This window comes from Neoarius graeffei, chromosome 13 (assembly GCF_027579695.1).
Source record: "Neoarius graeffei isolate fNeoGra1 chromosome 13, fNeoGra1.pri, whole genome shotgun sequence".
In the NCBI taxonomy this organism is placed as follows: domain Eukaryota; kingdom Metazoa; phylum Chordata; class Actinopteri; order Siluriformes; family Ariidae; genus Neoarius; species Neoarius graeffei.
In genome coordinates this window covers 75860257-75927616 of record NC_083581.1, presented here as the reverse complement: position 1 = coordinate 75927616, position 67360 = coordinate 75860257, and the positions used below count along the sequence as shown (strand labels likewise).

The 67360-nt window shown below is 42.4% G+C and overlaps 1 protein-coding gene across 3 annotated transcripts; it reads left to right on the top strand.

Annotated features, from left to right (window-relative positions):
• Window positions 1-28360: 28360 nt before the first annotated feature.
• slc2a12 (solute carrier family 2 member 12) lies at window positions 28361-61004 on the top strand. Of its 3 annotated transcripts, XM_060938526.1 has the most exons (7): window positions 28361-28677; window positions 32692-32826; window positions 38463-38504; window positions 44596-45969; window positions 49977-50099; window positions 57453-57585; window positions 60135-61004. In XM_060938526.1, exons 2-7 carry the CDS (start codon window positions 32715-32717, stop codon window positions 60226-60228), a joined length of 1878 nt encoding a protein of 625 aa, XP_060794509.1. In that variant the 5' UTR covers window positions 28361-28677; window positions 32692-32714; the 3' UTR covers window positions 60229-61004. The 3 variants fall into 3 exon arrangements, with proteins under 3 accessions (XP_060794509.1, XP_060794510.1, XP_060794511.1); XM_060938527.1 differs by lacking the exon at window positions 38463-38504; XM_060938528.1 differs by lacking the exons at window positions 28361-28677; window positions 32692-32826; window positions 38463-38504 and adding an exon at window positions 36787-36850.
• The last annotated feature ends 6356 nt before the right edge of the window (window positions 61005-67360 follow it).

The following is a 67360-nucleotide window of genomic DNA, read 5'->3' as shown; positions in this document are numbered from 1 at the left end:
CTCACTGTGCTTGCCGTCATACCTCTGTGGTGCAGGAAGGCTGGGTTCGCGAGGTGAAGAAGGCAGCATTGCAGGAGGCACTGGAGCAGGAGTGGGAGCTGGATCAGGAGCAGGAACTGGATCAGGGGCAGGAGATGCAGGCAGAGATGTCAGCTGTGCCAGGGTTTTCCCAATTTGCTGAAGCAGTTCCTCGTGGCGAGCGAGGGCCTCACGTTGGCTGGTGAGCGTACGTCCATGAGTGTCCATGGTCGCTCCGAAGCGTGTCAAAGCTGCCATAATTCCCTGAAGGTTGGCCGGGTAGACAGTTGAAGCAGCCTCTGCTGAGTCGGTCATGACGGAGTCTTTCTGTTAGGGTTTTGCTGGGATTCAAACCTGGTTCGTTGGTGTGATAATCCAGCAAACCCCCACTAGGCCACCAGGGGGATGACTCAAATGCAGAGGCGTGAGGCGGAAGTAGAAAAAGAATCAAAAGGTTTATTTAAACTATATACACTATATACAGGGCAAAACAAAAGACAAAAAAAAACCAAAGAGTATGATCCAAAAGAAAAGCAAAGTGCAAAAATACAAAAGCTAAGAAGATCAAAAAACACAGTACAAAGGAAACTGGAGATAAACATAACAGCACAAAGACTCCGTGACAAGAGGACTGAACTCAGGGGTATAAATAGACAAACTAATTAAGGACACAGGTGAAGATAATTAGGCAATTAACACAAACTCAAAACACAGGAACAGTGGCGGCCTCTAGAGGCCAAAATGAACACGACATGAAAAGGAAATAACAGCGGCCTCTAGAGGCCAAAACAGTCCTAGTCCTAACATCTGCATAAATATGACCTAAAACATCATCAGATTTTCACACAAGTCCTAAAAGTAGATAAAGAGAACCCAGTTAAGCAAATGAGACAAAAATATTCTACTTGGTCATTTATTTATTGAGGAAAATGATCCAATATTACATATCTGTGAGTGGCAAAAGTATGTGAACCTCTAGGATTAGCAGTAAATTTAAAGGTGAAATTAGAGTCAGGTGTTTTCAATCAATGGGATGACAATCAGGTGTGAGTGGGCACCCTGTTTTATTTAAAGAACAGGGATCTATCAAAGTCTGATCTTCACAACACATGTTTGTGGAAGTGTATCATGGCACGAACAAAGGAGATTTCTGAGGACCTCAGAAAAAGTGTTGTTGATGCTCATCAGGCTGGAAAAGGTTACAAAACCACCTCTAAAGAGTTTGGACTCCACCAATCCACAGTCAGACAGATTGTGTACAAATGGAGGAAATACAAGACCATTGTTACCCTCCCCAGGAGTGGTCGACCAGCAAAGATCACACAAGAGCAAGGCGTGTAATAGTTGGTGAGGTCACAAAAGACCCCAGGGTAACTTCTAAGCAACTGAAGGCCTCTCTCACATTGGCTAATGTTAATGTTCATGAGTCCACCATCAGGAGAACACTGAACAACAATGGTGTGCATGGCAGGGCTGCAAGGAGAAAGCCACTGCTCTCCAAAAAGAACATTGCTGCTCGTCTGCAGTTTGCTAAAGATCACGTGGACAAGCCAGAAGGTTACTGGAAAAATGTTTTGTGGACGGATGAGACTGAAATAGAACTTTTTGGTTTAAATGAGAAGCGTTATGTTTGGAGAAAGGAAAGCACTGCATTCCAGCATCAGAACCTTATCCCATCTGTGAAACATGGTGGTGGCAGTATCATGGTTTGGGCCTGTTTTACTGCATCTGGGCCAGGACGGCTTGCCATCATTGATGGAACAATGAATTCTGAATTATACCAGCGAATTTTAAAGGAAAATGCCATGACATCTGTCCATGAAGTGAATCTCAAGAGAAGGTGGATCATGCAGCAAGACAACAACACTAAGCACACAAGTTGTTCTACCAAAGAATGGTTAAAGAAGAATAAAGTTAATGTTTTGGAATGGCCAAGTCAAAGTCCTGACCTTAATCCAATGGAAATGTTGTGGGAGGACCTGAAGCGAGCAGTTCATGTGAGGAAACCCACCAACATCCCAGAGTTGAAGCTGTTCTGTATAGAGGAACGGGCTAAAATTCCTCCAAGCCGGTGTGCAGGACTGATCAACAGTTACCGCAAATGTTTAGTTGCAGTTATTGCTGCACAAGGGGGTCACACCAGATACTGAAAGCAAAGGTTCACATACTTTTGCCACTCACAGATATGTAATATTGGATCATTTTCCTCAATAAATAAATGACCAAGTATAATATTTTTGTCTCATTTGTTTAACTGGGTTCTCTTTATCTACTTTTAGGACTTGTGTGAAAATCTGATGATGTTTTAGGTCATATTTATGCAGAAATATAGAAAATTCTAAAGGGTTCACAAACTTTCAAGCACCACTGTATACTTTCATTGGGAAATAATCATCACCAGGGTTGTGCGATTTAGCCAGATGGAGGGGAAAAAAAGCAAATTAAGCAGTAAGGGAGGAAGAGTAGTGTTCGTTGATGTTATGGTATTATCATCCAAATCATTTATCATTTTTCAAACAAATGCTGAAGAAACAATTGATTCAGTTTATATACTGGTGTTTGTCCTGTTTTGTCGCATTACAAGCTGGAATTAAAATGGATTTTTGGAGGGTTAGCACCATTTGATTTACACAACATGCCGACCACTTTAAAGGTGCACATTGTTGTTTTATTGTGACACAAATAATAAGATGAAAAAACAGAAATTTGGAGTGTGCATAAGTATTCACCCCCTTTCATATGAAACCCCTAAATAAGCACTGGTCCAACCAATTCACTTCATAAGTCACATAATTAGTTGATTAAGATCCACCTGTGTGCGATCAAAGTGTCACATGATCTGTCACATGATGTCTGTATAAATCAACCTGTTCTGGAAGGACCCTGACTCTGCAACACTACTAAGCAAGAAACATGAAAACCAAGGAGCCTCCAAACAGGTCAGAGACAAAGTTGTGGAGAAATATAGATCAGGATTGGGTTATAAAAAAAATATCCCAAACTTTGAATATCCCACTGAGCTCCATTAAATCCATTATAGCAAAATGGAAAGAATATGGCACCACTACAAACCTGACAAGAGAAGGCCCCGCCCACCAAAACTCACAGACCGGGCAAGGAGGGCATTAATCAGAGATGCACAAAGACACCAAAGATCACACTGAAGGAGCTGCAAAGATCCACAGCGGAGATGGGAGTCTCTGTCCATAGGACCACTTTAAGCCGTACACTCCATAGAGTGGGCAGGGCTTTATGGAAGAGTGGCCAGAAAAAAAGTAATTGCTTAAGAAAACATATTTGGAGTTTGCCCAACAGTATGTGGCAGACTCCCCAAACACATGGAAGAAGATTCTGTGGTCAAATTAGTCTAAAATTGATCTTTTTGGCCATCATGGGAAACGCCATGTGTGGTGCAAACCCAACACCCTGAGAACGCCATCCCTACAGTGAAGCATGGTGGTGGCAGCATCATGCTGTGGAGATATTTTTCATCTGCAGGGACAGGAAAGCTGGTCAGGACTGAAGGAAAGATGGATGGCACTAAATACAGAGCAATTCTGGAGGAAAACCTGTTTGAGTCGGCCAGAGGTTTGAGACTGGGATGAAGGTTCACCTTCCAGCAGGACAATGACCCTGAACATACTGCTAAAGCTACACTGGAGTGGTTTAAAGGGAAACAATTAAATGTCTTGGAATGGCCTAGTCAAAGCCCAGACCTCAATCCAGTTGAGAATCTGTGGCATAACTTGAAGATTGCTGTACACCAACGCAACCCATCTAACCTGAAGGAGTTGGAGCAGTTTTGCCTTGAGGAATGGACAAAAATCCCAGTGGCTAGATGTGCTAAGTTAATAGAGACATACCCCAAGAGACTTGCAGCTGTAATTGCAGCAAAAGGTGGCTTTTTTTTGGGGGGGGGGAATACTTATGCACACTCCAGATTTCTGTTTTTTCATCTTATTGTTTGTGTCACAATAAAACAACAATTTTCACCTTTAAAGTGATCGGCATGTTGTGTAAATCAAACGGTGCTAACCCTCCAAAAATCCATTTTAATTCCAGCTTGTAATGTGACAAAACAGGACAAACACCAAGGGGGATGAATACTTTTGCAAGACACACACACATACATATATATATATATATATACATATATATATATATATATATATATATATATATATATATATATATATATATATATATATATGCACATGCATGTTGTTTAGTTAACTACATTCCCTGTGTAAAATTCATTTGAGTCCAGAAGAAAGATTTCCTGATACTCCAACCCCAAATAAGAAAAAGTCGGAACAGTATTCAAAATCAAATAAAAAAAGAAAGCAGTGATTTCAAATTTACTTTTATTTGTATTTCACTGCAGACAGAATGAACCCAAGATATTTCATGATTTTTTTTCTGGTCAACTTCATTTCATTTATTCATACACATCCATTCCTATGTTTCAGGCCTGCAACACATTCCAAAAAAAAAAAAGTTGAGATGAGGTTACTTTAGGGCTAGTAATGAGGTAAAACAACTAAATAATGATGTGATTTGAAACAGGTGATGTCAGCAGGTGATTGTAATCATGATTTGGTCTAAAATCAGTATGCCGGAAAGGCAGAGTCTTTGAGGAGCAAAGATGGGTCGAGGATCTCCAGTTTGTCAACAAGTGTGTGAGAAAATTATTGAAATGTTTAAAAACAATGTTCCTCAAAGAAAAGATATGAAAGGATTTAGATATCTTATCCTGTATGGTGCGTAATATCATTAAACAATTCAAGGAATCTGGAGGAATTTTGGTTTGTAAAGGGAAAGGGCTCAAGCCTAAGCTGAACCCTTGTGATCTCCGATCCCTCAGACGGCACTGCATCAAGACCCGTCATTCATCTACAGCTAATAGAACCACATGGGCCCAGGATTACTTTGGCAAACCTTTATTAAGCACTAATGCCAGTTAAACTTTACTCCGCAAAAATTAAGTCTTATGTTAACTGTGTCCAGAAGCGCCATCAACTTCTCTGGGCTCGAAGGCATCTGGGACGGACCATCACACAGTAGGAACGTATATTGTAGTCAGGCGAATCATTATTCCAAGCCTTTTGTTGTACGAAATGGACGCCAAGTGATCTGGACCAAAGACGAAAAGGACCATCCAGACTGTTACCAGGAACAAGTCCAAAAGCCAGGGTGTGTCATGGTATGGGGTTGGGTCAGTGCCCTTGGCAAAGGTAACTTACACTTCTGTGATGGAGCATTAATGCAGAAAAGTACACTGAGATTTTGGAGCAACATCTGCTGCCTTCAAGCCGACGTCTTTTCCAGGGAGATTTCAACAAGACAACACAAAACCACATTCTGCACACATTACAAAGGCGTGGCTGTGGAAGAAGAGGGCGTGTCCCCTCTGTCCCCAATACAGAATATGTGGAGAATTCTGAAACGAAAAATATGACAATTACGACCTCGTACTGTTACACACCTTAAGACCTGTTTACAGGAAGAATGGGACAAAAATAACACGTGAAACATTTCATCGCTTGGTGTCTTCAGTCCATAAACATCTTTTTAAGTGCTGTGAGAAGGAACGGGAACATTATAAAGTGGTAAATGCTTTACTGCCCCAACTATTTTTGAAATGTGTTGCAAGAATCAGAATTGAAAAGTGCTTATTTTTGGGGGAAAAAAGCGCAATACATTCATGAAGAAAAACACCAAATAACGTGCTGTAGTATTGTTTTGAGTATAATACAGGTAAACGATTATTTATAAACCATTGTTTTCAGTTATAATTTCAATTTCATCATACCATGACAACTTCGTCTGATGTGTGGTTGTAATATTTAACTCTTCAGCTAATCTTTAACCAGTAAAATGAACTGTAAGCAGGAAAGAGAATGTGCGGGATGACAGTGTGGTGTGTGCTTTCCGACAGGTTTCCTGTAATCTCTTGTTGTTCAGCAAGTCAGTGTAATACCGGTATCTAGTTTAGGTTTATTAAAAGGGACAACTCTCATGATTTTGTTCCCAAATTTCGATTGAAAGGCAAAATCTGTTTGAATTATTTCACTGTACGATTCTTAGCCTCTAGAGAAGCTGGAGTTTCTGTGGATATGATACGGTAGCTGCTGATATTTGTGTTTGTTGTTATATTGTTATCCTGATATATACTGTAGGATTATATGCTGTTGAAGACACATATTCACTGTTTTGATGTATTATGTAAGAAAGATATGCAAAAATACTCTCTTGATTCATCTCATTATCTCTAGCCGCTTTATCCTGTTCTACAGGGTCACAGGCAAGCTGGAGCCTATCCCAGCTGACTACGGGCGAAAGGCGGGGTACACCCTGGACAAGTCGCCAGGTCATCACAGGGCTGACACATAGACACAGACAACCATTCACACTCACATTCACACCTACGCTCAATTTAGAGTCACCAGTTAACCTAACCTGCATGTCTTTGGACTGTGGGGGAAACCGGAGCACCCGGAGGAAACCCACGCAGACACGGGGAGAACATGCAAACTCCGCACAGAAAGGCCCTCGCCGGCCACGGGGCTCGAACCCAGGACCTTCTTGCTGTGAGGCGACAGCGCTAACCACTACACCACCGTGCCGCCCATCCTCTCTTGATTCTTCAAACAATTTACAATAATCTAAATCCTCACTATAGACTGTTCTCCCCTCTGGCCTCTGGAAAGAGGTTCCGCAGCATTCGGTGCAGGACCACCAGGTTCTGTGACAGCTTTTCCCCCAGGTCACCAGACTGCTGAACTCCAAACCCATGATCTAAACTTCTATTTATAACTTGAACATTCCTAATTCCACAGGTCACTTTATACTATTGCACTTTATAATGTTTTTGCTGCTGCATAATTTAATTTAATACACTTCATATTTAATTCCGTGCTGAGCCAAATTGCAACGAAATTTCGTTCGGTGTACACTTGTTGCATACTGAATGGCAATAAAGGTTGTCTAAGTCTAATGCATTATGTCTCATCTCATTATCTCTAGCCGCTTTATCCTGTTCTACAGGGTCGCAGGCAAGCTGGATCCTATCCCAGCTGACTACGGGCGAAAGGCGGGGTACACCCTGGACAAGTCGCCAGGTCATCACAGGGCTGACACATAGACACAGACAACCATTCACACTCACATTCACACCTACGCTCAATTTAGAGTCACCAGTTAACCTAACCTGCATGTCTTTGGACTGTGGGGGAAACCGGAGCACCCGGAGGAAACCCACGCGGACACGGGGAGAACATGCAAACTCCGCACAGAAAGGCCCTCGCCGGCCACGGGGCTCGAACCCGGACCTTCTTGCTGTGAGGCAACAGCGCTAACCGCTACACCACCGTGCCGCCCTAATGCATTATGTAACCCATTAATTACAAAAGAAGCCCAAAAAAACCCAATAAAATTGCATCTGAAGGTGCTATTTATAATTTTTCAAAGGTAAACCTCTTTTCAGATTTTTCAAGTGTAGGTCATGAAAAGAATTTTCCCCGACACTCAATTATTTTTGTTTAGTGGACTGAAAACTACTGAATTCAAATCACAGACTTCCAATTTTATTAGTTTTTTAAAATAAAACAATTAATGAATTTAAGGCCACATGGCTTTAAATTCTCCGGTATTTTTTCCTGCTTCACCATGACCCAGTTCAAGATACTACATCATGCATCACGTGGTGGGCTTTCCCCGTTCACGCAAGGCATTGTGGGATACAAATTTGAAACAGGAGAGAAAAACGGAGGACGTGAGTGTGCGAATGAAACGTGAACGGAAACGGAAAGCGAGAAGAAAAGACGTTCTGTTATATACGAAGGAAAGGAAACGCAGGACCAAACTAATAAATATCGGCGCTCAGCGAGCACCTGGGTGTGATCAGCTGTTCGTTTAGCGACAGAATGATGGAACTCTCAGTGCACGCTCAAAGGGAAACCTGCGCATGCGCACACACACGGACTTCCTCTGTCTGCTTGACTGCATGAAGCGAGCGATTTCATGCACATTATTTGCTTCGTCAAATTAAATAACTTCCCAGCCACAGAATGGCCTGATATTTTGTGAGATATTACAGAAATATATCACAATGACCACATTTCAGAGGGAACTAAATTTCACTGATTTTATGAAATTGAAAGGCTGTCTAGCTTGAAGTAACCCATTAATTACAAAAAAGGCCAAACAAATTTTAAAAATCCAATAAAAATACATGCGAAGGTGCTATTTATAAATTTTTAAACCCTCTTCTGCATGCGAGATAAATTGCAGTGAAAACACTGACAGGCCTTTTCCGTTCTCACCAGACAAACCTCACCACCTCAATTGAAACTGCATGTGCTTTTATGATTTTTTTTTCAAAGTTATATTTGAAATGACTTTATTAGTACAGGTTTAGGTTTGCTTTCACAAATTACAAACTGCACCTTTTAAATATTAGTCAACGTGAAGACTTGAAGATTGCTTTCAGTCCTTTCTGCTTTTCATGGATCAAATATAAATAGGTCATATGTTGTAAATGGACATATTTACAGTTTATGAACTAGATGGCCACTTGGTAGAGGGCATACCTCTGCAAAGCCACATATTATCAACAATAAAGTCAAATCACCTGAACCTAGGATAATACTAAGGCTGTCCACCAAATTTCATCCAAATCTGTTCACTACTTTTTGAGTTACATTGGGAACAAACAAAAAAAATCCTGGATCTGCATACATATCCAGATTTGCATCAAAATCTAATCAGTTGTTCCTTGGCCCATGGCTCACCTTTCGTCAAAATTTCATCAAAATCTGTTCACTACTTTTTGAGTTACGTTGGGAACAGACAAGCAAATGAACAAACGGTGGAGAAAACATAACCTCCTCCAACAAAGCTGGCCAAGGTAAACATTAACTTAATGGTAGAGAAACTAATATGTAGCCTTACATTCTGAACATCGTTAGATAAAATGGAGCTAAATGGCTAAAAACTAATGATAGTCTGCTGCTGTGATGCTTCAAAAAGCCAGCATTTTCTGTTCACTCTCAAGTAACAAACCGTACTCTTTTTTTTACATGGGTGCAAGTTTGCCAGCATGTGCCGGAAGCTCCCGTTTTTTCGGTTCTGAAAAAGTCATTTTTCCAAATCGTGTAAATCCATTGAGATTTTCGGGGGGGGGGGGGTATAGGGGTGGCCCTCTCACTGTCTCACTCTCAGCTATGGCTGCGTACCGTGAAAATCGATTCGGTACAGGTCCAAAATACCGGATCATGAAGTACCGGTACTGTACCGATATAAATTTACACCAAGTATCTGCTTATTTTGTGACTGAAGATGCGTAAATCCTACCACAAAGACAAAAATTTAGCACTGGAAAAGACGTAAAATGCCGCGCTGAAACTTGAAATCAGAGCCATCTTTGATTTGAGATCCTCTCGCCACAGTCTCACGAGACATTGCGAGAGCTTGGCTGATCCAGCGTTCTGATTGGTCAAAGAGACTCAAAAGCAGGTCAGCCATTTTTCCTTTGCTGGCATTGGCAGCCTTTGTTGCTTTGTGTAATTTTGCCATGTAAGTTAAAGGCCGCGGACTGCGCGGAGTGAATTTGTTTGTCATGCCACGTGGGAAGACCAGTAAGGTCTGGGATCACGTAACAAAGCTTTCAGGGGGCCAGAACGCAAGTTGTCTCGCTGTGACCCAACTTGTGACTTTTTGTTCCAAGTTAACTAAGTGTGAGACTGAGAGGGTGACTGAGAAGTGAGGTAGGAAACCTAGTTATGTTCGGTTTTCTTTGAATAAAGATACTGACAAGTTGTCAACAGTTTATTAATGTTTCTGTCATTATTGAAGAACTTCAGAAGAACACGTTAATTTGTCAAATTGTTCAGGTACAGGTCCGGACCTGTACCTAAACCTCTGTACCGGTACCTGTACCTGATGTTACATTTAGGTACGCAGCCCTACTCTCAGTATATTACCGGGTTACCGCGGTACAGTCTCTGCACGAGACAAATCTTTTCATCTCATCTTCGCCACAAACCTCATTCAATTTATACAGTACGCCGCTCACTGACGAGCAGTCCTGACTAGCCCGTTGTTTCACGGTGTTATACATGTGTGATATCATGTTTCACGCACATAGCACGTTGTTCGACCAAATCAACACAGCTATTCCCATGAGTCGCCGTTTCTTTTGGTGCAAGTTAGAACGGTGCTTTTGATTAGCTCACTGTTAACTGCCGTCCAATGAAACTTCAGCTTTTATAATAAGCCTTATTTCGCTTCCCTGCCTTGTGACAGATCCACGTGCTTTGCCTCTGGTTGCTGATCAAAATATGTCAAAATGAAGTTTTTATCGGAAGGCTCCAATACAAAAGAATTAGAAAAGACATCTAGAAATAAATGGAGATGGGAATGGTTAAGCGAGCGTGACAAAAACGGTGACAAATGGGGAATATGGCTGAGAAAACCGGACGTCCCGGGCTCTAGCGGGAAGAAGGGACTTAAAAGTCACGCTAATGAGACGAATCACTTTTCTGATTTTTGTGCTATGTAGTAATAAGTGAATTCAAAACAATTCATTGGTGATTTAAATTGTCATCTGATATTGTGTGATGTGCAAATGCAATGTGCTTTCTTCTAGAATTGAAATTATTCATCACAAGTATCTGCTTTTATAAACTTTTTTTTTTTTTTTTTTACATTTGATTACCTTTCAATTATTAAATAAAAGTAAGGTAGGTCTTGAAATAAGTTTGTTAGCTTTTTTTATCATCTTTTCTAATGTGGTTGTTAGGTTGAAAACTCATTTGTAGTCAGTAATGGATTATAAAATGTAGATATTTTTGGATATGGAAAAAGCTGAATCTTGTTATTTGCTAAAATCCAGGAGTTTCTGACGACATCAAGACATGTGGCCCCTTATTTTAACTCAGGCTGTGTATATATTGTAAAAAAGGTATCACAGCAAAAACGTATTAAAAATGGTTGTTTCAACATTTAAATTAGTAGTTGCTCGATGTTTTGAAATATCAAGCCTTGTACTTGAAATATTATTTCAGATGAATTGATGAAATGTAGGGCGGCACGGTGGTGTAGTGCTTAGCGCTGTCTCCTCACAGCAAGAAGGTCCTGGGTTCGAGCCCCGGGGCCGGCGAGGGCCTTTCTGTGTGGAGTTTGCATGTTCTCCCCGTGTCCGTGTGGGTTTCCTCCGGGTGCTCCGGTTTCCCCCACAGTCCAAAGACATGCAGGTTAGGTTAACTGGTGACTCTAAATTGAGCGTAGGTGTGAATGTGAGTGTGAATGGTTGTCTGTGTCTATGTGTCAGCCCTGTGATGACCTGGCGACTTGTCCAGGGTGTACCCCGCCTTTCGCCCGTAGTCAGCTGGGATAGGCTCCAGCTTGCCTGCGACCCTGTAGAAGGATAAAGCAGCTAGAGATAATGAGATGAGATGATGAAATGTAGTAAACATTTGATGTGAATATGCAAATCATATAACTATTAATATTATAAATGTTTGCATGAGATTGCATGAGAGACAACCATTTTAACTTGTAATTTAAAATTTTTTTTCGAGCCCTAAGGGGGGGCTCACCTCCCTTTGTAACCCCCTCTGCATGGCTGCGCCATGCATGTCTGACTTTGTCAGACTTTTCAGGTTTTTGAAAATTTTATACTTGCGCCCATGTTTTATCATTTGGAATGATTTCCTTCCTTGCCTAATTTCTTTTGTAACCTTAATATTTTTTTTCACCTGGAAACATGAACATAGTATACCATAAAAATACCTGAACATGAAGGTAGAAGTTAGTCAGACTTCAGCTCTAATGGGTTTGAGAATAAGAGCAGGATGTTGTAACTCCTGAAAGAACTTCTGAAAAACAAGTTGTGGTGACGTTTTACATTAAGGTTTCCGTTTATTCAGCATGTTTTACAGGCTGATCTGGAAGATCTAACCTGTGGTTAACCTTATGCTAAATCTTTTCCCAACCACGCGGACCAGGGGCAAACCCCCACCCCCACCGTCCCCACCACCCATGGAGTTGTTTCATTTGGCCTGCATGAACTTGGAAAAAATAACAGTGAACGAGCCTGCAGTAGGTCTACACTTCTGCTCAACATTTCCACACTATCCAGAATCCACAGCAGATTAGGGGCATGAGTAAAAATCACTGAGCAACAGCTTTATTTTTCCTTTTTAAAACATCTGAAAGGGAATTACTGAATGTTGTCTATTCTAGAAAAGTCTGTCTGTCAGTCAGTCATTGTATAGACTGAGCTTCTCTTTGTGTTACATAGTCGCCCAAGTGTGATGGTCTGGAAAAATTTATCCATCCATCCATTATCTGTAGCCGCTTATCCTGTACAGGGTCATAGGCAAGCTGGACCCTATCCCAGCTGACTATGGCCGAGAGGCAGGGTACACCCTGGACAAGTCCCCAGGTCATCACAGGGCTGACACATAGACACAGACAACCATTCACACTCGCGTTCAATTTAGAGCCACCAATTATCCTAACCTGCATGTTTTTGGACTGTGGGGGAAACCGGAGCACCCGGAGGAAACCCACACAGACACGGGGAGAACATGCAAACTCCACACAGAAAGGCCCCCATTGGCCGCTGAGCTCGAACCCAGAACCTTCTTGGTGTGAGGCGACAGTGTTAACCACTACACCACCATGCCACTCTGGAGAAATTTTATTTTATTTTATTTGTGCACCTCTTTTAACAATAAACATGGCTACAGTGCAACATCACAAAAATCCAGATGTAGCTTTAGATCCCGAATGAGCAAGTCAAGGGTAACACTGGCAAGGAAAACACAATGAGCATATTGTGAGAGGGTGCAAGCATGGATTCTGGTTGGTCTACCATATAACTCAGCGCAAAATGTATACTGTTCTTAACCATTAGGTGACACTAGGCATACCTAACAATCTCTCTTTTCTCCCTTCCCCCCACACTACCTCTCTGTCTCTCTCTGTTGAATTACATGTCGATCCTGAGACACTACTGATGCTGACCTATTCTGCTCCTCGGACCCGCCTGATCCATCCTGATGCCCTACTTCTGGCTGGAGTCTCATCACATCGCTCCTGTAGAGGACGGCCCCATATGGACAGTCGAAAGTTGCACTTGGAAGTTGGCTCTGCACACTTACAGTAATACATTTATAGCTGAGGACTACAATTGCCATGATAACTTTAGGACTACAGTTGTGATGAACAGTTTTGCCCTCAAGTTTCCATCAATGAATAGCTGATCTTCAACAAAACAGACTTCATGTTAAACTATAATGAATTTCCTGGTTATGCAGTTATACTTTGTGACTCTATAGGACACTATATAGTGAATGTATAATCATGTTGTCTGTTATCACCCAGATGAAGATGGGCTCCCTTTTGAGTCTGGTTCCTCTCGAGGTTTCTTCCTCATGTCGTCTGAGGGAGTTTTTCTGTCCCACCCTCACCTCAGGCTTGATCATCAGGGATAAATAAATTTATCAGGGATAAAATTAGCTCATGTTTAAAGCCTTTAATTTTCTGTAAACCTGCTTTGCGACAATGTCTGTTGTTAAAAGCACTATACAAATAAACTTGACTTGACTTTACTTGACTTGACTAAGGGTGTTTTCACACTTTGATAGGATACTTGAGTCTGCACCCAGGACTGATTCTATACTCCTTTGTTGGCAGGATTCATAATTACAGGTTTACTTTCAAAACAAAAATTAGTTCTCGCTGAACTGTGAACTGTTTCTGCAATCCCATATGCATCTTTTAGTCTAGGTTTTCAACATACAGTACCAGTCAAAATTTGGACACACGTTTGAATTCAATGGACTTTCTTTATATTTATTAATTAAAAGACACTTCATGTCTTAAAGTAATGATGGATGTCGTTTCTCTTTAGGTAGTTGTTCGGTTCTTGACATACACTACCGTTCAAAAGTTTGGGGTCACTTTGAAATGTCCTTATTTTTGAAAGAAAAGCACTGTTCTTTTCAATGAAGATCACTTTAAACTAATCAGAAATCCACTCTATACATTGCTAATGTGGTAAATGACTATTCTAGCTGCAAATGTCTGGTTTTTGGTGCAATATCTCCATAGGTGTATAGAGGCCCATTTCCAGCAACTATCACTCCAGTGTTCTAATGGTACAATGTGTTTGCTCATTGCCTCAGAAGGCTAATGGATGATTAGAAAACCCTTGTACAATCATGTTAGCACAGCTGAAAACAGTTTAGCTCTTTAGAGAAGCTATAAAACTGACCTTCCTTTGAGCAGATTGAGTTTCTGGAGCATCACATTTGTGGGGTCGATTAAATGCTCAAAATGGCCAGAAAAATGTCGTGACTATATTTTCTATTCATTTTACAACTTATGGTGGGAAATAAAAGTGTGACTTTTCATGGAAAACACAAAATTGTCTGGGTGACCCCAAACTTTTGAACGGTAGTGTAATATGGATTAGTACAGTTGTGGAATTGGGCTATTTACTGTATTTTTATTATTTACTATTTACTGTTTGATCACAAACTCATTAAGAAGGTAAGAACTTCTTTCTAGAACTCATCTCATTTCATCTCATCTCATTATCTCTAGCCGCTTTATCCTTCTACAGGGTCGCAGGCAAGCTGGAGCCTATCCCAGCTGACTATTGGCGAAAGGCGGGGTACACCCTGGACAAGTCGCCAGGTCATCACAGGGCTGACACATAGACACAGACAACCATTCACACTCACATTCACACCTACAGTCAATTTAGAGTCACCAGTCAACCCAACCTGCATGTCTTTGGACTGTGGGGGAAACCAGAGCACCCGGAGGAAACCCACGCGGACAACATGCAAACTCCACACAGAAAGGCCCTCGCCGGCCCCGGGGCTCGAACCCAGGACCTTCTTGCTGTGAGGCGACAGCGCTAACCACTACACCACCGTGCCGCCTCTTTCTAGAACTAAGTCCACTAATTAACTTTTGACGAGACACACCTGTTAACTGAAAAGCATTCCAGGTGACTACCTAATGAAGCTGATTAAGATAACGCCAATAGTGTGCAAAGCACCATCAAGGTAAACAATGGATACTTTGAAGAATCTAAAACATGCAATATTTAACATTTTTTTTTATTTACCACATAATTCTGTATATGTTCCATATGTTATTTTATAGCTTTGATGTCTTCAGTGTTGTCCTATAATGTAGAAAATACAGAAAAACTTATGAATGAGTAGATGTGTCCACTGCTGTAGTATTTATTATTCTAGGTCAGAGCTGTCTGATTTTAACTGGAAACAGTTGCTGTGTGCAGGTTTTCATTCCAGTCAAGCAGGGGACACACCTAAGTCTATTGAAAGACAAGATTAGTTAATTTCACCTGTTTTTAATGAATTAATCTTGTCTTTCAGTACACTTAGGTGTGGCTTCTGCTTGATTGGAATGAAAACCTGCACCCACCCCAGCCTTTTCTAAATAACATTGGTAACCCAGTGTTATAGGTACTGATAAAGAACCTGCACCTTTTGATTAAAGCAGATATGGCAGACTGTAATAAACCAAAAGCTTTCTCAGGTATTGTGGGTTGTAACCATTTTGCTGACTGCTGTGGCTGCTTTAAGTGAAAAGCATTCCAGGTGACGACCTCAAGAAGCTGGTTAAGATAATGCCAATAGTGTGCAAAGCGCCATCAAGCTAAATGCTGGCTACTTTGAAGAATCTAAAATATGAAGCGTATTTTGTTTAATACTTTTTTTTGTTTACCATATAATTAAATTTATGTTCCAGATGTTATTCCATAGTTTTGATGTCTTCAGTGTTGTTCTACAATGTAGAAAATACAAAATAAAGAAAAACCCAGGGTGGCACGGTGGTGTAGCGGTTAGCGCTGTCGCCTCACAGCAAGAAGGTCCTGGGTTCGAGCCCCGTGGCCGGCGAGGGCCTTTCTGTGTGGAGTTTGCATGTTCTCCCCGTGTCCGCGTGGGTTTCCTCCGGGTGCTCCGGTTTCCCCCACAGTCCAAAGACATGCAGGTTAGGTTAACTGGTGACTCTAAATTGAGCGTAGGTGTGAATGTGAGTGTGAATGGTTGTCTGTGTGTATGTGTCAGCCCTGTGATGACCTGGCGACTTGTCCAGGGTGTACCCCGCCTTTCGCCCGTAGTCAGCTGGGATAGGCTCCAGCTTGCCTGCGACCCTGTAGAACAGGATAAAGCGGCTACAGATAATGAGATGAGATGAGATGAGATGAGATGAGAAGAAAAACCCATGAATGAGTAAAATAGGGCAATTCCATTCTGGGTGTGTTCGAAGGATCATGGTTGTATACTGGAGCAAGTCAGTGGATATAGTGGTCCCACTATATAAGCCAAAAGGTTATAAATAGCCTTTGCTTGAGCAACAAAAATGTTCACAAACAGGAAGACAACTCTCTCAACAGAGGCATGATGCAGTTCAACTCATGCTATGTCGCAAACTAGATAATGTCTCATCTTGTGTTTCACAACAATGGACTTACTGCCTTGTGAATTATACGTCATACAGTATCTGGTTTCACATGATTGGCGCGCTGTAGTATTCCATAAAATAGAGTCAGATGGGAATACATGATATCTATTATGGAAGACTGAGTGGGAATGAAAATTTGTTATCTGTGTTATTTTTTACCTCGTACATTAATGGATTTCATATGTGAAAGGGGCTTAAACTGCCCAGAGGTGTGAATGTGAGTGTGAATGGCTGTCTGTTTTCCTGTGTTAGCCACGCAATAGAGGACTTTCACTGATGTCACAGATTTTTGTTTATCATGTAGCGTCCACCATATCGCCGAGCAAACAAAGAAACATATCTCTCTCTCTCTTTCTCTCTCAGCAACATGTTTCAAAAAAGTTGGGACGGGGCAACAAAAGACTGAAAAAGTTGTGTAATTTGGTTAATTGGCAGCAGGTCAGTAACATGATTGGATATAAAAAGAGCATCCCAGAGAGGCGGAGTCTCTCAGAAGTAAAGATGGGGAGGGGTTCACCACTCTGTGAAAGACTGTGTGGGCAAACAGTGGAACAATTTAAGAATAACGTTCCTCAATGTAAAACTGCAAAGAATTTGTGGATCACATCATCTATGGTCATACATGTCAACCTTTGGTCAATCAAACCTGTATAACCAACCTCCAAAATCCGTATTTCCCTTATAAAATCCGTATAAGATGCAAATTAAAATAATTTACCTAAAATTTGAATGATAATTAGCAATGATATATCCCAGTTACTTTTTATTCAATATTAATAACAATAAACCTTCAGAATGAATACAAAGTATTTTTCCAGTCTCACCTGTGAAAGGTAATCCCATGTGATCTCGTTTGGACGGTAAACCTGTTGGTACAGTTAAACGCAGCACATGAATGAGGCATCTTTATTCTCAGCTACTGTCTAGACGCTATACCAGAGACGGTTGAAGAATCTCCACTTTGCCCCATCCAATATGGCGGCGAGGATGACGTATGATTCTACGCAGAAGGCGGCTTCTATGTTAATATGTCTATGACTTCCCGGTTGGCGGGATTCTCGCAGTGCGGTGTGCGCATGATCAAAAGTGGAACGAAGTCTCGCTACCACAAGATAACGCGCGATTTCATAAGACTCTTTACTGGCTGTCTGTGGTGTACAGTACGTTTATCATCGTGGGAATTGATTATAGCTCTAAATAAATATTGAAGGTTTTTTTAAAGAATCCGTATAACTTTATTTGTACGCCCGTATACTACGTTTATTGAATCAAATCCATATAAAATACAGACATTCCATATAGGTTGACATGTATGTATGGTCCATAATATCATTAAAAGATTCAGAGAATCTGGAGAAATCTCTGTATGCAAGAGACAAGGCTGAAAACTGACATTGGATGCCTGTGATCTTCAGGCCCTCAGGAGACACTGCGTTAAAAGCAGACACGGGTCTGTAGTGGAAATCACTGTATGGGCTCAGGAACACTTCAGAAAACCATCGTCTGTGAAAACAGTTCATTACTGCATCCACAAATGCAAGTTAAAACCAGATATAAACAATATCCAGAAACCCCGCCACCTTCTCTGGGCCCGAGCTCTTTTATGATGGACTGAGGCAAAGTGGAAAACTGTCCCGAGGTCTGATGAATCAAAAGCAGAAATTCTTTTTAGAAATCATGGACACCACATCCTCCAGGCTAAAGAGGAGAGGGACCATCCGGCTTGTTATCAGTGTACAGTTCAAAAGCCAGCATCTGTGATGGTATGAGGGGGCATTAGTGTACATGACATGGGTAGCTTGTACATCTGGGAAGGCATCATTAATGCTGAATGATATAAATACGTTTCAGAGCAATATGCTGCCATCCAGACAAAATCTTTTTCAGTGAAGGCCTTCCTTCTTTCAGCAAGACAACGCCAAACCGCTTTCTGCACATATTAAAACTGCATGGCTCTATAGTAAAAGAGTCCGGGTGCTAAACTGGCCTGCCTGCAGTCCAGACCTGCCTCCCATTTAAAACATTTGGTACATTATGAAGTGCAAAATATGACAAAGGAGACTGTCAACTGTTGAGCAACTGAAATTGTATATCAGGCAAGAATGGGACAACATTTCTCTTTCAAAACTACAGCAGTTGGTCTCCTCAGTTCCCAAACATTTACAGAGTGTTGTTAAAAGTAGAGGTGATGCAACACAGTGGTAATCACGCCCCTGTCCCAACTTTTCTGAAATGTGTTGCTAACATCAAATTCAAAATGAGCATATATATTAAAAAAAAAACAATAAAATTTCTCAGTTTCAACATTTGATATGTTGTCTTTGTACTATTTTCAATGAAACTTAGGGTTTCCATGATTTGCAAATTATCGCATTCTGTTTTAATTTACAGTTTATAAATCATCCCAAATTTATGGAATTGGGGTTGTAATTCTTCCTCACTTACGGTGGTGAAGAAATTGGCAGCCATTTTGCTGAATCGCTTGAGGTGAGTATCGAGAAATAATCTGAATTTCACGACCAATCGGTGCACACGATTTCCTAAAATAATTTCTGTATTTATATTCAAATTATTTGACATGTTTCTGAGTGGAATTTTCCTTTAAACAGTACTCTGAAGCTCTTCCATTATGCTTTCATGCAATCCACAATACCATCCTTCTACCTCTGACATTAAAACAGGCCTGTCAGTATAGATTAATTTGACAGAGTTTTATTATGTATTACTCAGCGTATCAGATGCTCGCTGGCCGTACTGTGAAAATTCTCCATGCAGACGCTCATTGAAGTTTCCAAATCTGTCATTGCTTAATTCTTGAATATTTTCTATCATGAATACTGTTAGGGTTTTGCTGGGATTCGAACCTGGTTCGTTGGTGTGATAATCCAGCAAACCCCCACTAGGCCACCAGGGGGATGACTCAAATGCAGAGGCGTGAGGCGGAAGTAGAAAAAGAATCAAAAGGTTTATTTAAACTATATACACTATATACAGGGCAAAACAAAAGACAAAAAAAACCAAAGAGTATAATCCAAAAGAAAAGCAAAGTGCAAAAATTCAAAAGCTAAGAAGATCAAAAAAACACAGTACAAAGGAAACTGGAGATAAACATAACAGCACAAAGACTCCGTGACAAGAGGACTGAACTCAGGGGTATAAATAGACAAACTAATTAAGGACACAGGTGAAGATAATTAGGCAATTAACAAAAACACAAAACACAGGAACAGTGGCGGCCTCTAGAGGCCAAAATAAACACGACATGAAAAGGAAATAACAGCGGCCTCTAGAGGCCAAAACAGTCCTAGTCCTAACAGGACCCCCCCCTCTAGGAGCGTCTCCTGACGTTCCCAGGGCGATCCGGATGGGCCGAATGGAAGTCCCGACATAGTTCTTTATCAAGGACATCCCGAGCAGGAACCCAGCAGCGCTCCTCAGGACCATAGCCCTCCCAGTCCACCAGATATTGCAACCCGCCGCGGACCCGGCGGGAGTCAAGCAGGCGATTCACAGTGAACACAGTCTGCCCCTGGAAGATGCGGGGGGGTGGGGGGTTCCTAGGGGCAGGGGCATACGTAGACGTCAGTACGGGCCGTAACAGGGAAACATGGAAAGTGGGGTTGATCCTCAGAGTCCGGGGCAACTGGAGCCGGTAGGAGACAGGGTTCACCCTGCGCACCACCTTGAAGGGGCCAATGTAGCGAGGAGCAAGCTTGCGGTTCTCCACCCGCAGTGGAAGGTCCTTAGTGGACAGCCAAACACGCTGCCCAGGGCGGAAAGCGTGTGCAGGTCTTCTATGGCGGTTGGCCTGAGTCTGGTTGGTTCTGGAGGTCTGTATGAGGGTCTTCCTGACCTTGCTCCAGGTCTTGCGACACCGTCTCACATATTGGTTGACCGAGGGCACCCCCGCGTCCTCCTCCTGGTCCGGGAACAGAGGTGGCTGGAACCCGAATTGGCACTGGAATGGCGACAGCTTGGTGGCCGATGACTGCAGGGTGTTGTGGGCGTACTCCGCCCATGGCAGCCAGGTGCTCCACGATGTCGGGTTATCCATAGCCAGGCCTCGCAGGGTGGTTTCCAGGTCCTGGTTGAGCCTCTCCGTCTGACCATTGGACTGTGGGTGAAACCCAGAGGAGAGGCTGGCAGTGGCTCCGATGACCTTGCAGAACCCGTGCCACACTCGGGAGGAGAACTGGGGCCCTCGGTCTGAGACGATGTCCTGTGGAAGACCAAAGACTCGGAAGACATGATTAAACAAAAGTTTCGCAGTTTCAAGAGCAGAGGGGAGTTTGCACAGTGGTATGAAGCGGCAGGCCTTGGAGAATCTGTCAACTAAGACCAAAATGACCGTGTTACCTTGTGACTCAGGGAGACCCGTGATAAAGTCGACTGCCACGTGGGACCAGGGACGCCGGGGAATGGTCAGAGGATGCAGGAGACCCTGGGGACGCTGTCGTGGGTTCTTGGTTCTGGTGCAAACCTCACAGGACAGGACAAATGACCTTACTTCCTGCTCCATGTTAGGCCACCAGAAGCGTCTTTTCAGGAAGTCCAGGGTCCTCCGAGCTCCCGGGTGGGCGGTGAGAGGGGAAGAGTGACCCCACTGGAGAACCTTGGCCCGGGCTTGATGTGGGACGTACAAGAGGCCTGGTGGCCCCGTCCCAGGACCGGGGTCCTGGCGTTGGGCTCGTCGGACAGCCTCCTCAATACCCCAGCGGACAGGGGCCACAATCCGGGACACAGGGATAATAGGCCCGACTTCATTCTCCCTGTTAGTGGCAGAGAACAGTCTGGACAGTGCGTCAGGTTTGGTGTTCTTGGAGCCGGGGCGGTATGAGAGGGTGAAGTCAAACCGACTGAAAAACAGGGCCCACCTAGCCTGTCGAGGGTTCAGTCTCTTGGCTTGCTGGAGGTACTCCAGGTTCTTGTGGTCAGTCCAAACCAGGAATGGATGTTGTGCTCCCTCCAGCCAGTGCCTCCACTCCTCAAGGGCCAGTTTGACCGCTAGCAGTTCTCGATCCCCCACATCGTACCGGGACTCAGCAGGACTCAGGCGGTGGGAGAAGTAAGCGCAGGGGTGCAGCTTTCCTTCCGAACGTTGAGAGAGCACCGCGCCGACACCACTGTCCGAGGCGTCCACCTCCACGATGAATGGTTGGGAGGTGTCCGGGAGAACCAGAATGGGTGCCGTGCAGAAGCGGTCCTTGAGGTCTTTGAACGCCTTTTCTGCCTGAGGAGACCAGCCATAAGATCCACCTGTCCCTTTGGTGAGGTCTGACATGGGTGCTGCCACAGAACTGAAGTTCCTGATGAACTTGCGGTAGAAGTTAGCGAATCCTAAGAACCGCTGAACCTCCTTAACGGACTTGGGAGTAGGCCAATCCCGGACGGCCAGGGTCTTGGCAGGGTCCATTTGGAGTTGGCCTGTCCGTACAATAAATCCCAGAAAGGAGACCTCGGGAACATGAAATTCGCATTTCTGGGCCTTGGCGAACAGATTGTTCTGTAGCAGCCTCTGGAGAACCTGGCGGACATGGTGGCGGTGCTCCTGCACGGTCTTGGAAAAGATAAGGATGTCGTCGAGGTAGACAAAAACGTATAGGTTAATCATGTCCCTTAAGACGTCGTTGATTAGGGCCTGAAAAACAGCTGGTGCGTTGGTGAGTCCGAAGGGCATCACCTGGTATTCGTAGTGCCCAGACGGGGTGTTAAAGGCAGTCTTCCACTCGTCTCCCTGTCGGATACGGATGAGGTGGTATGCGTTCCGTAGGTCCAACTTGGTGAAGACGGTGGCGCCTTGGAGCAGGTCGAAAGCTGTGGACATCAGCGGAAGGGGATATCGGTTGCGCACAGTGATCTTATTCAGGCCCCTGTAATCAATACATGGTCGGAGCCCCCCATCCTTCTTGCCGACAAAGAAGAAGCCGGCTCCAGCAGGTGAAGTGGAGGGTCGAATAAACCCAGAGACCAGGGCATCTTTGAGGTATTCCTCCATGGCCTTGCGTTCTGGCTGAGAGAGTGAAAACAGTCTGCCACGAGGAGGGGTAGTCCCAGGAAGCAAGTCGATGGCACAGTCGTAGGCCCGGTGCGGAGGAAGAACGGCGGCCCTGCTCTTGCTGAATACCTCCTTGAGATCCCAGTACTCTGTGGGAACTTGAGATAACTCGGTGAGATCAGGGGGCTCGGCAGGAGACACAGGAGAGCTAGAGAGCAGACAAGAGGCATGGCATGCAGGGCCCCATTCCACAACCTGGCTTGTTACCCAGTCTATGCGAGGGTTGTGGCGAGTAAGCCAAGGAAGGCCTAGAATAACTGGGAACTCAGGTGAAGGAATCAGGTGCAGGGATATTTCTTCCTTGTGACCTTGAGACTGGAGGAAGACTGGAGAAGTAACTTGAGTGACTCTTCCATCACCTAACGCTTGGCCATCGAGGGCAGACACAGACAGAGGGACTTCAAGAGGTGCAGTAGGTATATTGATGCTTTGGGCGAAGTGAATATCCATAAAGTTCCCAGCCGCCCCTGAGTCTAACAAAGCTTGACAAGAGTGGACAGACTCACCCCAGGAGATGGAGACCGGGATGTAGATTCCTTGGCCAGGGAGTCCGGGAGAGAGGGTAGGCCCCGTCACAACCCTCCCTCGGCTGGACGGGGCGGTCCTTTTCCCAAGAGATCGGGACATGATGCTCGGAAGTGACCAGGCTTGCCACAGTAGATGCAGCACTTATCCCTCCTTCTGCGCTCTCTCTCAGATACGGAGAGGCGAGTACGACCCACTTGCATGGGTTCTGGACAGTCAATGAAGGAGGTAGATGGTTTCCAGGTAGAGGTAGGGAGGCTGGGGGGGCTCAAGGCTTGGTGGCGTTCTCTCATCCTGTTGTCCAGACGAATAGCATGTGAGATGAGGGTTTCGAGGTCACTTGGGCATCCAATAGAGGCCAGACCGTCCTTGATGGGGTCAGACAGACCATGGTGGAAGGCTGACACCAGAGCAGTCTCGTTCCATCCACTTACTGCTGCGAGTGTTCGGAACGAGATGGCGTAATCTGCGACGCTTCCTCCTTGCCGGATGGACATGAGCTTTCGGGCTGCGTCGGTACTGATGTCTGCCTGATCGAAGACCCGAAGCATCTCTTCAGAAAACAGCTGGAAATCAAAGCACTCAGGTCCCTGTCTTTGCCAGATAGCAGTAGCCCAGGCTCGCGCCTTACCAGCTAATAAGGTGATCACAAAGGCAATCTTGCGGCGATCCGTAGTGTAGGTGGTAGGCTGAAGCTCAAAGGTGAGTTGACACTGGGTAAGGAACTCTCGGCACTCACTGTGCTTGCCGTCATACCTCTGTGGTGCAGGAAGGCTGGGTTCGCGAGGTGAAGAAGGCAGCATTGCAGGAGGCACTGGAGCAGGAGTGGGAGCTGGATCAGGAGCAGGAACTGGATCAGGAGCAGGAGATGCAGGCAGAGATGTCAGCTGTGCCAGGGTTTTCCCAATTTGCTGAAGCAGTTCCTCGTGGCGAGCGAGGGCCTCACGTTGGCTGGTGAGCGTACGTCCATGAGCGTCCATGGTCGCTCCGAAGCGTGTCAAAGCTGCCATAATTCCCTGAAGGTTGGCCGGGTAGACAGTTGAAGCAGCCTCTGCTGAGTCGGTCATGACGGAGTCTTTCTGTTAGGGTTTTGCTGGGATTCGAACCTGGTTCGTTGGTGTGATAATCCAGCAAACCCCCACTAGGCCACCAGGGGGATGACTCAAATGCAGAGGCGTGAGGCGGAAGTAGAAAAAGAATCAAAAGGTTTATTTAAACTATATACACTATATACAGGGCAAAACAAAAGACAAAAAAAACCAAAGAGTATAATCCAAAAGAAAAGCAAAGTGCAAAAATTCAAAAGCTAAGAAGATCAAAAAAACACAGTACAAAGGAAACTGGAGATAAACATAACAGCACAAAGACTCCGTGACAAGAGGACTGAACTCAGGGGTATAAATAGACAAACTAATTAAGGACACAGGTGAAGATAATTAGGCAATTAACAAAAACACAAAACACAGGAACAGTGGCGGCCTCTAGAGGCCAAAATAAACACGACATGAAAAGGAAATAACAGCGGCCTCTAGAGGCCAAAACAGTCCTAGTCCTAACAGAATACTATCAATAAAAAGCGTATAATCTCTGCTTTCCAAAGAAATGTATCTGGTTAAGATCTGTTCAGTGCTTTGGGAGTAACGGCAGGTTGAAGTCGGTACAACAGAGTAAAAACTCTGCTCGCGGGACGTCGGGAAACTGCCGGTGCTTTTCTTTTTGAGTCACGGGAAAGCGGTCAGGCTCTCTCTCTCTCTCTCTCTCTCTCTCTCTCTCTCCTGATCGGTTTCCCACTGGATTACTCGTCAATATCAATCAGATCACTTTTATAGGGATGTTCTCTCGCTCTCACTGTTTCTGATGAAGGATTCAGCAACATTTTCCCTCTGCTAGTTTTGATGTTCTGATTCACGGGAAACTTTGAAGTGAGTTTTCAGAGCTTTACCTACTTATTTTTTAGAATCAAACTGATTCCTGTAAATAAATCACTATTTTAGAATATAACTGGAGTTGTTTTGATGAAAAATATTGAGATCTTAGTGGTCGGAATGAGATTTTAAAAAACTGAAAGTCAGAAACGCGAGTGTCGATTTCAGTTGAGTTAATGTGAATTGTTTATTGGATGCGGATCAGACAGTTTTTCGAGGTTCGCCTTGAAAGCTGTGAATAGTAATCAAAACAATCATTTATATTCTTTCATATAAACACTAGTAGGCCCGACTTTTGACAAATACAAAGCCCTACAGAGCACAAACAGGGGATTAGAATGTTTCATCCTGGTGCCCTGTGTCTGGTTGGAGTCTCATCACATCGCTCCTGTGGACAGTTGAAAGTCACACTTGGAAGACGCTCTGGACTCTTACAGTGATGCTTTTATGGCTGAGGACTACAGTTGACTTGCTAACTTTAGGACTGCAGTTGTCATGAACAGTTTTGCACTCAAGTTTCCATCAATGAAGAGTTTATAACATCAACGAAACAGACTTCATGTTAAAACTGTTAATGTTAGTCATGTTGTCCGTTATTATCTAAATGAGGATGGGTTCCCTTTTGAGTCTGGTTCCTCTCGAGGTTTCTTCCTCATGTTGTCTGAGGGAGTTTTTCCTCGCCACCATCGCCACAGGCTTGCTCATTGGGGATAGATTAGGAATAAAATTAGCTCATGTTTAAAGTCATTCAAATTCTATAAAGCTGCTTTGCGACAATGTCTATTGTTAAAAGTGCTATACAAATAAACTTGACTTAATTAGAAAGAATCTTTTATTACTTTTTTATCGAGTGTACCAATTTAGCGTTTTTACCTAACTTGCATAATTGGTTTTTACTCATTTTTCAAACTTTGTATTTAGTATACAACCATCTATGTTCCTGCCAATTTCCATGTAAATATCTTGAAAAATAGAAAAGTTATAAAGAAAAAAACATTTGATCTCATTGGTTAATGAGGCCCATTTTGGATCATGTGATCCTCAAACAGAATATTACGGCAGTTTTGTAAAAATTTAAGCTGTTTCTTCAATCTTTGATTTGTAATATCTCAAGAACGGATAAACACATTTTAATTCTGGAAAAGGTCTGCATTCAATTCTGAATTCAATGAGAGCAGTTTCAAGCAATTTGGATTGAATTTGAATTTTCACGTGATATGCCTCGTATAAGGCTTACAGAGGTGGACAGTAACGAAGTACATTTACTTGAGTACTGTACTTAAGTACACTTTTTGAGTATCTGTACTTTACTTGAGTATATTTTTTTGGAAACTTATGACTTTAACTTCACTCCATTTGAAAGACAAATATCGTACTTTTTACTCCACGACATTTCGATCAAGGTCCTCGTTACTCGTTACTATGACGCAGCTTTGAAAGTGGATGCGTTTTTCTTTTCTTTTCTAAAACGTGATTGTTTTTTTCGCAGGTGACACTGAGACAGCCGATCAGTAATGATGAGGGTCACGTCACGTCCATAGACTGTATAAAATCAAGTTCAGTGATTTCTCAGCAGTGTTATTTGAACACGATCAGTTGATGGCAGAATGGAAGGAGGCGAATGTGTGTGCAATTCTGAAGAATGCACACACCCATGGCTTTACCTAGAACCCATGTTTCAGGTTTCTGAAAGGATTAACGATTCGTTTCGTTTTAAATGTTTGTTTGGTTTGCTGAAAATTAACCACATCACGGCCTACAAAAACTCACCTGCAGAAGCATGTTGAGGTATCTAAACGTTTTATTCCAAGAGAAAGCTTGTAATGAAGTTGTCTGTGCTTTTAGAGCTAGCGATAACATTGCAATAGCTATGCAGTCTGGTTAGTCAAATGACTTTCTATGGATTTGCCCACCAAGTCGCCATAGGCTTGTCAACAGCTAACGATGACGCATAGCTAGTTAACTTGGACACTGTTAGTTAGCATGTAAAAACGGAGTTACACTAACATGAATAATGTTAAGTCCTTTCAGAAATATCTGATCTCATTATCTGTAGCCGCTTTATCCTGTTCTACAGGGTCGCAGGCGAGCTGGAGCCTATCCCAGCTGACTACAGGCGAAAGGCGGGGTACACCCTGGACAAGTCGCCAGGTCATCACAGGGCTGACACATAGACACAGACAACCATTCACACTCACATTCACACCTACGCTCAATTTATGGCCCTTTTCCACTACCCTTTTTCAGCTCACTTCAGCTCGCTTCAGCTCACTTCAGCCCGACACGGCTCGCGTTTCGACTACCAAAAACCAGCACGACTCAGCTCGCTTCAGCCCTGCTTAGCCCCTAAAACTCGCACGGTTTTGGAGTGGGGCTGAAGTGAGCCAAAGCGAGCCGAGTGAGGCTGGGGGCGTGAGCAGACACTCCCCTGTGCACTGATTGGTGAGGAGGAGTGTCCTCACATGCCCACACACGCCCCGCAAGCACGCTGGGATCTGTAAACACCGTAAACCCGGAAGAATAATAATTACGAATTACGAGAATTTCTGAAGCCTTATGCGCCTCGCCTCATCTATACGCTCTTGCCAGTATCTGTCCGCGTTGTCGGTGACAACAAGCCACAGAACCAAGACCAGCAACACTAACGACTCCATGTCCTCCATGTTTATTGTTTACTATTCGGGTTGTGAGACTACCACTTAAAAGATCACTGATGTCACTGTTTGCGCTGCTTAACGACATCACCTGACGTCCACCCACTTTCGCTAACTCCACCCAATGTGTCCACCCACTTCCAGCCAGCACGGTTCAGCGCGGTTGTAGTCGAAACGCAACTCCAACAGCCCCGCTCAGCCCGACTCAGCACGGCACGGCTCAGCCCGACTCAGCCGCGTTTGTAGTGGAAAAGCGGCATTAGAGTCACCAGTTAACCTAACCTGCATGTCTTTGGACTGTCGGGGAAACCGGAGCACCCGGAGGAAACCCACGCGGACACGGGGAGAACATGCAAACTCCGCACAGAAAGGCCCTCGCCGGCCACGGGGCTCGAACCCGGACCTTCACCGTGCCGCCTTTTTAATGCTTAAGTATTTTAAAAGCAAGTACTTTAACTTAAGTAAAAACTTTCACTTGTATCAGAGTAACATGTGACCAGCGGGATGTGCACTTTGACTAAAGTAATAAAGTTGGCCACGTTGTTCACCTCTGAAGGATCACGAGTGTTTAGAAATGTTCCAACATGGCAACCCTGATCTCCGTGCTGTGCGCGAGCTCCTAACTTGGAGCCTGCTATTTTTCTGCGCGTGCTGGAGTGGGCGGGGCTTCAAGCCCACAGCCCTGACCAAAACAAGGAAAGGACGAGCGAAAACAGCGCTGACAGGTCGCCATGGTAACCGGCCAATCTCTATACTAGTGCACTCAACAGTAGTGTGAAATAGACTTCGCGCAGTGGGGGTGATGCCTGATGGGTGGTGCACTCTGCAGGAAAGTAGACTAGTAGTAAACAGATTGTAGGCGAAGCCATTAGAACCGTGAGCCGACATTAGAGTGGAACAGAAGTGGCTTCAGACCCGAAACAGAGGTTCAGTGATGTCATAAGCATCAGGGGGAAAGCGCCCTGGACGTCCTGGAAGGTAACAGGTAAGAGTTTGGAGCCTTTTTGGTGTTAAATATTAGAGTGTAGTTTTGTCTGAAGTGAGTGTTTGTGCGCTTGAAGAGGCTGTGAGCAGCTGGACTGGAGTGTGCTGCTTCCAGTGCAACAGGAAGCTTAAAAGTAAAAACACAACAAACTCACGCTTTCTGTTTAATTGTGTTGCACTTCTGCCAGAAAGTTGAACTGACCTTGGCAGTTCTGTCCTGTGTGTTGTGTTGCTGCTCCTGTAATCAGATCTCAGCTTTACTTTCTGTTGAGCTTCAATAACCTGCATCCTGTGTGTGGCATTATAATTATAATTATTTATTTTATGACATGCATTTGGTGCTCCAGGAAAGTCAGCGTTCAGGCATGGAGAGAGATATTAGACCTTTCTCACCTTTCTAACCAGCTAGACTGCCTTTCAGATTTTTCAAGTGTAGGTCATAAACAGAATTTTTAATTATTTTTGTTTAGCAGACCGAAAACTACTCAATTCGAATCGCAGACTTCCAATTTTATTTGTTTTTTTTTAAATAGAACAATTAATGAATTTATCTCAACGTGGTTAGCGCTGTCGCCTCACAGCAAGAAGGTCCTGGGTTCGAGCCCCGGGGCCGGCGAGGGCCTTTCTGTGTGGAGTTTGCATGTTCTCCCCGTGTCCGCGTGGGTTTCCTCCGGGTGCTCCGGTTTCCCCCACAGTCCAAAGACATGCAGGTTAGGTTAACTGGTGACTCTAAATTGACCGTAGGTGTGAATGTGAGTGTGAATGGTTGTCTGTGTCTATGTGTCAGCCCTGTGATGACCTGGCGACTTGTCCAGGGTGTACCCCGCCTTTCGCCCTTAGTCAGCTGGGATAGGCTCCAGCTTGCCTGCGACCCTGTAGAAGGATAAAGCGGCTAGAGATAATGAATGAATGAATGAATGAATGAATCTCAACGTGGCCCAAAATTCTCCGCTATTTTTTTCCTGCTTCACCATGACCCAATACAAGATACTAACTAAATCATGTGCCACAATGGGCTTTCCCTGTTCGCGCAAGGTACTGTGGGATACAAATTTGAAACAGGAGAAAAAAATGGAGGACGTGAGCGTGCGAATGAAACGTGAAAGACTGACTACAGTAACAGGAAGAAAAGATGTTATGTTATATACGAAGGAAAGGAAACGCAGGACCAAACTAATAAATATGGGCGCTTAGCGAGCACCTCGGTGTGATCAGCTGTTCGTTTAGCGACAGAATGATGGAACTGTCAGTGCACGCTCAAAGGGAAACCTGTAGATGAGCACACGGACTTCCTCTGTCTGCTTGACTGCGCAAAGCGAGCGATTTCATGCACATTATTTGCTTTAATCCCCTCAAATTAAATAACTTCCCAGCCACAGAACGGCCTGATATTTTGTGAGATATTAGAGAAATAAACATCTATCACAATGACCACATTTCAGACGGAACTAAATTTCACCGATTTTATGAAATCGAAAGGCCGTCTCGCTTTAACCAAACGACAACAAACAAAAAACAAAATCCAGAATGGCAAAACAACACACACATGGGTGTTCAGGACTGTGTACAAATCTGAGGCACATGCAAAGAAATCCTGTCAAGCTAAGATGGCTTAAAAAATAATGAAATTAAAGGAGAACTGAAGGCAAATTTTTTATTATCAAAATTCTATTTATCTCATTTTATTAAATATAGGAACGCATTTTTGATCGCTATTTTGTCGCTGCTATAGCAAGTTCTGAGTGTTTGAAATATGCTCTGTAATATATCAGTCCATATGTCAAAGCAATGGCTGTAAACGAGATTCGTTGAGACCTGTGCGAGACATCGTAGGACGGAAGTAAAACGTACAGCGGAAATCAAAGTGACCGACATCTGCCAACATTGTCAAAAGACGCGTGCGCCCTCTTTCGAACGCTGATGTGATCAAGCCGGAAGTTTTGTTTGTTTTGATAGCAATCAGGAAAGTTTGAAAAAAGTAGGCAGTAATCATTATTTAAACTCGTTTTTGTGCAATACTTCGTTTGGAAAACAGTTTTCAAAATGGCGGCACTGACACCTGGCTGACACTTCACGTTTCAAAGTCTCGCACAAGTCTCGTGAAGATCGCGCGGATAAGCGACGCCTGCCGTGGACCAAACGAACTAAATTCAACACGGCTAAAAACCAAATAGGCCGGTAAGTATAATATTTAATTGCAATTAGTTGCCAATACGAGTCACGATATAAGGTTACTAAAACCCAAAACGTAATTGAATAACACGTTAATTAAGAAATAAAGCAAGTTTAAAAATGACTTCAGTTCTCCTTTCAATGTTTCTGTATTAAAACAACAGCAACAACAAAGAGAAGTAAACTGTAATAACAAATTAAAAAAAACCCATCATAGTCTCAAGACCGGGTTGTGCAGTTTTGTAAGGAAGTGAATGAGCTGCAATTTTACTGAGCACCTTGCACAAACAGCCACACTCACACTTCTTCTCCAGATCATCTATGAGGGTACGTCACAAAGTCCCGGCCTCACCCAGACAACGCCACAGGGGAGAAATTGTTCTCGTATTTTTATTTTTCAACATATTCTCCTTTAACTTCAGTGCACTCGCTCCACCGATGTTCAAGCTTTGCTATCTCTTTGCTAAAGAAGGTCATATCTTGAGCCTCCAGATCCTCCTGAACAGCATGGATGACTTCATTATCACTCTGAAAATGGCGCCCACACAAGTTTAAGAAACCGATAGGAGCCAGACGGTGCCAGGTCGGGTGAGTAAGGTGGACAGGGCAACCATGTTAGCTATGTTAGGCTGCTTCTGCCCCTGCCACCGGTGCTGTATGGACGGGCGCATTGTCCTGGAGCAACATCACGCCAGCTCTTTCCTCTCCTTTTTTTCTTCTTTGATTGCTTCTTTCATTTGAGTTTTTGTAGACAGTGATATAAGGCTTTATAGTATACAGTTATTCCCCAAAATGGGAGTTAATTACGCCCCTTGTTTCAGGGTGAGGCTGAGAAGTCCCCTCGTATCATAATGTTTGTTCTCTGAAAAGTGGTCTCTTATGCCGGGATCAGACGACATGATATTTTTGAGCCTGAAATCATCATTCATGTTCTTTCCTATCATCGGGGCGAGAGGAGAGTCAAGAAATTGTCGATCATTGCTCTAAAGAAGAACATCGTAGGAGTTGTCAAACCAGGCGAGAAATTATAAAAAATTCTGATAGGCTTGATGTTTGGTTGGGGTTTCATGGGGCGTCCGAGATGCCACATCATTGTTCTTTGATTATGTCACACTACGAGGCCTGTTCGTTGTTCCTGACATTCATGCTGTAAATTTGTCAGCTATGATAAAATTGGGCTGAATTCCTGTAGTCTGATCTCAGCATGATGTAATATCCTGCTTTTTTCTCATCTCATCTCATTATCTGTAGCCGCTTTATCCTGTACAGGGTCGCAGGCAAGCTGGAGCCTATCCCAGCTGACTACGGGCGAAAGGCGGGGTACACCCTGGACAAGTCGCCAGGTCATCACAGGGCTGACACATAGACACAGACAACCATTCACACTCACATTCACACCTACGCTCAATTTAGAGTCACCAGTTAACCTAACCTGCATGTCTTTGGACTGTGGGGGAAACCGGAGCACCCGGAGGAAACCCATGCGGACACGGGGAGAACATGCAAACTCCGCACAGAAAGGCCCTCGCCAGCCCCGGGGCTCGAACCCGGACCTTCTTGCTGTGAGGCGACAGCGCTAACCACTACACCACCGTGCCGCCCCGGCATAATATTTAAAGTCATAAAATAATTACCTATAACAAAGCGTGGACTTAAAAATAACTTGTCTAAGACCTTTGGATGTTTGGAAATTATGGATATTTGTAATTTGTGCAGTGTAAGCAATCACAGGATAACTCCTTCTGATTTGTGGTGGACGGTAGATCTGAGATGACCGCCGTTACCTTCGTTAAGCGTCTCTGCCCTTCTGGCCTTTCTCACAGCTTTTCTCTATACCCTGCAGCTGCGCTGTCCTGGGGGGAGAACATGGATCCTCCGTCTGAGACTGACCAAATGACCTCTGACCTCCTGAACCGGACTGATCCGCTTTCTCAGGATGTGCACCAACCCACTGAGAAAGCTGCACCTGCACACACAGGTATGGTTTGGTCTTTTTTGTATTATTATTATTAATTTTTAAAATTGCTCTGCAGAACATGCTTGGTTATTTATTTATTCTTCAATACAATCCATCTGTTCAAATACATCACGTAATGCAAACATGTACCATTATTAACTTTTGTGTAAAACCATTTCAACACCTTTAAGTCAACTGAATTTAGGTTAGGACTGTCATAAATAATATAGTATGACTATAAAGGTTAAATAATAATTATAACAATTACAACAATTAGGCTCAGTGGCACAAGAATAGTCACTGAATTAAAAAAAAAAGTCATAGAGTCCCATCTTTAACACAGCTTCATTGATGTGACGCACTGACTGGTGAGTAAATGAGGTTTTCTGTAGGAAAAGATCCGGAGCTGGTCAGAGCTGTCAGTCAAATAGCGTCTTTATGAAAGCAGTTCTTGGGCGTGTTTATGGGCCAAACGTACCAGACTGTTTAGAGAAGCGAGGGGTCTGAATTACCTTTTTTTTTTTTTTTTTTAAACTAGTAACAAAAACAACAATAATAATAATTAGTGTAAATACGCAGGTGATTATAGAAAATCATGTGCGCTGATTGGTTGAGAAATTCGGACCATTTCTCGATAATCACCTCGAGCGGCTCGGCAAAATGGCGGCCGATCGCTTCGTCACCGTAAGTGAGGAAGAATTACAAATGATGAAAGAAACTGCTGTTCCTAAAAGCACTAAAGATGCTCCGAAGTTTAGTCTAAAGCTATTCAAAGGGAAGGTGGAATTGTGATTTATTTTATCCATTTCAAAACAAAGTATTTTATGTGACTCGGCGTAGATAAGTGACACAAGTCTGCGCTGCAAAGTTATTATTAGGCGTATCAGACGCTCGCTGGCCGTGCTGTGAAAATTCTCCATGCAGACGCTCATCTAAGTTTCCAAACCTGTCATTGCTTAACTCCTTGAATATCTTCTATCGTGAATACTATCATTAAAAGCTTATAATCTCTGCTTTCCAAAGAAATGTATCTGGTTAAGATCTGTTCAGTGCTTTGGGAGTAGCGGCAGGTTGAAGTCGGTACAACAGAGTAAAAACTCTGCTCGCTGGACGTCGGGAAACTGCCAGTGCTTTTCTTTTTGAGTCACGGGAAAGCGGTCAGGCTCTCTCTCTCTCTCTCTCTCTCTCTCTCTCTCTCTCTCTCCTGATCGGTTTCCCACTGGATTACTCGTCAATATCAATCAGATCACTTTTATAGGGATGTTCTCTCGCTCTCACTGTTTCTGATGAAGGATTCAGCAACATTTTCCCTCTGCTAGTTTTGATGTCCTGATTCACGGGAGACTTTGAAGTGAGTTTTCATAGCTTTACCTACTTATTTTTTCAAATCAAACTGATTTCATGTGAATAAATCACTATTTTAGAATATAACTGGAGTTGTTTTGATGAAAAATATTGAGATCTTAGTGGTCGGAATGAGATTTTAAAAAACCGGAAGTCAGAAACGCGAGTGTCAATTTCAGTTCAGTTAATGTGAATTGTTTATTGGATGCGGATCAGACAGTTTTTTTTTTTTCCAGGTTCGCCTTGAAAGCTGTGAATATTAATCGAAATGATCATTTATATTCTTTCATATAAACACTAGTAGGCTCTACTTTTGAGAAATACAAAGACCTACAGAGCACAAAGAGGGGATTTAAAATAATCTTTTATTACTTTTTATCCCCCACTGGCCGAAAGGTATTACAGAAATAAACATCTATCACAATGACCACATTTCAGAGGGAACTAAATTTCACCGATTTTATCAAATCGAAAGGCCGTCTAGCTTTAAAATGTCAGCTGAGCTTCCTGTGACGGTGACGTATGCGATGATGTCAGGTAGCGGTCGCTTGGAGCTACTCCGCTGTTTTATAGTCTCTGTTTACATCATAGTTTTGGTAGTTTTACAAGTATTTTTATGGAATTTATCAGTTTTTAAATAAGCATGCCTCATTGTGTCACATATAAATGCCACAATGATGCTCAAAAGAAAGCCCAAGCTGGAACTCAACTGCATTTCTACAGAGAAAATGCAAAGTGTGCTTGATCAGCTGGAACAGAGGGTCACCGACAGAAACTGGATCAGACATGAGACCTCGCACTGCAAAATCTTTTTTTTTAATTTCATTGATTTGTATCGTGATTTTATTATCGCATGACCTATATTTACATGGCTGTTCTGTGCATTCGAGAGCCATTGTATATGATAAAGTTGCTCGGAGTAGCAGTAGGGGTAGCGATGTAACATTAATAACAGGAATGGATAGTAGAGTGTATGATATATGCACTGAATTATTTGATATTTTAATGAAAAAGGTTTCTGGATGAGGTAAACACATGCGTATTGGAGAGTCTTGTTTGTCCGCTTCTTCTTTTCCTTTGTTAGCCCGATAATTTGTTTTGTTTGTTGGACGCATGTGGCTGTTAGTAAATGCCACACCCTTCACCTAAACCTGACTCATGTTTGTCTTTTTTGCCATGTTTGTCTTTTCCTAGTAGGATGTGTTTAATGAATCATAATGCGTGCACACACACACACACACACAAATATTCCAACAAGTAGATCACTTTAAATTGCGTTTAGGAAAAAGTCATCAATGAGAGAGCCATCTATTTATAAACCGTGACACCATAACATCGTTAATATAGAGAGAAGAAACTCCCTCAGTCACCAGTGATCACCGTGTTGGATCAGAATTTATAGTTGATCATTTTCATGTCCATAATTTATTATATCCATTATCCCAACTTAATCAGGGCGTGGTCATTTACAGCTTCACAAAGAAGTAATGAAACCCAACCTGCTGATTTATTTTATCGTGATTGCGAGTGCCATGAATGAGGACCAGTTTGATGGATGACGACAGTATAAACTACCTGCTGGCTTCTGGTCCAGAAAAGCCAAAATGCGGCTGTTGCCTGGAAATACAGCTGCCATTAAAGTGTCTTGTTGCAAGAGATAAGTGAGTGATTAGCGTGTCATCCTCCGAGTGCACTGATGAGGCAGCGCTTAAGCTGTTTAAAGAGAAGGCCATAAAGCCATCGTTATTAGTGAGGGATAATTACAATAGTGCTGTCTAAAATATCAAGAGAAAATGCAAATCTATCCGGGTTATATAATGAACTCTAATGAATTCTACGAAATCGAGTCGTACGTGAGCTGATAGTTGTCTATAAACCATGTACGATGCGATTGAGTGGAATAACTTTTATTCTCTCCACATTCACTGGATTTTGAGAAACAGAGTATTTTTATTTTTTGCAAGTTTGATAAAAACTTTACACAAAATGTCCGACAAAATCATTTCCGCTTAGAATGTAAACAAACTGGCGAAATGACAGGAGCAATTTGTGAAAAATGCGATGATAATAATTTATTATTATTATTATTAGTAGTAGTAGTAGTATTGAAAAATTAAAAAAGATACGTTCTTACCATCATATACTTTCATTCCATATTTTGTTGCTTTTTTTTGTATTTTTTGGGTTTTGTTTTTGAGTAGACAGTGTTGTAGTCGAGTCACTAAACCTCGAGTCCGAGTCCAGTCTCGAGTCCCCAGTGTTCAAGTCCAAGTCATGAAAGAAAATTTCGAGTCGAGTCCACTATTGATCCGAGTCGAGTCCGAGAACAAGACTCCAACCGCACCATGTGACGGTGTCTGTTTCCATTAACATTAGTTTGTTCCTGAACACTGAACATGGCGTATGAACAGGTGAATGTGCTTCTCTTTATCAGGGAGTGTCAAGTATTCTGTCAGAGACGGTTGGGAGACGGATGCAAGTGCAGAAGGTGTGTTTATTAATACAAGTGAAGACGGTAAACAATCCAGAACGGCAGGAAAAATTGTAAAACGGTGAAACAGGCAACAGGTCGAGCGAGACACAAACAGGCTATCGTAGACTCGGCAGAATCAAAGACGAGAAACAGGAAATCAGGGATCAGGAAACCAAACAAGGAAATAAGGCTCGGTAATGTCAGCAACGCAACTCAATACTTTGCAAAGTAAGTGTGTTTTCACAGTTTTTATATCGGCGTGCTGATTGCACCTTAATCCTGTGCAGGTGCGAGTCGTTTACAGCACGCACGCGAGATTCCGCTTGGTGCACGCGCTGTCCGGAGCGCACCCGAGAGTCTATCTGATGCACGCGCCAAGGCGCACAGGTGTGACGCACTTACACAAAATTAGTATAAAAATTCACGTAGATATAAATATGCCAAATTATTATGGCATGTTTCAAAAAATAAAGAAAAAATCCGAGTCCTCGTCTCCAATTTACAAGTCCAAGTCAGAGTCATCAGTACTCGAGTCTTTAAAATTAGGGCACACGTTGGACTTGAGTACTACAAGCCTGGAAGTAGAGTTTTTATTTCATCCTCGGTTGGTTCAGCAACACGCTCTGCCATTTTGTTTTTCTCTACTCACGGTATATGAGCTGATATCCTAGTAGTAGAGTAGCCAATCAGAGCGCGCAATTGCTCATATCCAGTGAATGTGGATAAGATAACGTGTTTTATACCACACTGCGGTTGAATTCTTGAATCTGATTGGTCACAAGGTATGCATTATTTTTGTAGAACTGCATGCCTCGGAATGATTGATTGATTGATTAATACACTAATTTTTTTACATTATAGTTTCTGTAGTAACAGCTCCTTCAGAGGGACATGCATGGCAGACAGTCCACATGATTTTCTAGAAAGGCACGGCTGTGTGAGACAGTATTGCGGCTGCAGGTTTATATTAACACTCTTGTTCTAATACGTTATTGTTTCTATAGTAGCAACTAATACTGACTTGTTTGAACACTTGATATAATCTAAGGCTAATAATAAACAGGTTTATTGTTCATCTCATCTCATTATCTGTAGCCGCTTTATCCTGTTCTACAGGGTCGCAGGCAAGCTGGAGCCTATCCCAGCTGACTACGGGCGAAAGGCGGGGTACACCCTGGACAAGTCGCCAGGTCATCACAGGGCTGACACATAGGCCCTGTCCACACGGCAACGGATTCAGGTGAATCCGATACAATTGTTTATCGTTTCGGCCTGGCGTCCACACGGCACCGGCGTTTTGGGTGCCCCAAAATGCAATCTTTTGAGAACGGGTTCCAGAGTGGAAAGATCTGGCAACGTTGCCGTTGCGAAGTCGTCTGGATGAGTAGAACAGATTTGTTTACGATGACGTCACAACCACATGACTGTGAGTGCTTCACGCCGGGTAGAAGTGTAACGAACTCGATGCGAGTTGTCAACAAATCCTATAACTTGGTTCATGAAATGCGCTTACAAAATATTTTCACTGTGAATATTTATTGTGTAATGGTGCAAAGTGAGAGAGAGAGAGAGAGTGAGAGTCAATCCCGCCAGCAAAAATAGGGAAAAAAAGGAGCGATCTCACCTCTTCAGATGTTGGTTTAAGTCCTACAATACATTCCTCAAAAAGGGCGTAGAACAACAAATTAATCCATCAACATGTAGCATTCAATTTATTCCGGACCATTAAAGACGCCGCCTTCCGCATAGAATCATACGTCATCCTCGCCGCCATATTGGATAGGTCAAAGTGGAGAATAAAGATGCCTCATTCATGTGCTGCGTTTAACTGTACCAACAGGTTTACTGTCCAAACGAGATCACATGGGATTACCTTTCACAGGTGAGACTGGAAAAATACTTTTCATTGTATTTGGTCATTATAACGTAATTTTACGAACAGATTTTTCTGACTTTGTGGCTAATATGAAGTCTCGCGCATAATAGTTTATGCGCATGCGTCCTTACTACTTCTATTGTTCTGGTGTCTCCGAAGGGACCATCTTACAGTGCCCCTAGAGGTGTGGCATGTGTATTGCATCGTTTTCAGCAAGCGTTGCGTTGCCATATGGACCTGATATTTTACTGATCGTTGCCCATTTGGACGCGATATTTTTTTAAATAACATCTCGTTGCCGTGTGGATGTAGCCATAGACACAGACAACCATTCACACTCACATTCACACCTACGCTCAATTTAGAGTCACCAGTTAACCTAACCTGCATGTCTTTGGACTGTGGGGGAAACCGGAGCACCCGGAGGAAACCCACGCGGACACGGGGAGAACATGCAAACTCCACACAGAAAGGCCCTCGCCGGCCACGGGGCTCGAACCCGGACCTTCTTGCTGTGAGGCGACAGCGCTAACCACTACACCACCGTGCCGCCAGTTTATTGTTATTAAAAAAATAAAAATATATATTCAGTGATTTTTTTATATAAGACATCACTGAATATATAATATACTATGGACAAAATACTGAACATCATGGACGATGCCAGTCACCCTCTGCGCACCGTCATCAGCAACCAGAGGAGCCTGTTCAGTGACAGAATGCTCCTTGCCAAGTGCAGGACGAACTTGTCCCTTTGCTCCTTTGTCCCTCACGCCATCAGACTGTACAACTCCTCTCTGGGGGGGAGGAGGGGTAACAGGAGGACAGGGGACGGGAAGGAGCAGTAGCCTAGCCTGACAATAAACAATACTGGACATTGTGCAATATAATGTGCAATACCTCTTCCGTTGGCCCTGTTTTTTTCCCTCTTCCCTATATCTTATTCTTTTTTATATTTGTATATGCAAATACCTAATTAAATTTAATTTATCTAGAAGTTTTTCTCTATTTCTATTCTCTGTTTATCCTGTAATGATGCTACTGGAATTTTAATTTCCCTGAGGGAACCTTCCCAAAGAGATCAATAAAGTTCTATCTAATCTAATCTAATCTAATCTAATCTAATCTAAGGAGATACAGATTTTGCATTTATGGAAAGAGTCTTGGGTGTCGGTTCAGACCTTGTTCTTCCACAGAATGCATGTTCGCATGTTCAGGTTTCTTGGTAACATGACAAGCTACATTTATTTAATTTTATCAACTTCAAGAGAAAGGGGGGAAAAGCGAAGGGCAAACTGTTTATAACTGTGATCACATAAGTGTTAACAGTAACCGACATGATGGTGGCAATGATGGGAAGCCGTGGTCTAATGGTTAGAGAAGCAGCTTTGGGACTAAAAGGTTGCTGGTTTGATCCTCTGAACCAGGCGGATGTATTCCCCAGGCTGCTCTGGGAACGTTGTGCTAAGTGCCATTAATGTAATGTAATGTTGCACAACAGCAGATGTGACACCATCCATCATTGCTCCATAATGGCATGCCTCAGCATGTTTTATGCCTTACATACCCCTTACCTTCTGCTCTGTTCACATCCTGGCCTGTTTTTTTTACCTTTTAACTTATTCTGTTTTATTTGTAGAAAATCTCAGAAGTCTTTTTTTTTTTGGGGGGGGGACGGACTGTCCTTGCGCGTTCAAATTCATTACAATGTCCTATAAGCTCAGGGCTTGGGGTAGCACAGTGCTGTAGTGGCTAGCACTGTTGCCTCACAGCAAGAAGGTTCTTGGTTCAAGCTCTGGTTTCCCTCGTAGTCCAAAGACCTGTGGCCAGGTTAACTGGCTACTCTAAATTGTCCGTAGGTGTGAATGGTTAAGAGGTAAAATACCCAGCCACTGGAGTTGTGCAAGACAGTGCAGGTCCCAAGCCTGGATAGACTGGGGAGGGTCGCATCAGGAAGGGCATCTGGTGAAGAACAGATCTGTTGTGGCGACCCTGAATGTATGGGAGCAGCTGAAAGAAGACGAGTCTCATAAGATCAGGGCTTCATGAGCTTCCCAAGAGTACTGCAACACAAAGATTACTGTTTCTCTGGTAGACTGAGTATCTCCTAGGAAACAAAGGGATCTGGGGTTCATTTAGACTACGTTCAGACTGCACCCTGAAACGACCCATATCCGATTTTTTTTGCCCATATGCGACCTGTATCCGATTTGTTATTGACAGTCTGAATGACACAGATCTGATTTTTTTCACATGCGACCCAGGCCGCTTGGATATATGGTCCTAAATCCGATGCATATCCGTTATTTTCACATGCGACTGCAGTCTGACTGGACAGGTCGCATTCATGCCACCTACACGTCATCAACAAGAGACAAATGTCACTATTCTGCGTTGGCTAATCCCGCCTCTTTGGTGGAAAACAACAACATTTGTACAATTTTCAGAATTTAAATAGACTTTTTATAGAATTGATCAAGCTAATGGTGGATTTGGTCGGGACCTGGATGTTGATCTGTTAGCCTGATTAAATAAAACAGTTTCTGTAACTGATTTATAACTTAAACCATCCTGTATTACAAGATTGTTCTGGAAATTTCCAGTAATTTGACACCTTCGGTCTCATTACTCTGCTGCCCACATTAATCAGATTATTGTGTGAGTTCCGCCGCCGCCACAAAAACCACATCGCCAGGTCTCGCCTCATCTCCATGCTTTACTTGCAAACTTGAAGAGTGCGCTTTTTTTGTTTATGTATTACGTAGATGTGCTTATTACGTGTCAATTTGCGCATGCGGGACACTTTCGGGTCGTTTTCCGTTCATGTTGGAGATCGCATACAAGTCTCATATAATTGGTAATGTGAACGGCCTAACAAAAAAATCGGATTTCACAACAAATCGGATATGGGTCGTTTCAGGTTGCAGTCTGAACGTAGTGTTAATTCCCTTATATACAAATTATACCGTATGTACACTCCATCTTAAGAAAATTCTTATTATACACAGCTGAAGAAATTTTCACTTACGACGTTTCGATGTCATTGAAACGCCATAAGTAAGTGAAAATTTCTTCAGCTGTGTATAATAAGAATTTTCTTAAGATTAGTAATCAACCAACTGGATGAAACTTTTCGAAATGGATGTACACTCCTCCTTTACCTTACAGGCATTTATGAGACGCTCTTGCCCAGAGCGAACACTCCCCATCCACGTTGTTATTATTAACATCTAGACGTTCATGCAGTTATCTGATCATGAAATCATGTGGCAGCAACACAATGCAAAAAATGTTGTAGGTCAAGAGTGTCAGGTAATGTTCACAATAAACATCAGAATGAAGAACATGTGTGATCTCTTGCTTTCGGTGACTTGGATCATAGTGCAGATGTTGGTACCAGAAGGGCTGGTTTATTTAATTATTTCTTAAACCAGTGTTCCAGCTGGCTTTCCAAGAGGGCAGGGTGCCAATAATTATTGCAGGATTTTGCCAACGATTTTGCGCACGACCAAAGTCTGTCGTGTAAAATTAGCCGTACTGAGCAACTATGTAGAGGGGTCATTTCACCGAGAAATCTTCCCGAAAGACCAAGCTGCGATCTCCGAGCGTGGCTTGGTCGCTGCAGGTCGTACGCAGTCGACGGTTGACCGAGGGTTGGTCACGCCTTGGTCTTCCGTGGTTGCACGTGGTCGAGGAATGGTCTCCCCAACAAACAGATCGTAGCTTGATTTTTTGACATGTCAAAAAACTGAGCCTCGACCTAAAAGTCGCACAGAGAGCGTCGAAAGAGCGAACAAGGTCGAGGAAAGGATGCATTGGTCAAGAGGCAATCGAGACTAGAACGGGGATGAGCGATGCTCAGTCTTCTCGAGTGAGAACTGATTGGACGCATGGTTGTGCTGCTCGGCCCGTCCTCGACACTCACTCGATCCGTGCAATCTAGCTTCACTCTTTTGCGATCAAGTCTCGCTCCGCGCAACCTGTCCCAGACCTTCCCTAGACCCGTACGCTCCCTATTCTTCCCATGGGCACGATTGGATTCTAAAGAGGATTAAGGTGCGACCTACTTCAACCAATAAAGATCGACCATCGCTTAAGTTGCAACCTACCTTCGCCTAATCCTATTAAAGCTATGCGTACTGAATGTCATATAAATAGGGTGCATAAATAGGGCGCGTTAAGAGGATTAAGGTGTGACCTACTTCAACCAATAAAGATCGACCATCGCTTAAGTTGCGACCTATCTTTGCCTAATCTGATTAAGCTACGCCTACTGAACGTCATATAAATAGGGCGCAATAGCATGATGCAGAGCGATTGGGTCCATGTTGTCTCTTCGGAGGCTGGTCAAATACTGATGGTCGGCCACCTATTGCCGGGCCTTTTTATACGGTCACAGTGGGTCGCATGCAAATCCGGGCAACCGTGACAAATTTGCGCGTAGCTCAGGCGAGAATCTGTCTAGAAAAGATCGAGAATTGAGCGTACAGAGTGAGGCTAGAATGTTTATATCGCAGGCTAAATCATATTGGTCGAGGGTACGTTTCAACTTGTACGTAGCTAGATCGGCCAAGATTGAGCCTTGATCGGCCGAGGTCGCGCACTTGCGAGGATAGATCGCCAAGAGATCGACGCTATGTTGCAGATTGGTCGAACAGAACGAGCCTTGGTCGTGTTAAGATTGCATCAGATCGAGTGGATAGACGCAAGTAGAGCATATGTAAAGCGTCTACAGAGCGTATAGGACGCAGATAGAGTGTACACATCGAAGGTCGAATGAGATAACATCGAACATAGAGCATACACAGAAAATAATGGGTTTAGGTCGCACGGATTTTGCCCGCGACTACGGGAAAACATAGCTGCAGTCATAGTCGCGCGTGATTTTTCCAGATCGTACTCGGTGAAATGAGGGGCTAAGGTAGATTACTTTTGTAAAATGAAGTAAGAAATGTTTTAGTTAACCAGTTTAATAGTGTTTCATAATACTATGGACTTTGGGCAGGGCGTAAGCTCTGGAGGGCAGGGTGTGGCACCCTGATAAATGAAACTGGCTGGAACACTGTAAACTGCTGATCTCCTGGGGTTTTCACATGCAACGCTCTCTAGAGTTGACACAGAATGGTGTGAGAAACAAAAAATATTGTGTGAGAGACAGTTTTGTGGGTGGAAACAAATGCCTTGTTGATAAGAGAGGTCAGAGGAAAATGGACAGATTGGTTCAAGATGCCAGGAAGGATATACTGTGGTAACTCAAGTAAGTACTCTTTACCACCGTGGTGAGCAGAAAAGCATCTCGGTATGCACGGCACATTGAACCTTGAGGTGGATTGGCTACAACAGCAGAAGACCACATCAGGTCACTCAGGTCAGCCAAGAACAGGCTGAACAGATCTCACAGACTCACACAGACTCATCGAAACTGTTAACTCTTTAGGAGCCCCCTGTGGGTCATGGTGGGGATTTTTTTTAGCTACTTTTGTGTTCACTCACAATACTTTTGCGTTAAACCTAACCACAACCGTAACCCTTATTGCAAGGGAACACAAAAGTAGCTTCATTCAATCGTTCAAGTAATCAAGCACTCAGTCAGTAAATAAATAAATAAATCCATCCATCTACCATGACCCTTAGAGGGAAGCCATGGCCTAACGGTTAGAGAAGCAGCTTTGGGGTTTGATTCCCTGAACCAGCAGGACTGGCTGAAGTACCCTTGAGCAAGGCACCTAACCCCCAGCTGCTCCGCCAAGAATGGTGGCGTACAGTACCTTGTGTCTGATTAGCCAAAGAAAAACTGATGATGCAGTTATCAGTTTGGGCGATGCCCAGCCAACAACAACAAAAATGACCCTTGGGGCCTCTGTTACCTCTTGAGACTATTTTGTGTGAAAATCCCAGCTACTTGTATATGTTGCCATCAGGAGGATCCCCCAAGAATGGGAAAGGGATTTTGGGTCATAGGTGTTGTTCATGCTGCTAAAAGTTGAGATGAAGACAAAATATATGGCATATTTTGAGATACATTACACAGTTACTAAATAAAAACAGTTTGTTTCACTGTAGAGGATTTTAACGTTGCTGTTTTATCTCTGTCCAGGTTGTGGAGCAGTGCTGGTAGTGTGCGCGGTATCCGTGGCCTCCCTCAGTGGTCTCATGCTGGGCTATGAGATGGGTCTGATCTCTGGAGCACTGCTTCAGCTCAGGGAGGTGCTGGCACTCTCATGCCCACAGCAGGAACAAGCCGTGGGTGCCCTGCTGCTCGGAGCGTTCCTGCTGTCAGTGGCAGGTGGCACCATTGTGGACCGTTATGGACGTCGTTTCTCCATCATCCTCACAGCGGTGCTGTGCACATGTGGTACATTGCTGAGCGTCTGCGCTCCCTCGTTCTGGACGCTGGTGGTGGGCCGTGTGTTGGTGGGAATGGCTGTGGCACTCTCGGGCACGGCGTCATGTCTGTACATAGCAGAGGTGGCACCTGCTGCCTGGCGTGGGAGGTGTGTATGTGTGTACGAGCTGATGGTGGTCCTGGGTGTCCTGCTGGGATTTGGGCTGAGTTGGGCATTTGCAGGAATAGTGGATGGTTGGAGGTTCACTTTGAGTGGAGTTCTGGTGCCTGCATGCTTGCAGATGGTCATCATGCCTGTGTTGCCACAAAGCCCACGCTTTCTCTTGACCAGACGCAAACAGATGGAGGCACGGAAAACTCTGGCCCGTTTACGAGGAACCGTCCCAGACGCGGTGGAGGAAGAGCTGAAGGTTATCATGGCAACTCTGTGTGCTGAGCACCAGCAGGGCTTTTTGGATCTGTTTCGCTCTCATGCCAACATGGGGAGGAGGATGTTTGTGGGAATGGCGCTGGTGTTTCTCCAGCAGGCTACAGGACAGCCCAACCTTCTGGCCTACGCCTCCACAGTGCTACGCGGAGTGGGATTCCACAGTAACGAGGCTGCTACACTTGCATCCACTGGCCTCGGTGTGGTTAAACTGATTGGTACAGTCCCAGCAATCTTGCTGGTGGACCGGGTCGGGCCAAAAGCTTTCCTTTGCGTAGGTGCTGTTGTCATGACACTGTCTACAGCAGCTTTGGGTGGCGTAACACTACACAGCCAAACACAAGTGGCCAGCCTGTGCCAGAGCCCGGGCCAGCTAAATCAAACTCTAATATGGAGGGGACATGATGCCAGCATTAGGACACACACACATCACGCTAATGTTTTGTCAGAACAGAATAACACTCATCTTCAAACAAACCCTTTTAAACACACTCAGATACCCTGGATTTTAAACTCCACAGAGGAACACAGAACAGCAGTAATGAACTCGGAGACACCAGCACGGGATTCTTGGAAAGACAGATCGGAGATTTCATTAGAATCCGTGTCGGGGAGTGAGGTGTCTCCTTTCCTGAAATGGATCTCTCTGGTCAGTCTGCTTATCTATGTGGCAGCTTTCTCCTTCAGCTTGGGACCAAGTAAGTCCAGTAACACTTTTATACAACAGAAACATTACTACAGTGTACATTTTCTATTTACAGCAAATCTTATCAGACAAAGTTCAGAACACCGTGTGACTTACTTTCATCTCTACGTCACTGTGTAACTGATTCAGTCACTCTGGTTACATGCACAAAATATTCCGTCTTGTTTTTTTTTCCCCTTATTCCAAAAAAAGACATTATTATACTGTAAATACAGGACATTTTTTCGATGGAATAAAAACATATGTTCTATTCCCTTTTAGCAAGTTTCATTCATTTGGTTCGATAGAATGCAATATCATTAGCATATTGCTTATCCTTAAGTGTATTACATCACTGTACCCAATGGAGAATGAGCGTTGAATATGGTTTACGATGTTGCATGGTTGTCAAGACAATGTGACATCACATGTCGGAGACGTAAAACTTCCGCGCTAGCGAGTGACTGACAATTTGTAAACAAATATGGCTGCCAGATTTGCTTCATTAAATACAGAAGCTTTTGAGAGAATTTTGAAAGAGAAAGACGCGTTGAACACCCGAAAGGAATGTGTAGGTATGATGATAACAATAACAACTAGATAGAAACTGTGACAGTCACAGTAATTTGTGCTAGCTGACCTTTGTCAGTTGAAGGTCAAGGAAAAGTTGCACCCTGTCCCCCTGGAAAAAAAAACTGATTGAAAAAAAATCATGAAAATTAAGTTATTAGTGATTGAAAAAGGCCGTTTTGCATGGATCATTCTGGTTCAGTGATCCAGATCAGCACCAAAAGTCATAGCAAGGTAATTAAGTATTCTTTATGTGAAATTTGGTGATGACTGATTGAAAACTGAGGTAGACTGCCTTTCAGATATTTCAAGTGTAGGTCATAAAAAGAATTTTCCCGACACCTAATTATTTTTGTTTAGTGGACCGAAAGCTACTGAATTTGAATCACAGACTTCCAATTTTATTAGTTTATTTTAATAGAACAATTAACGAATTTAAGGCCATGTGGCCCTAAATTCTCCGCTATTTTTTCCTGCAACCACAGAATGGCCTGATATTTTGTGAGATATTACAGAAATAAACATGTATCACAATGACCACATTTCAGAGGTAACTAAATTTCACCGATTTTATGAAATCGAAAGGCCGTCTAGCTTTAATAGGAACATGCTAATTTCGGAATAAGTCCAAATTCAGAATATCGAAATGGAACATGCTGTTTACACGACCGATATCAAATTCGGAATATTGTTATATTTGGAAAATAGTGGAATATTAGTGTGCATGTAAACGTATGGAGAGTTAATGACGTTCTTTAGCTTAACCATGACATTTAAAGGTAGTATACAAAAACTTGCAAATTTAGCTGTTACTTTAATGCAAGTAATCTTACTGTTACATTCATAATCTATTTTTTTTTTCTGAAAGAGGCACTCTATGAATACAAGTTTGTAAGAAATCACAAATTTCCTATTATTGAATTCCTATTATCCATAAATTAAATGACCATGACCATAATTAAAGCATCTTTATGACTACAGTATTTCTTTAATGCAGCGAGAAACATTTATCGTCACACACAAGTATTATGGTGTTTTGTCTGGTTTTAGACTGTGTGAATCAGGGTGACTGGTGTTTAACATGGGCTTTAATTAGAGGTGTGGCGATTAAGTGATCCCTGATCTATCGATCCATTTCAATCCGCAATTCAAAAATCGATTAAAATTTAATGAATCACAATTCACTGATGATTCACTCACAATACCTAATTTCATCCCAATAACCCTAGGTGCATAACAAATTGCGACAAAAGGCATAATTTTGAGATTAAAAATTAGATTCGGTATCCAGAGCTGTACGTGGGCGCAGCCATGTTTGTGGTTGCTATAGCAATCTCGCGAGATTACACTTTGCTTTGTTAACAACATGGCAGATGACTCGGAATTCCTGAAACCGCCGGCTTTTAAAAGCCCAGTTTGGCGGCATTTCTTGTTGTTTCGTGACAGAAAACAAGTGTTGTGTAAGCCGTGCAAGTCTAAGTTTGATGATGATGATGATGATGATGATGATGGTTTATTTCGAACATGTAAACAAACAATGAATAAATAAGCGGATAACAAGAAAAGCAAAACAGCATTTGCAACAAGAACACGTAAAAAGCCACTAAATTAGAAAATAAACCTTAAATAATATAGATAATAATCTCATCTCATTATCTGTAGCCGCTTTATCCTGTTCTACAGGGTCGCAGGCAAGCTGGAGCCTATCCCAGCTGACTACGGGCGAAAGGCGGGGTACACCCTGGACAAGTCGCCAGCTCATCACAGGGCTGACACATAGACACAGACAACCATTCACACTCACATCCACACCTACGGTCAATTTAGAGTCACCAGTTAACCTAACCTGCATGTCTTTGGACTGTGGGGGAAACCGGAGCACCCGGAGGAAACCCACGCGGACACGGGGAGAACATGCAAACTCCACACAGAAAGGCCCTTGCCGGCCACGGGGCTCGAACCCGGACCTTCTTGCTGTGAGGCGACAGTGCTAACCACTACACCACCGTGCCGCCCATGAAGACTCAAAAAAGAAAAAAATACACAATAAACAGCCAGTTATGATTAATCCCCTTCATCCTTATACCTTGTGAAAATTAAATTTTTGTACATCTTTTTAAACCGCTTCATGTCTGGACATCCCTTGAGTTTCCTCATCATGGCAATAAATGATTGCTGTCTCAGAACTTATTGAATCTCAGTGCCTTATGTTCTCTCTGGACAATGACTGTTGTGTCTCAAGAGGTGGGATTCACTTTAACACAAGTGACTGCATTTTTGTGTTTTAAAAGATTGAGACAAAAGTCATGAAGTTTTCATTGCTTTTTTTTGTTGTTGTTTCTTAGTGTTTTGCGGTTTGAAAATTAAAACATGCCAAAAATGACTGAACTGTGATACATCCATAGTTACATTCAAAAAGTGACTGGAGTCTGAATAAAGACTACAAAGACAACACGACTTGTTTTGTTTTTTATTGCTGTACATTTCTAGGCTGACAGTTAACAGGATATTGACAATGATTTGCATCAGTTATAAAATGGAGGACAAAAAATGTGAATCGTGATTCAAATCGAATCATGAAAAAACTGAATCGTCACACCTCTAGCACTGTTACAAATATCACTATTGTAGAATTAATTCATCATTTGTATATCCAGATCTGAAAATACCACTCATTTAACCATCATTTCCCTGCCGGCTTTCATGCAGCACTTTGCATATGAGCTGTAAGAGTTTGTCAAAACATGTCTAAATACCCATAGTTGTAAAAACATTGACTATCATTTTATCAAATCGAGTCCATCCAGGGGCGGCACGGTGGTGTAGTGGTTAGCGCTGTCGCCTCACAGCAAGAAGGTCCTGGGTTCGAGCCCCGGGGCCGGCGAGGGCCTTTCTGTGTGGAGTTTGCATGTTCTCCCCGTGTCCGCGTGGGTTTCCTCCGGGTGCTCCGGTTTCCCCCACAGTCCAAAGACATGCAGGTTAGGTTAACTGGTGACTCTAAATTGAGCGTAGGTGTGAATGTGAGTGTGAATGGTTGTCTGTGTCTATGTGTCAGCCCTGTGATGAGCTGGCGACTTGTCCAGGGTGTACCCCGCCTTTCACCCGTAGTCAGCTGGGATAGGCTCCAGCTTGCCTGCGACCCTGTAGAAGGATAAAGCGGCTAGAGATAATGAGATGAGATGAGAACATCCAGTGAAATATTTTAGTCTTGTTACTGAATTGGATATTCATTATGAGTTTACTTTACTTTAATCAGCAGTTAGTCATATTTTTAAAAACAAGAAACATAATTTCATCATAATTAATGATGTAATATGCAGTAAAACAGCAATGTGAGGTGTGTGTGTGTGTGTGTGTGCTTGCAGAAGCACACTTGGAGATGAGCAGAATATGGTAATGAGAAATTTAGGAATAGATGTTGTTATACAATGACGTGTCTGTTTATTTCAGTGGTCTATGTGGTTTTGAGCGAGATTTTTCCCACCGGGATCAGAGGAAAAGCCGTGTCTGTGGTCTCTGCCTTCAACTGGGCCATGAACCTGCTCATATCAATGACCTTCCTCACACTCACAGGCAAGCCACATTATCTACAGATATGAATTACAGTCGAATATGGATACAGCTTCTGATATTTGATGTGAACTGATCAATATAGCAGGCTGATTCAGCAGGAGTAATGTTCTTGCAGATAAAGGGAAGGAGTCTAGCAAAGGGCAAAGTGAAAACGAAGTTTTCTCGAAGCTCAAAGCTGTGTGGATTACATACGATGCAGCAAAAGCAACAAATCCAAGCGACTGACTGAAATGATTCCTCAGTGATTCTTGCGACGACTTTTCTTCAGTTCCCTACTCATAATTTTAGCTCTTAATTGCAATTAGTTCCAATTACGTATACGTTTTTTTTCAGACAAACTTTGTTAAAGATTTCTGTTTTATGACTTCTACATTATCGAGTTGCAACATTACAGAAACATTTCAGAGTTCCAAACGTTCGTTTATTTTCCAGCACAAAATTAAACATTACAGATTTTTTTTTTGGTATAATATGTCTGAGCAGCATATTCCATAAGAGAGCACTTTTCAGATTAAAAAAGAAAGCATAATGAAAGCTGCTGGGTTTTGGTGTAAAATGAAGAAGTGAGTGTGACAGTCAAAGTGTCCAGAAGAACTGTGGCTGGTTCTGTAAGATGCTCAGAAAACCTACAGATCATTTCCGCATAAAACTGACCTCACTGGACCTGAGAACACTATTTTTATATATATATATTTTAAGCAAAGGGTCGTCTCACACCAAATATGGCTTACTGATTACTGTTTATAGGGTTTTTTTTAAACATTTAATTATTTTTTAAGCCATTTTTTGGTCAACAGCATATCTTTACATGTGCCAAAGACTTTTTTACACAGTACTGTAAATCGAGATTTTATGAAGAAAAATAACGCTTGGAAGGAAGTAACAAAGTATAGTACAATTATCTTGCTTTGCTGAGCTATTACAAAGCCTAGCGTGCAAAATATAAAGCACGCAAGCAAACAATTTTCATACTGATTAGTGTGGTATTTAAATTGTATTTATATTGTCGCTGAAAGCTAGATACAGCTACTGTTTCTCTCTGAAACTAAAAAAAAAAAATAAGCTGGACCACTGAACCATTTTTTGATATGCCTGGTTTCACTGCCATTACTTTCTGAAAGTGTAGTTTTATATCACAGATCACAGTAGAAAGCGATGCAAATGCTTTCAAAAAATACCAGTTTAGCTCTTGATTCTGTCAGTTTCTCAGTAAAGTTCTTGCCCCTGGTTTCCTTTCCTGCAAAACCAGACATGCAGTGCGCATCACTTATGGCAATATGACTATTGACTATTGTGTTGTGAAGTTATTTCTAGAAAACTCTACTTATGTTATTGTGGATATATTGTACAGTTGTGGTCAGAAGTTTACATACAGCGACATGAATGTCATCGTGGATATGAATGTCATGGCAATATTTGGGCTTTCAGTAATTTCTTTGAACTGTTCTTTTTCCGTGGCAGAATGATTGTACAGCATACAGCTTTAAAAAAAAAAACCTTGAATTCGGTGCACAATTTTTTTGGGGGGAAGGGGTTCTGAAATCAACACAGGGTCAAAAGTATACATACAGGGTCAAAAATTTACATACACTCACTTAGATTATTAATTCAGAGGTGCTGAAACTTCCAAAATGTCTCTTATCTTGCCAAGGCCGAGGTCTCTTAACTTCCTGTTAGTGATCATGATTGACTACAGCTGGTCGCTTCTCTGTGCCTTCATAAAAAGGGTTTGTTTACAGCACTCATTGGATTGACCAACACACAGCAAAATGGGAAAGTCCAAGGAGCTCAGTGCAGATCTGAGAAAGAGGATAGCAGATATACACAACTCCGGAATGTCTCTTGGAGCCATTTCTAAACAACTGCAAATTCCAAGATCAGTTCAAACAATGGTATCCAAGTTATTGTGAGGTGTAGTCACTTTGCCAAGCCACTTTGCTTCAAGAAAACCCAAACTGTCACCCTGAGCTGAAAGGAAATTGGTTTGGATGGTCAGGAACAACCTGGGAATCACTATGGCACGGCCCTGCCATGAACTGGAAGCTGATGGATTACTGTCTACAGTTCAGTGAATTTCAGATCACCATGGACTGAAAGGCTGCTATCCAAGAAATAACCCCCTGCTCCAAAATTGACACCTTCAAGCTTAACTAAAGTTTGAAGCTGACCACACGGACAAAGAAAAAGCCGGAGGAAAGCTGTATGGTCAGATAAGACAAAGATTGAGTTGTTTGGCCACAATGACCACCATGTACAGAGGGACACTGTACCAGCTGGTGGTGGTGGTAGGATCATCATGCTCTGGGGCTGTTTTGCTGCCAGTGGAACTGGTTCACTGCACAAAGTGGATGGAATAATGAAGAAGGAGGACGACCTCAGAATTCTTCAGCATAAATCAGAAACTTGAACACGACTTGGGAGTTACAACAGGACAATGAACCCAAACACGCATCAGAGCTGGTTGTGGAGGATAAAGCAGGCTAACATTAAGCTTAAAATAAGTCCTGACTTCAACCCTATTGAAAACATATGGACCATGCTTAAGTCGAGTCCATGCCAAAAAAAAAATATTGAACTCCACCAATTCTACAATGAAGAGTCGTGAAATATTCAACCAGAATTCTTCCAGAAAATGTTTCGTCAAGGTGAATCTTGTGAAGAGACATTTTACCCAAATATTAGGTGTGCTGTATGTATATTTTAACCCTGGATGTATAATTTTGACCCTGTGTTGATTTCAGAAAACCCAAAGAAAATTGTGCACTAAATTCTAGTTTTGTTTTGTTTTTTTAAGCTGTATGCTGTACAATCATTCTGCCACAGAAAAAGAACAGTTCAGAGAAATCATTGAAAGCCCAAATATTGCCATGACATTCATATCCAAGATGACATCCATGTCACTGTATGTAAACTTCTGACCACAACTGTATAATAAGGCTCAATACTGGCTATAGGAGCTCAGTTTAATCAGCCCCTGTGGATTCCCTTCTAAATCCTGGTACTAGCTCCCAGTTAAGACATGGTGTAGATGATGTAAAGCATAGCCACTGAATTTTAAATGATTTGCAAGGCATCAGTCATTCCGTAGAAGTGTTTAAAGAAGCTGGAGTGGTTTCAAATACTGGTTAGAATAAAGGTCCATCTCTTACATAAGAAGTGCTTGAAAGTGTTGGGAAAAGCAAGGCTTAATTTATAATCGATTCATCATTAATGGAGTGTTTTTAGGCCGTTAATTACCTCGTGGTGCAGTGGTTAGCACTGTCGCCTCACAGCAAGAAGGTTCCAGGTTCAAAGCTGACAGCTCACAGGGGCCTCTCTGTGTGGAGTTTGCATGTTCTTCCCATGTCTGCGTTGGTTTCCTCCCACTGTTCAGAGACATGTCGGCTGTCCGTCGCTAGCGATGATGACTGCTTCATTAGGATACACAGAAACACAGATGGGCCACGAGGCCTGCACCAGAGCGCACCAGACTTATTCTCTTCTCCTAATGGCACACCTTGCACAATAAGTTAAGACAAACGATGTCATGTCCCCATCATGTTGTCTCTCTGGACCTCCAGACCTGATGCCAAGTGGTGCACAAAAGTGCCACAGACCTGACAGGTATGGAAGTTTCTCCACAGTGAGAACTGACTTGCCAAGTGATGCCATCCATTGGCCATTTGAGTAGCTCTTCTGTATGCCATCTGGTGGTGCGCCGTTGGATTCATCTGCCACATTGCACCGAAAAGTGCCCTGCTGCCAGTGCCTTATTGGTGATGTACTATTTAACCCATAGCTGGAGCCCGGGCAGGTGCTACCACTCTGGGTCAGAGCGGACCTGGGAGCAATGGTGATAAAAGGGTAACTCCACTTTCCCCCAATACTCAAATCCTCCCAGACCTGAGACTCACCACCGGTTGCAGTTTAAAGCCATACGCAGGACTATTCAGGACTGTTCAGAGACATGCAGATTAGGTAAAAATCCCCAGCCACTGGGGTTGCACGTTTATGGTCTTTAGCAAACCTCAGCCTGGTTCTTCTTTGCTTCTCATTGATGAAGGGCTTTTTTCTAGCTTTGCCAGACTTCGGTGCTGCCCAGAGGAGCCTGTTTCGAAGCGTTCTTGCCGTGCACGTAAATCCAGCTACCATTTGCCATTCTTTTTGTTGGTCACTTGATGCTATTCTATGACTGTTGAGTGACATTCAAAGGAGTTGACGATCACCCCAGTCAGTGGAGAGTAGTTTTTGCCCTTTGCCAGTCTGTAACTTTGTTGTCCCCAATGTCTGCTGCTTAAGCTTGTTTGTATGAACTGCCGTCTGTGAAATTTTGAGGATGGAAGCAACTTGACACACATTGTATCCCTCTGCCAGTAAAGCCAGAAGTGAACCCTTCTTAATTCTCACTCTGAACTTTTCTTTTTAACTTTTTTGGCATGATGAATAGATATTTTTGTATTACAGTTAAATTTAAGGTACTATAGGCACTGCTTTTGCCATCTAAACTGGTCCTATTGCAAAAAGATAGTGATGACCACAGCAGCGTTTTTTAAACGTTTCCTTGTAAAATAAGATTTGGTTCATGTGATCACCGAATCAGTATTTCATGAAGTAAAATTAGGTGCTTCTGTTTGAATTCCAGCACAGACTCTGGAATAAAATGGCTGCCATATATAGAGATGCTGATTGAAGAAGAAAACTGAAGTGGTCTCTTAATTTTTTATCCAGAGCTGTATATTAAAACTAAGTTCAATTCTATAATACATGTACCCCCCCCCCCAAAAAAAAGAATTTTAGATCGTTAGAGATCTTTTCCATGTTTTTTTTTTCCCCACATTTTTTCCACTAATAATCCAGGATTGGATTGTGTGCTTATCGTACTTGGAGGTCAGTTAGAAATGCACTGCGATGAGCTCTCACAGGAGGTTATGACATGATTGCATTAGTGTGTACTTGAGTGTGATCACTGAGTTCACACCTGCCCAAACAAACAGCACAGAGGGGGTTAACACACCAGGGTATTAGTCAAAGGGTCTGTATGCATTGCATATGTGAAAGTGCAGATACTTGCATGCATGTACTTGCTGAATATACTGTGTATATGTGTATATTATTTATATATATATATATATATATATATATATATATATATATATATATATCAGTACATACATACACACACAGTGGTGCTTGAAAGTTTGTGAACCCTTTAGAATTTTCTATATTTCTCCATAAATATGACCTAAAACATCATCAGATTTTCACACAAGTCCTAAAAGTAGATAAAGAGAACCCAGTTAAACAAATGAGACAAACAATATTATACTTGGTCATTTATTTATTGAGGGAAATGATCCAATATTACATATCTGTGAGTGGCAAAAGTATGTGAACCTTTGCTTTCAGTATCTGGTGTGACCCCCTTGTGCAGCAATAACTGCAACTAAACATTTGCAGTAACTGTTGATCAGTCCTGCACACCGGCTTGGAGGAATTTTAGCCCGTTCCTCCATACAGAACAGCTTCAACTCTGGGATGTTGGTGGGTTTCCTCACATGAACTGCTCGCTTCAGGTCCTTCCACAACATTTCCATTGGATTAAGGTCAGGACTTTGACTTGGCCATTCCAAAACATTAACTTTTATTCTTCTTTAACCATTCTTTGGTAGAACGACTTGTGTGCTTAGGGTTGTTGTCTTGCTGCATGACCCACCTTCTCTTGAGAGTCAGTTCATGGACAGATGTCCTGACATTTTCCTTTAGAATTCGCTGGTATAATTCAGAATTCATTGCTCCATCAATGATGGCAAGCCATCCTGGCCCAGATGCAGCAAAACAGGCCCAAACCATGATACTACCACCACCATGTTTCACAGATGGGATAAGGTTCTTATGCTGGAATGCAGCATTTTCCTTTCTCCAAACATAACGCTTCTCATTTAAACCAAAAAGTTCTATTTTGGTCTCATCCATCCACAAAACATTTGCCTTCTGGCTTGTCCACGTGATCTGCAAACTGCAGATGAGCAGCAATGGTATTTTTTGGAGAGCAGTGGCTTTCTCCTTGCAACCCTGCCATGCACACCATTTGTTGTTCAGTGTTCTCCTGATGGTGAACTTATGAACATTAGCCAATGTGAGAGAGGCCTTCAGTTTCTTAGAAGTTACCCTGGGGTTCTTTGTGACCTCGCCGACTATTACACGCCTTGCTCTTGGAGTGATCTTTGTTGGTCGACCACTCCTGGGGAGGGTAAAAATGGTCTTGAATTTCCTCCATTTGTACACAATCTGTCTGACTGTGGATTGGTGGAGTCCAAACTCTTTAGAGATGGTTTTGTAACCTTTTCCAGCCTGATGAGCATCAACAACGCTTTTTCTGAGGTCCTCAGAAATCTCCTTTGTTCGTGCCATGATACACTTCCACAAACGTGTTGTGAAGATCAGACTTTGATAGATCCCTGTTCTGTAAATAAAACAGGGTGCCCACTCACACCTGATTGTCATCCCATTGATTGAAAACACCTGACTCTAATTTCACCTTCAAATTAACTGCTAATCCTAGAGGTTCACATACGTTTGCCACTCACAGATATGTAATATTGGATCATTTTCCTCAATAAATAAATGACCAAGTATAATATTTTTGTCTCATTTGTTTAACTGGATTCTCTTTATCTACTTTTAGGACTTGTGTGAAAATCTGATGATGTTTTAGGTCATATTTATGCAGAAATCTAGAAAATTCTAAAGGGTTCACAAACTTTCAAGCACCACTGATAATGTTGAAATGATGGTAATAATCAGAGCAATTTATGACCAGGTTTCTTGTGGCAAAAGTTGTCAGTTGTGTGAGTTAATGAAGGCTGACACCTTTTGACTGCAGCATGTTTATACCCAGAGTAAACAGAGTTTATAATCTTAAAGCGCAGTGTAAAGGGTCATTTTTGGACCTGCTATAGGCGAGTGTGAGGTTAGTCGAGGTTGGACAAGGATAGACAGACCAGAGATTGTCAGTTGCACCTTTTCTATATGAGTATAATCGAACTGAACAACAATCGAGAGATACAGACTATAGCTCGTGACAAGGACGCAGGTCCATCAGCAAATAAAAATAGAAAGGCTTAGCTTAAATTGCTCCATATTTTTGATGTTTGATTAATTAAACATCCCATTAATCACACATTTATAAACAAATGAGTTATATGTAGTAATTTTTCCTAAATGTCACATGATCGTTGTTCAGGTTGTTGGCTCAAATATTAATTGCAATACTTTTTTTTTTTAATTTTTATTAACATCATACTGCTTACGTCTGTGTGTAGTGTGTTAGAGTTGTGTAAAGCCATTTTGTGATGCGTTTGTGACTCATTGCAGAGAAGCTCGGCCTTCCGAGTGTGATCTTCTCATACACTGCACTGAGCTTCGTACTGCTCGTATTTGTGATCGTGTTCGTGCCAGAGACGAAGGGCCGATCACTGGAGCAGATCTCCAAAGAACTCGCCATGAAGTGAGGAAAAACACACACACACATTATATAGATTGTGTTGTCACATTTCACTTACTGCTCGTCAGATGAGGTGAGGGAATCCTTGCTGCAGAACCAAAAGTCCAGGGGGAGGAGCTGATCCCGATCCAACACCTCCTGAAACTCTTAAGCCAAATCCCAAATACTGGACTCCATCGCCATCGACTCCACCCACACAGGAGTAGCTAGATGAGGTCTGGCTCCTCCCTCATGGACCTTTTTGTTCTGCACTGAGGAGTGCTTCAGTCAGGCTGGTTGCACAGTCCTCAGCGTAAAGGTGTAAGAAAGATGGAATAATTAGTTCCACGAAATCGAGTCATACATGAGCCGAGAGCCGACAAGGAGCATTTTTATTTTTTGCAATTTTGATAAATAAATTCTTTATCCAAAACATCCGACAAAATCATTTCCACTTAGCGGACACGTGACAAATTGCGTACATGCGTAGTAAAATATTCAAAGTTGACAAGATTTATATCAAAAGTCGATCAATGAAAAACACATTTCATAAAAAAAAATTAAGCTTCAAACTTTCTACAAGAAGTGAAAGTGTTCGAAGTTCATCGATCAATTAAGAAGAGTTGTAGATATTAACATGACAATTATGGAAGCTGAAGATTGGTGCTTGTGACATGACCGGCGAAATGACAGTTGCAATTTGGAAAAAAAAAAAGCTATAATAATAATACTTGAAAAATAAAAAAGATACGTTCTTCCCATCAAATACTTTCATTCCATATTTTGTTGCTTTTTCAAGTCGGGTTTTTACTTCATCCTCAGTTGGTTCAGCAACACGCTCGGCCATTTTGTTGATATCCATGAGCTGATATCCTCATAGTAGCCAGTCAGAGCGCGCGATTGCTCATATCCAGTGAATGTGGATAGAATAAAGACCCTTATAACACTGAGTTCTTGATCCAGATTGGTCAGAAGGTGTTGATTAATATTCTATAAGAGCAGCTCTGACAGTAATTTGTTTGCAAGGCAGATTACAGCTTTATCACTAACTTATTTCAAACATCCCACTGCATTAACGTAACTGTAAATGGAGAAAAAGTGCAACGTGATGTTCTTTAATAAATATGGAATAGACCTAGGGCTGTGGAGTAAGAGGAATAAAACACGTCGTTATAAGAAACAAATCAACTCCAGGGTGGTAACCATTTCATCATACCACACCCATTGTTGATTATTATCTCATCCGGCCGACGGGTGATGAGTTTATGCCATCGCGTGTTGTCCGTCCGGCATCGTCCACATTTCACAAAAATTGCTTCTTCTCTCTCAGTTCTTCACTGATTTTTATTCTTTTTGGCAGGAAGGTAGGTCTGCCCGGGGTGCTTATATCTTCTACCCAGATTTGCTTAATTACAGTTATTAATGAAGTTATGGACTAATTAAGCCTTAATGATCAGTTCAACAAAAAAAATCGCTTCTTCTTGGTCAATTCCTTGCCGTTTTGGATTCTTTCTGGCAAATAGGTCGGTATTCCTAGGGTGTATATAACTTCTATATGTAGCTTGTATATAGTGTATATTAGAGGTCTGCACGGGACAGAATTTTCAGTCCCGCTCCTGCATTGTGCAGTCCCGCTCCCAGCCGCTCCCGCAAAGAATTATGATTTTCAGTCCCGCCCGTGCCTGCCATGTTTTGTCCCGCTCCCGCCCGCAAATCCCGCATGATGCAGACGTTCGCGTTATTTCTCACGAAAGTTCTTGTCATTGGCTTGGGGAATTAAACATGCTGAGCTTAGCTGAGCTCTCCACTGACCGATCCTTCACCTAGCGCACGTAGCGAGGGTGCGCGTTGCCAGGCGGCATGCGCAGCTGAGGCTTTACGGAGATACCCAACACACCTACCAACATCTACAGTGGATATTAAGAATATTGTACATTGCACATAGCTTATATGACACTCCTCACATTTACATTCTAGGAAATACAAGTAGGCCTATAAGAAATTAATATAATTTAAAGACACAGCGTGATGGTGCCCCGCCCCCTACTTTGAGTGGATTTGAGCATAAATATCTACAGCTCACGTTCAGGGGTGTGTTTCCCAAACAACCAACCAAGTTAGCATTAAACCAATATGGTATGATGCAAGTTTATAATAATTTATAAATTTTATTTTAAACACATTTTTAGTTAGCGGGACTGCAGCTTATCACCTCCCCCTCCCGCCCGCTCCCGCATTGTGCACTCCCCCTCCCACCCGTGCCCGCAATGAGCTTTCAACATTTGTCCCGCGCTGCACTGGTTTGCGTCGGCTCCCGCGGGAGTGCAGGGCTCTAGTGTATATAGCTTGCAACATTTATTGCGCAACTTTAGATCGTTCTTTCTGGACTAGATGGGGCCGGAGTGAGCTACGCCGCCACTGATGGTCCCGTTTTCCAATAACAGCACACCCCCAAGTGTGTCATTCCTTACTTAACATTATACTGTATACCATAACATTTTATAAAGTTGCCTGGTTGTGTGCCTTCCATTCATGTGAATGTCACATATATGCACACGCTGATATTTCCACAGGAACCATCTTGACAGCACACTGTTGTGCCACCGATGGCGAAAGAAGCCCAAGACTGACCTGTCACAGGAAGAGAAATCCTTAGCAGCAGTCTGATCCCAAACCAACAAGGATAAAGAAAGAGCATGAAGAAGAGCTTGGTGGTCAGGGATGGAAGGATGCACTACCTGATTAATAGAAATTAGTAGAGAGATTGGTGATGAGGCGGAGCCTACTGTGATAGCCAAGGGAGAAACCACGGTCAGTAAAATGACTGTTGATGTGATGTTCAGTAGTAGCTGGTCGCTGAAAACACACACACACACACACACACACACACACACACAAACACACACACACACACACACTGCCAGGCACCATATTGAAGTCTGAAACACAGCCGTGTAGTATTTTATTTTTGTCTTAATCCTTTTCTAAGTGTACTTTTAACATGAACAGTTTTGGATAGTGGTATCCGTATCTGAAGGTTTTTTGTTTGTTTGTTTGTTTGTTTTTTCATGTGAAGTTGTTTTTGACAATCTGTATAGATTGACAAATTTGTCTCACAAAGTTTCACAAATTAGTATTTCGTATATGGCTGTGTTTTCTGGTTTTGCTAACTGTTCTACAGAACTCGTAAAGGATTCGTCCTACTGCAGTCCAGAACCTCCTGCAACAAATGCAGACTCTCTGACTTCCTTCAGCGGTCAGATGAGAAATGATGACGATGTCAGTCTGTACTATCTGAGCTCAAAATGGTGTCCCATGAACACTACTCCTGTTACTGCTCACCCCAGAGCAGTATGTACCGTAGGACAGTCACGGTCACAGCACAAGTATCCACACGACTGGACTGAAGTGTCTTTCATATGTACAGTTGTGGTCAGAAGTTTACATACAGCGACATGAATGTCATCGTGGATATGAATGTCATGGCAATATTTGCGCTTTCAGTCATTTCTTTGAACTGTTCTTTTTCTGTGGCAGAATGATTGTACAGCGTACAGCTTTAATAAAAAAAACACTAGAATTTGGTGCACAAGTTTTAATTTTCTTTGGGTTTTCCGAAATCAACACAGGGTCAAAAGTGTACACACAGGGTCAAAAATGTACATACACTCACTTAGATTATTAATTCAGAGGTGCTGAAACTTTCAAAATGTCTCTTATCTTGCCAAGGCCGAGGTCTCTTAACTTCCTGTTAGTGATCATGATTGACTACAGCTGGTAGCTTCTCTGTGCCTTCATAAAAAGGGTTTGTTTACAGCACTCAGTGGATTGACCAACACACAGTAAAATGGGAAAGTACAAGGAGCTCAGTGCAGATCTGAGAAGGAGAATCACAGATGTACACAACTCCGGAATGTCTCTTGGAGCCATTTCTAAACAACTGCAAATTCCAAGATCAGTTCAAACAATGGTATCCAAGTTATTGTGAGGTGTAGTCACTTTGCTAAGCCACTTTGCTTCAAGAAAACCCAAACTGTCACCCTCAGCTGAAAGGAAATTGGTTTGGATGGTCAGGAACAACCTGGGAACCACCATGGCACAGCCCTGCCATGAACTGGAAGCTGATGGATCACTGTCTACAGTTCAGATCTCCATGGACTAAGAGGCTGCTATTCAAGAAATAACCCCCTGCTCCAGAATTAACACCTTCAAGCTTAACTAAAGTTTGAAGCTGACCACACGGACAAAGAAAAAGCCTTCTGGAGGAAAGCTGTATGGTCAGATGAGACAAAGATTGACTTGTTTGGCCACAATGACCACCATGTACAGAATGAAGGAGGAGGACTACCTCAGAATTCTTCAGCATAAACCATCAGAAACTTGAACACGACTTGGGAGTTACAACAGGACAATGAACCCAAACACGCATCAGAGCTGGTTGTGGAGGATAAAGCAGGCTAACATTAAGCTTAAAACAAGTCCTGACTTCAGCCCTATTGAAAATATATGGACCGTGCTTAAGTCGAGTCCATGCCAAGAAAAAAAAAAATTAATTGAATTCTACCATGAAAAGTCGTGAACTATCCAACCAGAATTCTGCCAGAAGCTTCTTCATGGTAAACAAAAATGTTTGGTCAAGGTGAATCTTACGAAGAGACATTTTACCCAGATATTAGGTGTGCTGTATGTATAATTTTGACCCTGTTTTGATTTCAGAAAACCCAAAGAAAATTAAAACTTGTGCACCAAATACAAGTGTTGTTGTGTTTTTTTTATTAAAGCTGTATGCTGTACAATCATTCTGCCACGGAAAAAGAACAGTTCAAAGAAATGACTGAAAGCCCAAATATTGCCATGACATTCATATCCAAGATGACATTCATGTCACTGTATGTAAACTTCTGACCACAACTGTAAATACTGCAGGGAACTGAACAAATGGACCTTAACTCATTCTGACAACTTTAGGCAACGGCTGAGTACTGTATCTTGTTAATCTTCTATTTGTTTGTTGTGGTTTTATTAGTTTATTAACAAATATATTTTATTCTGTTATGATAGGCTTTCATTTACAATTTGATACAGTACTGAAAAATATCTTGTAAGCCCTTCGGACATAATGTGTACAATTGTACACATGAAGTTCCATAGCATTTTTCTTTGTGTCCGAAGGGGTTAAAGTGAAAATGTGTGTATATATAAAATACCATATAGCCAAAGTGATCATGTTTCTCATTATAGCACAGCAGTGTTCTCCAATCTGATTGGTCATTGGTCAAGGTGTCGATTATTTAACAGTTATTCGCTGAAGATGAAGGGAATATGGGTGAATAATAACCGAGACGAATTCGAGGTTCTTATTTAAATAATATTGGCTGACGTTGAGTAGTATATCAGATATATTCCATTCCGCTACTCATCTTCGACTCATTCAATATCATGCTAGCTTAATGGAATATATCTGATATACCATGAAAAAAGCCAGCCAATATTATTATTTATTATACACACACTTCATATCAGCATTCTCGAAGGCCAACGCTAGCTGAGCCGTGAGTTGGCGCTGGTAGCGCGGCAGTGCAGTCGTGTTCATCAGTAGTGTTAGTGAATGCAAATGCTAGCGCAGTCAAGCCAGTGCTATCAAGAGCTAATAGCACAGGCTAATGACCGAGAAACTAAGATTTCTGTCTCCAGACTCTTCTCCCATGCTGCATGCTCGCTACAGTATTTTTCACGCAGACTTAAGTACTCATTTCCCTGTGTAACTTACTGAGTTACTTTTAAAATCAACATCGACAGCGACACACAACGGAGCGACCTGGCAGCCAAAATTCTCTCAATATCTTCCGTTTTTAATGAAGCAAACCTGGCGGCCATGTTTGTTTACAAATTGTCCCAGTCACTTGCTAGCGCGGAAGTTTTACATCTCCAACGTGTGACATCATGTCGTCTTGACAACCGTGCAATATTGTAAATCATATTCAATGCTCATTCTCCATTGGGTAGAGTGACTCAATACACGTAGGATAAGCGATATGCTAACAATATTGCATGCTATCAAACCAAATGAATGAAACCTGCTAGAAAGGAATAGAACACGTTTTTATTCCATCGAAAAAGTGTCCTGTATGGATAATATTTAACAGTTATTCCACGAAATCGAGTCGTACATGAGCTGATAGTCGGCTGTAATCCGTGTACGACGAGATTGAGTAGAATAACTGTTTTATTCTCTCCACATTCACTGGATTTTGAGAAACAGAACGTTTTTACTTTTATTTTTTTGCAAATTCAATAAATAAAAACTTTATACACAAAACGCCCAACAAAATCATTTCCACTTAGAATGTAAACAAATCGGTGAAATGACAGGAGCAATTTGCGAAAAATGCAATAATAATAATAATAATTCTTGAAAAATTAAAAATAAAATAGATATGTTCTTACCATCAAATACTTTCATTCCATATTTTGTTGCTTTTTATTTTGTATTTTTTGGGGCGGCGGCACGGTGGTGTAGTGGTTGGTGGTGTCGCCTCACAGCAAGAAGGTCCGGGTTCGAGCCTCGGGGCCGGCGAGGGCCTTTCTGTGCGGAGTTTGCATGTTCTCCCCGTGTCCGCGTGGGTTTCCTCCGGGTGCTCCGGTTTCCCCCACAGTCCAAAGACATGCAGGTTAGGTTAACTGGTGACTCTAAATTGAGCGTAGGTGTGAATGTGAGTGTGAATGGTTGTCTGTGTCTATGTGTCAGCCCTGTGATGACCTGGCGACTTGTCCAGGGTGTACCCCGCCTTTCACCCATAGTCAGCTGGGATAGGCTCCAGCTTGCCTGCGACCCTGTAGAACAGGATAAAGCGGCTAGAGATAATGAGATGAGATGAGAATCTCCAGTGAAGGAACAGCTGTTAGAACGTAAGTGATAACAGGAACTAACTCGTTTCACAGATGTTCCACCTTCAACTGTTCTAATTGGTATTTTTTATAAGCGTGTACATGTGTTGTACTCACTTCGTGACTCCTAAAAGATTCAAGGGTCAATTCTAAAAATGTCTGATCCTGTGGCCACCGAGGTGCTTCTCGCTGCATAGGTTTTCCACAGTACACAGTACATTTTGTTCTCGTTTCCATCCAGTCAAATTCAGTGAGCCACTTCGGAAGGAGTGTTTTTTGCGTTTCCTTTTCTTTTCATATGACTTTGGTTTCTGTTCATCCTTTCATCTTTTTGGGATTGTCATCTTTTTCACTTTCTTTCGACGAAAAGAAAACAAATTGGACATGATAAGGGTGACAGAATCGCGTTATAAATGAAAACAAGCCATGAGTTCAGCACTGCTGTAAAATTCCCACGAAATATTTTATGACATTTTATGATGGTTAATGTTGACCGACAGTACCGGAGGCGGCCGTTGTTAACCCGGGCCCCGACCGATCCAGTATGGTATTCTTTTCAATCCGCGTGTTAGATTTGGCACAGTTTTACGCCGGATGCGTTTCCTGACGCAACCCTCTCCAATTTATCCAGGCTTGGGACCGGCAACAAAAGTACGCTAATGCACCCCCAGTGGCTGGACTGGTTGCTGTGAATCATACAAAAGAAAAATACAATAAAAGTCCAAATGAAATGAAGATTCACCACAGAGATTTATTTTATTGACGTGTTTGATCGCCATTTCTCCGATTTCAATGAAAGCCTGATAATCTATACTTAGAAATTATGATGTGTTTATTTTTACTCGCGCACCTGCTGTACTCCCGGAATTTCATAAACAATAACACGGCCAGATCACTGAGGGAATTGAACTAGTTTTGTTGGAACTTTATTGATGAATAATTACTATAATAACGATGATTTTCAACAAATATTCAACTCGTCCCGTCGGACAGGCAGATGTAGATTTGACTTGTCCGGACCAAACATTCAGTTGTCCCGGACAGTCGGACTACCATTAATATTGAGCCCTGATTAAATAAATAAAAAAGAAATACATTTATGTTGACAGATTGCTGTGGTATATAAGAAACTTTCATACCTCCATTTCACATCGGGGTTTATTTCGCAATAATGACTGTACGTTATCTCACTTATAACATGGCTACTTACGAAAGAAATCAATAGTTTGACACAAAATATTGATTTAAAATTTATTTTATTGCTTTCACTAAGAAAAACTTAGATTCTGTCTACGGTTGAAACTGCGTCCATAGCAACGTAAACTCTGTAGCCTTCTTAAGATTAACTTACTTGGTGTTTAAAATTCAATTTTAAGCTAAACGTTTCCACTGAAGGTGAATGAATCGAAGGTTTCATATTCTCCGGATATAGTAAATCTAATATTAAAATAGGCGGCACGGTGGTGTAGTGGTTTGCGCTGTCGCCTCACAGCAAGAAGGTCCGGGTTCGAGCCCCGTGGCCGGCGAGGGCCTTTCTGTGCGGAGTTTGCATGTTCTCCCCGTGTCCGCGTGGGTTTCCTCCGGGTGCTCCGGTTTCCCCCACAGTCCAAAGACATGCAGGTTAGGTTAACTGGTGACTCTAAATTGAGCGTAGGTGTGAATGTGAGTGTGAATGGTTGTCTGTGTCTATGTGTCAGCCCTGTGATGACCTGGCGACTTGTCCAGGGTGTACCCCGCCTTTCGCCCGTAGTCAGCTGGGATAGGCTCCAGCTGGCCTGCGACCCTGTAGAACAGGATAAAGCGGCTTGAGATAATGAGATGAGATGAGAATATTAAAATAATTTTCCATGTTTTTTGATGCAGTAACATTTTTGGCCACAGGGTGTCGCCAATGAGCTGGTGTTGTTAATTTGATTATTAAAGCAACAAAATTTCCCAGAGTTCTTTCTGTGGATTGATACCGTATGATTGGACGTTATGTTCCAGAATCGATGATCAGGACTGTCTCCATAGCAACAGTCTGTTATAGAGTGCCATAATTGACCAATCAGAATTGAGTATCCAGTGACGCTGTTTAGTAATAAAAGGACAAAAACACTTTGGGACATGCTGCTGTAGGAAAATAATCAGCATCAGGGTGGTCACAGTTACATCAGTTTGTGTTGCACTAGACTGTCGTTGATTATTTTCCTGAAACGGCACACATTGTGGTGTTTTATTCTTACAAGTATAAGATTACTGCATAGATATGTATATGGATTTTTAAAAAAAAAGTTTGTACACCCCTGTTAAAATGGCAGGTTGCATTATTTTTACTTTTTTCTTGTTTCCATTTTTCACTTGAATTCTGTTGGATGCTGGATCACATAAAAGGTGGAGAAAGATCTGATACGAGTTATCGAAATTTTTCTTTTTTTCTTAGAACAACCTGCAATTCTAACAGGGATAGACTTTTATATCCAGTGTTTTTATTTTACTGTTTTGGGTTTTTTTTTTAAACAATTTTCATGTTATATTTAACAGTTATTCCACAAAATCGAGTCGTGCATGAGCTGATAGTTGTCTATAACCCATGTACGACGAGATTGAGTGGAATAACTGTTTTATTCTATCCACATTCACTGGATTTTGAGAAACACAGCATTTTTATTTTTTGCAAATTCGATAAATAAAAACTTTATACAAAAGTTTTTCTTTTGTATTTCTAAGCATTCTGCTTAGAATGTAAACAAACCAGCAAAATGACAGCAACAATTTGTGAAAAATGCGATAATAATTCTTGAAAAATAAAACAGGTATGTTCTTACCATCAAATATTTTTATTCCACATTTTGTTGCTTTTTTTTGGGGGGGGTTTGTTTTTGAGAAGAGTTTTTATTTCGTCCTCGGTTGGTTCAGCAACACGCTCTGC

Coding starts and splice junctions, on each gene's coding strand:
- slc2a12 (XM_060938526.1), top strand. CDS start 32,715: ATGGATCCTCCGTCTGAGACTGACCAAATGACCTCTGACCTCCTGAAC. Junction 45,970..49,976: donor CTCCTTCAGCTTGGGACCAA/GTAAGTCCAGTA, acceptor TGTTTATTTCAG/TGGTCTATGTGGTTTTGAGC. Junction 57,586..60,134: donor TCCAAAGAACTCGCCATGAA/GTGAGGAAAAAC, acceptor ATATTTCCACAG/GAACCATCTTGACAGCACAC.